Source organism: Rutidosis leptorrhynchoides, chromosome 5 (assembly GCF_046630445.1).
Source record: "Rutidosis leptorrhynchoides isolate AG116_Rl617_1_P2 chromosome 5, CSIRO_AGI_Rlap_v1, whole genome shotgun sequence".
Classification (NCBI taxonomy): Eukaryota; Viridiplantae; Streptophyta; class Magnoliopsida; order Asterales; family Asteraceae; genus Rutidosis; species Rutidosis leptorrhynchoides.
This window is the reverse complement of record NC_092337.1, coordinates 116,735,375-116,807,463: the sequence shown is the minus strand read 5'-3', so window position 1 is coordinate 116,807,463 and position 72,089 is coordinate 116,735,375. Positions and strand designations below refer to the sequence as shown.

Genomic DNA, 72,089 nt, shown 5'->3' with positions numbered 1-72,089 from the left:
ACCCCATATAAGTAGTGCCTCCAAGTCTTTAATGCAAAAACAACCGCGCCTAATTCCAAATCATGCGTCGTATAATTTTGTTCGTGAATCTTCAATTGTCTAGACGCATAAGCAATCACCTTCGTTCATTGCATTAATACACAACCGAGACCTTGCTTTGATGCGTCACAATAAATCACAAAATCATCATTCCCTTCAGGCAATGACAATATAGGTGTCGTAGTTAGCTTTTTCTTCAATAACTGAAACGCTTTCTCTTGTTCATCATTCCATTCAAATTTCTTCCCTTTATGCGTTAATGCAGTCAAGGGTTTTGCTATTCTGGAAAAGTCTTGGATGAACCTTCTGTAGTAACCGGCTAGTCCTAAAAACTGGCATATGTGTTTCGGAGTTTTCGGGGTTTCTCACTTTTCAACAGTTTCTATCTTTGCCGGATCCACCTTAATACCTTCTTTGTTCACTATGTGACCGAGGAATTGAACTTCTTCCAACCAAAATGCACACTTTGAAAACTTAGCGTACAATTCTTCCTTCCTCAGTACTTCTAACACCTTTCTCAAATGTTCACCGTGTTCTTGGTCATTCTTTGAGTAAATAAGTATGTCATCAATGAAAACAATGACAAACTTGTCAAGGTATGGTCCACACACTCGGTTCATAAGGTCCATGAACACAGCTGGTGCATTAGTTAAACCAAACAGCATGACCATAAACTCGTAATGACCGTAACGTGTTCTGAAAGCAGTCTTTGGAATATCATCTTCTTTCACCCGCATTTGATGATACCCGGAACGTAAGTCAATCTTTGAATAAACAGACGAGCCTTGTAGTTGATCAAATAATTCGTCGATTCTCGGTAATAGGTAGCGGTTCTTGATGGTAAGTTTGTTCAACTCTCGGTAGTCGATACACAACCTGAATGTACCATCTTTCTTCTTGACAAACAAAACAGGAGCTCCCCACGGTGATGTGCTTGGTCGAATGAAACCATGCTCTAAAAGTTCTTGTAATTGGCTTTGCAGTTCTTTCATCTCGCTTGGTGCGAGTCTGTAAGGAGCACGAGCTATTGGTGCAGCTCCTGGTACAAGATCTATTTGAAATTCAACGGATCGATGTGGGGGTAATCCCGGTAATTCTTTCGGAAATACATCGGAAAATTCTTTTGCAATGGGAACATCATTGATGCTCTTTTCTTTAGTTTGTACTTTCTCGACGTGCGCTAGAACAGCATAGCAACCTTTTCTTATTAGTTTTTGTGCCTTCAAATTACTAATAAGATGTAGCTTCATGTTGCCCTTTTCTCCGTACACCATTAAGGGTTTTCCTTTTTCTCGTATAATGTGAATTGCATTTTTGTAACAAACGATCTCTGCTTTCACTTCTTTCAACCAGTCCATACCGATTATCACATCAAAACTCCCTAACTCTACTGGTATCAAATCAATCTTAAATGTTTCGCTAACCAGTTTAATTTCTCGATTCCGACATATATTATCTGCTGAAATTAATTTACCATTTGCTAATTCGAGTAAAAATTTACTATCCAAAGGCGTCAATGGACAACTTAATTTAGCACAAAAATCTCTACTCATATAGCTTCTATCCGCACCCGAATCAAATAAAACGTAAGCAGATTTATTGTCAATAAGAAACGTACCCGTAACAAGCTCCGGGTCTTCCTGTGCCTCTGCCGCATTAATATTGAAAACTCTTCCGCGGCCTTGTCCATTCGTGTTCTCCTGGTTCGGGCAATTTCTAATAATGTGGCCCGGTTTTCCACATTTATAACAAACTACATTGGCATAACTTGCTCCGACACTACTTGCTCCGCCATTACTCGTTCCGACACCATTTTTTCCTTTCGTTCTGTTAACCCCTGGTCCGTAGACCTCACACTTCACCGCTCTATGACCATTTCTTTTACACTTGTTGCAAAATTTGGTGCAGAACCCCGAGTGATACTTTTCACACCTTTGACATAACTGCTTCTGATTGTTGTTGTTGTTGCGATTGTTATTGTTGTTGGGATGATTGTTGTAGTTGCTGTTGTTGTTGTTGTTGTTGTTGTTGGGCCGTTTGTTGTAGTTGCGATTGATGTTGCGATTGTTGGGATAATTGTTGCGATTATTATTGTAATTGCTGTTGTTGTTGTATTGGTGATTCTTATCACCATTTTCCTCCCACTTTCTTTTGACTTGCTTCACATTGGCCTCTTCAGCAGTCTGTTCTTTAATTCTTTCTTCAATCTGGTTCACTAGTTTGTGAGCCATTCTACATGCCTGTTGTATGGAGGCGGGCTCGTGTGAACTTATATCTTCTTGGATTCTTTCCGGTAATCCTTTCACAAACGCGTCGATCTTCTCTTCCTCATCTTCGAATGCTCCCGGACACAATAGGCACAATTCTGTGAATCGTCTTTCGTACGTGGTAATATCAAATCCTTGGGTTCGTAGCCCTCTAAGTTCTGTCTTGAGCTTATTGACCTCGGTTCTGGGACGGTACTTCTCGTTCATCAAGTGCTTGAATGCTGACCACGGTAGTGCGTACGCATCGTCTTGTCCCACTTGCTCTAGATAGGTATTCCACCATGTTAACGCAGAACCTGTGAAGGTATGCGTAGTGTACTTCACTTTGTCCTCTTCAGTACACTTACTTATGGCAAACACCGATTCGACCTTCTCGGTCCACCGTTTCAATCCGATCGGTCCTTCGGTTCCATCAAATTCCAAAGGTTTGCAGGCAGTGAATTCTTTGTAGGTGCATCCTACACGATTTCCTGTACTGCTAGATCCAAGGTTATTGTTGGTATGTAGCGCAGCCTGTACTGCGGCTATGTTTGAAGCTAGAAAAGTACGGAATTCCTCTTCATTCATATTCACGGTGTGTCGAGTAGTCGGTGCCATTTCCTTCAAAATAGTCAAATGGAACAAGTTAATCATACAGAATATTAAGAGTAGTTAATAGTATTTCGTAGCATAATATGAACTCATTTATAAAAGCTTTTTCTTCATATTAGCATTTTATAAGTTTAAATTCGGGTAGTACCTACCCGTTAAGTTCATACTTAGTAGCTAATATACAATTCAACTACTACAATTCTATATGAAAAACTGATTATAATAATATTTCGCGTTCAAACTTTTACACAATATTTTACAAACTTACAATAGCGCTTATTTTACATATAGCATGAAATATAGCACACAATAAATTTGATACAAGATGGTTGTGAAGATAATTCTAGCGAGTACACAAGTCGTTCAGCGAAGGCAATAAAGACACGTAATTCATACGTCCAGAAACAAGTCATGCATTCTGGTTTTACTAGGATTACTTCCCATCCTTGGTGTTTTAGAACATAACCGTTATGGCCGTTGATAAGACAGCGTGTTGTAACGTCGTTAAAGGGACGAGGGTTACGTAATGTCCAACAGTCCCGTAACAATCTAAAAACCTCATTTCTTACCCCAATTAACGACTCCGTCACTTGTGGGAACGTTTTGTTTAATAGTTGTAGCCCGATGTTCTTGTTCTCACTTTGGTGAGAAGCGAACATTACTAATCCGTAAGCATAACATGCTTCTTTATGTTGCATGTTAGCCGCTTTTTCTAAATCACGAAGTCCAATATTCGGATATATGGAGTCAAAATAATTTCTTAACCCATTGCGTAAAATAGCATTTGGGTTTCCCGCAATATATGCATCAAAGTAAACACATCGTAACTTATGGATTTCCCAATGTGATATCCCCCATCTTTTGAACGAAAGCCTTTTATAAACTAAGGCATTCTTGGAACGTTCTTCGAATGTCTTACAAACTGATCTCGCCTTAAATAGTTGTGCCGGAGAATTCTGACCGACTCTAGACAAGATTTCATCAATCATGTCTCCGGGTAGGTCTCTTAAAATATTGGGTTGTCTATCCATTTTGTGTTTTTATACTGTAAAATAGACAAGAGTTAGATTCATAAAAAAAATACTTATTAATACAAGCAATTTTTACATATATCATAAAGCATAAGCACACTATATTACATATATTACACCACACGAATACAACTATCTTATTCCGACTCGCTTGTTTCTTCTTCTTCGGTTTTGAATCGTTTTGCCAAGTTTCTAGGGATATATGATGTTCCCCTAATACGAGCCGTAATTTTCCACATTGGTTTAGAAAAACCTGGTGGTTTAGAGGTTCCCGGGTCATTGTTACAACTTAAGGGCTTCGGGGGTTGACGATACATATAAAGTTCATCGGGGTTGGAATTAGATTTCTCTATTTTTATGCCCTTTCCCTTATTATTTTCTTTTGCCTTTTTAAATTCATTTGGGCTAATTTCTATAACATCATCGGAATTCTCGTCGGAATCCGATTCATCGGAGAATTGGTAATCCTCCCAATATTTTGCTTCCTTGGCGGAAACACCATTGACCATAATTATCCTTGGTCGGTTGGTTGAGGATTTTCTTTTACTTAACCGTTTTATTATTTCCCCCACCGGTTCTATTTCTTCATCCGGTTCTGATTCTTCTTCCGGTTCCGATTCTTCTTCCGGTTCCGATTCTTCTTCCGGTTCCGACTCTTCTTCCGGTTCCTCTTCGGGAACTTGTGAATCAGTCCACGAATCATTCCAATTTACATTTGACTCTTCATTATTATTAGGTGAGTCAATGGAACTTGTTCTAGAGGTAGACATCTATCACATAATATCAAACGCGTTAAGAGATTAATATATCACATAATATTCACATGTTAAAAATATATAGTTTCCAACAAAATTTGTTAAGCAATCATTTTTCAAGTAAACACGGTCGAAGTCCAGACTCACTAATGCATCCTAACAAACTCGATAAGACACACTAATGCAAAATTCTGGTTCTCTAAGACCAACGCTCGGATACCAACTGAAATGTCCCGTTCTTATTGATTAAAAACGTTCCATATTAATTGATTTCGTTGCGAGGTTTTGACCTCTGTATGAGACGTTTTTCAAAGACTGCATTCATTTTAAAAAAACCATAACCTTTATTTCATCAATAAAGGTTTAAAAAGCTTTACGTAGATTATCAAATAATGATAATCTAAAATATCCTATTTACACACGACCATTACATAATGGTTTACAATACAAATATGTTACAACAAAATAAGTTTCTTGAATGCAGTTTTTACACAATATCATACAAGCATGGACTCCAAATCTCGTCCTTATTTAAGTATGCGACAGCGGAAGCTCTTAATAATCACCTGAGAATAAACATGCTTAAAACGTCAATAAAAATGTTGGTGAGTTATAGGTTTAACCTATATATATCAAATCATAATAATAGACCACAAGATTTCATATTTCAATACACATCCCATACATAGAGATAAAAATCATTCATATGGTGAACACCTGGTAACCGACATTAACAAGATGCATATATAAGAATATCCCCATCATTCCGGGACACCCTTCGAATATGATATAAATTTCGAAGTACTAAAGCATCCGGTACTTTGGATGGGGCTTGTTGGGCCCGATAGATCTATCTTTAGGATTCGCGTCAATTAGGGTGTCTGTTCCCTAATTCTTAGATTACCAGACTTAATAAAAAGGGGCATATTCGATTTCGATAATTCAACCATAGAATGTAGTTTCACGTACTTGTGTCTATTTTGTTAATCATTTATAAAACCTGCATGTATTCTCATCCCAAAAATATTAGATTTTAAAAGTGGGACTATAACTCACTTTCACAGATTTTTACTTCGTCGGGAAGTAAGACTTGGCCACTGGTTGATTCACGAACCTATAACAATATATACATATATATCAAAGTATGTTCAAAATATATTTACAACACTTTTAATATATTTTGATGTTTTAAGTTTATTAAGTCAGCTGTCCTCGTTAGTAACCTACAACTAGTTGTCCACAGTTAGATGTATAGAAATAAATCGATAAATATTATCTTGAATCAATCCACGACCCAGTGTATACGTATCTCAGTATTGATCACAACTCAAACTATATATATTTTGGAATCAACCTCAACCCTGTATAGCTAACTCCAACATTCACATATAGAGTGTCTATGGTTGTTCCAAAATATATATAGATGTGTCGACATGATAGGTAGAAACATTGTATACGTGTCTATGGTATCTCAAGATTACATAATATACAATACAAGTTGATTAAGTTATGGTTGGAATAGATTTGTTACCAATTTTCACGTAGCTAAAATGAGAAAAATTATCCAATCTTGTTTTACCCATAACTTCTTCATTTTAAATCCGTTTTGAGTGAATCAAATTGCTATGGTTTCATATTGAACTCTATTTTATTAATCTAAACAGAAAAAGTATAGGTTTATTGTCTGAAAAATAAGTTACAAGTCATTTTTGTAAAGGTAGTCATTTCAGTCGAAAGAACGACGTCTAGATGACCATTTTAGAAAACATACTTCCACTTTGAGTTTAACCATAATTTTTGGATATAGTTTCATGTTCATAATAAAAATCATTTTCTCAGAATTACAACTTTTAAATCAAAGTTTATCATAGTTTTTAATTAACTAACCCAAAACAGCCCGCGGTGTTACTACGACGGCGTAAATCCGGTTTTACGGTGTTTTTCGTGTTTCCAGGTTTTAAATCATTAAGTTAGCATATCATATAGATATAGAACATGTGTTTAGTTAATTTTAAAAGTCAAGTTAGAAGGATTAACTTTTGTTTGCGAACAAGTTTAGAATTAACTAAACTATGTTCTAGTGATTACGAGTTTAAACCTTCGAATAAGATAGTTTTATATATATGAATCGAATGATGTTATGAACATCATTACTACCTTAAGTTCCTTGGATAAACCTACTGGAAAAGAGAAAAATGGATCTAGCTTCAATGGATCCTTGGATGGCTCGAAGTTCTTGAAGCAGAATCATGACACGAAAACAAGTTCAAGTAAGATCATCACTTGAAATAAGATTGTTATAGTTATAGAAATTGAACCAAAGTTTGAATATAATTATTACCTTGTATTAGAATGATAACCTACTGTAAGAAACAAAGATTTCTTGAGGTTGGATGATCACCTTACAAGATTGGAAGTGAGCTACCAAACTTGAAAGTATTCTTGATTTTATGAAACTAGAACTTTTGGAATTTATGAAGAACACTTAGAACTTGAAGATAGAACTTGAGAGAGATCAATTAGATGAAGAAAATTAAAGAATGAAAGTGTTTGTAGGTGTTTTTGGTCGTTGGTATATGGATTAGATATAAAGGATATGTAATTTTGTTTTCATGTAAATAAGTCATGAATGATTACTCATATTTTTGTAATTTTATGAGATATTTCATGCTAGTTGCCAAATGATGGTTCCCACATGTGTTAGGTGACTCACATGGGCTGCTAAGAGCTGATCATTGGAGTGTATATACCAATAGTACATACATCTAAAAGCTGTGTATTGTACGAGTACGAATACGGGTGCATACGAGTAGAATTGTTGATGAAACTGAACGAGGATGTAATTATAAGCATTTTTGTTAAGTAGAAGTATTTTGATAAGTGTATTGAAGTCTTTCAAAAGTGTATAAATACATATTAAAACACTACATGTATATACATTTTAACTGAGTCGTTAAGTCATCGTTAGTCGTTACATGTAAGTGTTGTTTTGAAACCTTTAGGTTAACGATCTTGTTAAATGTTGTTAACCCAATGTTTATAATATCAAATGAGATTTTAAATTATTATATTATCATGATATTATCATGTATGAATATCTCTTAATATGATATATATACATTAAATGTCTTTACAACGATAATCGTTACATATATGTCTCGTTTAAAAATCATTAAGTTAGTAGTCTTGTTTTTACATATGTAGTTCATTGTTAATATACTTAATGATATGTTTACTTATCATAGTATCATGTTAACTATATATATATCCATATATATGTCATCATATAATTTTTACAAGTTTTAACGTTCGTGAATCACCGGTCAACTTGGGTGGTCAATTGTCTATATGAAACATATTTCAATTAATCAAGTCTTAACAAGTTTGATTGCTTAACATGTTGGAAACATTTAATCATGTAAATATCAATCTCAATTAATATATATAAACATGGAAAAGTTCGGGTCACTACACTCCCCACGAAAATATAGGTCCTAACTGAAAGAATAGCGAATTGAGAAAATAACGCAAAAAATCTTCACATCAACCTTGATATACTAGAAGAGAGAATGGAAGCAGCCCTGATACGCGAAGCATCCTACAAAAGCACCATATCAAGATACTACAACAAGAGAGTGAAGCCAACTACTTTCAAAGTAGGAGACTACGTTTTGCGACTCAACAACACAAGCAAAGTCGAATATGAAGGGAAGTTAGGACCAAACTGGGAGGGACCCTATGTGATCTCAGCCGTACTGGGATTGGGATCCTACAAACTAGAAACTACAATGGGGAAAGCAATACGCTGAGCTTGGTATGGATTAAACCTCCGAAGATTCTACCACTAAAGCCCAAGTTTAAGCTATTACTTACTTTTGTACTTCTAGTTGAAGTCATCAAAATGTAATAGAAGCCCATACGCTTCCTACCAGATATTTAATATACTTCCTACATCCTTTTGCTAATACCATCTCCTACAACGGATCACGAAGCAAAAGTCTTCGAAATATCCGAAGCAAGGTAATTCCTTGAAAAAATAAATTCCCAAGAGGAACAATCTGGATCACGAAGCAAAGGTCTTCGAAACATCCGAAGCAAAGTAATTCCTTAAAAAAATAAATTCCTAAGAGGAACAATCCAGATCATGAAGCAAAAGTCTTCGAAATATCCGAAGTAAGGTAATTCCTTGAAATGAATTCCCAAGAGGAACCATCCGGATTACGAAGTAAAAGTCTTCAAAATATCCGAGGCAAGGTAATCTCTTGGCAAAACTAAACGATCCGGATCACGAAGCAAAAGTCTTCGAAATATCCGAAGCAAGGTAAATCCTTGAAAAAATAAATTTCCAAGTGGAAAAACCCGGATAACAAAGTAAGTCTTTGAAATATCCGAAGCAAATAAACCCCCTGCAAAATAGTCATCAAGAATAACCAATATAATGAAGGGAAAAACCTCGTAGAAATACTAAAAGCAAGAAGCAATATTGACATAAGTGGGACAACAAAGCAACAGCTTGGTCACACCTGCATAAGAGATCTACCATAATTAACATAAACAAGTCGTACATGAGATTGTTTAAAAGGGCAACAGAGCCCAATAATACATAAAACATTGTCCAAAGGCATCACAGTCACAAGTAAAAGAGCAAAAGATTCATATCCAGGGAATCAAGATTGATGCTCAGAGGCAACAAGAGCAGCACCACTATGAGCAAAAGCGCTACTATGAGCAGAAGCACCACTAGGGGCAGGAGCACCCCCACCATCTTGATATGCAGAAATAATGTTAGCATCCAAAACCAAAGGCTCTCGAGGTTTAGCACTGGTATGTGTAGACATACGCTGAACATAAGGAAACTCTGCAGAGTCAAACTCATCAAAAACAGCATCCATAAGCTCCTCTGCCTCCTCAATATACTCAGAAAAATCTGCACGATCTACCTTGCCATTACCAGCTAGATCCCAAAGCAGATCACACCGCTCCGACAAATGAGCTGCAAGAATTACCTTTGAAAAAACATCACCTAGATCGGGACTCTTAATAAGCTGTCCACAAACATTGGGAATCACCTCAGAAATAACTCGAGCATAATCAGACTCCAACTCTTTGATCTGAACTTTCTGCTTCATAGTCTCACTGCGAAGGGTAGCATTCTGGTTCTCCGAAGCAGTTAAATCATTTACTTGACGAGCAAGTTGAGTCTAAAGGCTAACAATCTCCTCCCTGGCAGACTTTAAATCTTCTTCATAAGAAGGAGCCATCATAATCTTCTCTTCAAGATGCTTCACTCGCTCATTCACAGAGGCATTAACTTTCATCAGCCCATTAACTTCCAGCAACAGCTCCGATTTCTTAAAAGAAATTTTTTTTAATTTGGATACAGCAAGATGAGACAAAGACATAGATTGATAAAGATGAACAAAATGAGCATTGATAAACTTCTTCAAATCTCCAACGAACAAAGAAGGCCAGTTATCGGGAACAAGGGTATCAACTAAGACAAAGCAGTTGGCTGCAGAAGGAATCCCAGGCAGAAGAGCTGGCACTACATTAAAGAAGAGAAAGCTATAAACTGAAAAACAAAGAATAATAAAATCAGAACAATAGGAAAAGAGCATACCAGGATCAATGTTATCACCAGCTTTCCCTGCTGAACTAACATCATCGCCACCCTCCTCATCGGTAGCCTTATCTACCAACCCTGTCTCAAATTTCAATTTTTTACCAGAAGAAACAACAGGTAAAACAGTTTTCCTCTTATCCCCTTTAGCTTAGCTACACTTAACCAAACGAAATCCAATGCTCTCGGATTTCCTTGCATCATTATCCTCATGATCATGCACACCAACTGGAGTAACTTTCGATTTCCCCTTGAGCTTACCATTCACCTTAAGCTTCACTGAACTCACCTCACCTTACTCACTCCTCGTCTTACTTTGAATCTCCACAAAGCCAGAGCAAGAAGGAGAGCCACAATCCTTAGGAATTGTTGACATATCTTGCACAACAAAAGTGATCTCTTTTATACCTTGGAACTTAACAGCATTTCACAAAGACATCTCTGCAAAATAAAAACATTAAGGTTAAACATATTCGATAAAAGACACAAGTATACTAATCTAGAACAACAAGACATACCCTCATCCCCATAAAATATACTATAAACCTTTTGACCTTCTTCCCAGTGAGTAGCCATTCCAAGTTTAAACAAGATAGCATCGGGAAAAGAAGAAACCATAATCTGGTGTTTGCAAATTAGGATACACAGAGGATCGGTAACAAGATCTTCAGGCATCGGATCCCTATATATATGAGGAATAACTTCCCTTTTTCCATCGGTAACGCTGGGGTAGGTTTCAGGAAGAAAAAATGATGTTTTCATAAAAATGAATGAATTCTTCCAATTTCTAACATCATAACTACAAGAGGAAAAACAAACATGCGGGATACGAGAATCCCCTTTTTTCTTACGCTTAGCAATGGTAACCCAATCACCCGCATCGTTAGTTTGAAAAAACATCGAAACAGATCAATGGTAGGATCTTTGCCGCATGCTCTACGCATAACCTCGAAGGACATGATTTGCTTAGAAGCAACGGGATGCAAGATCGACACTTGCACCTTAAAATATTCCAACACACTCAAATAAAACGTGGAAATTGGAACCCTCAAGTTACACTCATAGAAAAGTTGTGTGTAAACACCAACATAATCAATCAGGAACTTCAGAATAGTGTTATCTCCCGGAAGGATAATATCACCGTCCGATAAATTTAGGGTTGACAATAGATCAGACACACCGGCGAGAGTAACAGGACTCTTAAAAAATCAATACCTGACTTAGCCATAAACGAAAAATAGAAAGGAGAAACAAACCGTACCAGGAAGTAATCGGCAATGGAAAAGGAACGAGCGGAGTGAAAAGAAAATAAGAAGAGAAAAGTGGGTAAAAGAAACACTTACCTCTTGAAGAAGTTAGTCAAATCAAAAACCCTACAGCCTTGTGAATCGAGATAAAAAGACGATACAACCCCTCGACATTTAGAGTAAACAGGAAGATATTTAAAGGGCATAATGGTAAAAGCATATGCGACAGCTTGCAGGCGATGTCAAATCAAGTTAACTGATGTAATTAAGTTTAAAGTCACGAGCTCAGCTTTGAATTTCGCTTCGTATAATTAAAATGGGGGGCTTGATAGTGTACCCCACCTTCGTGCCACAAATAATCACTCCGTAATAAGATGAACGATGAAGCGAATAACGAACACAAGTATGTGAACGCAGGTTACACACGAAGAGGTGGCCTCGAGCAGGGTGAACCGAAAACTCAAACAACAAAAGTAAACGCCTATGAGATGGATTAGTTCGGCCACCGCCACTTCCACTCAAAGGAAGGGACAACATCTCTTTCCGTGACAAGACCTTTTTATGAAAAGACTAAGAATCTTTCCATAATGAATAGCAAAGGCACAAAAGCATGAAAGAATGAGATTTAGCCTCTACAAATAGAGAATCCATTCAGTCAACAAGGATCCATCAACAACTCACTCATCATTCTAGCATGCTACCAATGTACATGCTCATAATCCCTCTCTCGGTGGCGTAAAGCAGTCCATGTACTTGTTACCTTCGGGAAATCGCCAACGAAGATGAGAGAACCTCCATACTCACCCAAATTATACCCAAAACGTGATCTGGGCGTTGCAACCTAGCACATGGGTAGATCCGCCGGAAAGTGTACAAACAGTTTGGGTAATAAGATTATACATCTATAATTATAATTATAATTATAATTATAATTATAATTATAATTATGTTATGAGTTAACGAAACTTTTTAACGAATGTTAGTGGAGGGACTATCGACGTATATTATGTAAACGTTAGGGATAATCGATGTAGTAATTAAGAGATAGGGGTACTGGTATAATCTAATGTAAATTATTGGACTTATCATTGTAATTTGCTCTTAATTTCTCCACTAAATAGAATGTTAATTCACCAAAACACCATTTAGTTCTGTCAAAATAAATTTTATCGACTAGCTTGAAATCCCAAAATATGACATTTCCATAAACGTTTGTTAAACAAACTCTTTTTTCAATTCATTTTAACTTTTTTACATTTCATATTCATGCTAGTTAAAAACTAATTGCCAAATCATATTATATTATAACCCCTAATAATGATCAACTAAATCAGGCTAATAAATATTTAATTAGAACACCACTTTGAAACGGTTGCTTCCAAGTTCGGTAAACCTAACGACATTTCTTTGTTGAATCCCACTGATTTGGTTAATTCTGTTGATGTTTCGAGATCGGATGAACCACTCGCTGCCTTTGTAACTATGATGAACAATATGGTTGCCGAGTCCGAGAGTGTAGATGCCAATTCATCCTCATCATATGTGGCTCCCCCAAATACGACTAAAGGGAGGGGTTCGAGAAGAAGACGTCGTGTGCAAGGGGCCGAGATGGAAAAGTTCGGTGAATTCATTAAAGACGCTTAATGTTGTCGGCGTTTAGATGGTTGCTAATCGTCCGTCATACGTTTGATTGGTCACCCTCTATATCTCGATCTTCCTTGTTTTTTGTATCGTGGTCATTTTTTCTATTTTGTTGTTTAGATCTCTTGTTTAGGTTCGAGCTTGGTTGGTTTGTAGTTTTTGTTTTAAGCTCGGTTGACTTTGGTTGTACGTTATTTGGGCTTCAATTTTTTTTTAAGTTTCCTTGTTTTAATGAAGTTTTCTGTTTTTTCGCCGAAAAAAAAAATATTTAATTAGAAAGTATTAGCTCGTGGTTGTTAATGTGGTAGTTTATAAGTCTTTTACTTGTATTATATATATTGTTTCACAATCTTCACCTAGAAAACAACCTAAACACAAAATCTTATCCCATCAATGGAGTTTGTGACCATTTTTCTTGCTTTAATTATATCCTACGCATTTCTCCAAACCATTTTCTCAATTTTTCGGCACACCAAACCCAACAACTTGCCACCCGGCCCAACTCCGTTGCCGATCATCGGTAACCTTCACTTGCTCGGTGACCAACCACATCAGTCCCTAGCCAAACTAGCCAAAATCCATGGGCCCATCATGTTCTTAAAACTCGGTCAAATCACAACACTCGTCATATCTTCATCCACTGCAGCCAAAGAAGTACTTAAAAACCAAGATCTTACTTTCTCATCACGACATATACCCAACGCCCTCACGGCACACAACCATTCACAACACTCGGTCGTTTGGCTCCCAGTCGCAAACAAATGGCGGGCGCTTCGAAAGATACTTAACTCCAACATCTTCTCTGGGAACTCTCTTGATGCCAACCAACACTTAAGAAGCCAAAAAGTGAAAGAGCTTATAGCGTACTGTCGAAAAGCGAGTCAATCTGGTGACTCAGTGGATATCGGTCGTGCTGCTTTTAGAACATCAATGAATCTTTTATCAAATACTATGTTTTCTAAGGATTTAGCCGACCCGTATGAGGATTCGGGTAAAGAGTTTAAGGAACTTGTCGGAAACATGATGGTGGAGGCTGGGAAGCCAAATTTGGTTGACTTTTTTCCCATTTTGAGGAAGATCGATCCGCAAGGAATTAGGAAGAGGTTGACACAATACTTTGGAAATATTTTCGATATTTTTGAGGTATTGATTAAAGAGAGGGTGGAAATGGGTAGATTTGAACGAGATGATATGTTGGATATGTGTTTAAAGATTATTAGTCAAGAGAAACCAGATGAGTTCAATCATGCAGATATCAAACACATGTTTATGGTACGTGAATTTATTTAAGTTCTAGTTTAAATTTGGTGATAAGTACATATATAGTAATATAATCTTCTATAACGTTATTTATTTGGGCATCGATGTTGATTAATCCAACTGAATCGAATCGAATCGAATCGAATCAAATCCAATCTATTTCTATTTCCTTTTGTGAAACAAAAGTAATTAGCTAGTTTAACTACGTAGATACAGTTACAGGAGATGACACGCACATTTGAGTTAATTGAATTGAATTCTGTAGATTAGTTGCATTTTTCTAACAAGATCAAATTGAGATGTGTTTTGGAAGTCACTAGAATAAGTTGACACGACCTATAAGAGGTATAGTATTAATTAATATATCATGCACATAGCTATCTAATTTATTATAGTCAATCTATTTGATTAATACCTACTTATGTGATTGCTGGTAAATGTCCCTATAAAATAATTAATAGGTACCTATTTGCAGTCCATACTAAATATAAATAAATATAAATGATACTTCATTAGGTGTGTTCATCGGTTCGGTTTTTGGTATGTTCGGTTTATTCGGTTCGGTGTATTCGGTTTTGAAATTTTTTGGGCAAAACCGAAAACCGAACCGAAAACCGAATTCAAAGTTAAAACCGAACCGAACCGAACACCGTATTCGAAATCGGATTCGGTTCGGTTTTCGGTTAAAACCGAATATTATGAAAAAACTGATAACGGTGGTAGTTTAATTGTGACGTTACTGATGTGTTAGTTATTTATATCCTAAAACAATGACGTACTATTAAATTATCAAGAATTCGATTATTTATTAATATTTACAGCTTAATTATGACGTTTACTGCATCTATTATTAAGAAGAAGAACATAATAATTTGAGTAACATAATTATAATGTGAGCTACCAAATCGACATATGGGTGAGAACATATTTTATTGATTGGATCCCAAATTATAATGACATTAAAACATAAATATACAAATTAAATATATATAAATTTCGAATTCGGTTTTCGGTTAAACCGAATTCAGGATTTTCAAAACCAAAAAACCGAACCAAAAACCGAATTTGAATTCGGTTTCGGTTTGACTCAATCCGAAAACCGTTTTTCTAATTCGGTTTGGTTTTTTTCCGGTTTGGTTTCGGATTGGTTTTCGGGTTTCACGATTTCAAACCAAATACTGACCACCCCTATACTCCATATATCTTAAAAAATAATAATAATTTTTTTAAAAAAAAATTATTCACATAAAAGGAGTTTCCAATCTTTGATGGTATTGCCAACATTAGTGCAATTTGAGAAGGTCTCTAGGTAGTTTTTCCAACTTTCGGTAGTATTGTCAATATCGTAGCGAATTGGGTTTCATCCTAACGCGTCTGTGGGTGACAAATGAGAAGATTCGATGTAGATATCGTCATTCAGAAAAAATAGTTGTCTATTTAAAAATAAGTAATAAATTATTATTATTATTATTATTATTATTATTATTATTATTATTATTATTATTATTATTATTATTATTATTAAGAATAAAATATCAATAAATTCTTCACTTTAACCCCAAAAAGTACTTATAGTCATTTACTGAGTATTTTATATAGAGTTTAAATTAAATTTATCTTAAGGATATGTTTGGATGACGCAAAATAAGATTCTATAGGAGCTTAGAAAAGTAGAGTTTATGACTTTCAGGAGCTTATAGTTTTTAAGCTTTGTTTGGTAACCAAAAAAAAAATGTATAGTTTATCTTAAATTGTAGAACTTAAAAAAAAGCTCCTTACAAATAACTTATGGAAAAAAAAAGTAGAGCCTATAAGATGTACAATTACTAAAAAGTCTTTTACTATTATTTTTCATATTAATATTATTATTAGTGCTATCTTTGTTCAATTTACAACAATATGCACCAGCTCAAACTACTTTATGAAACACTTATCAATAACAAAAAACTCCAGTTTTCAAAATAAGCTTCAGCTATAAGATTCAGCTTCAGCTATAAGCTCTAGCTCCAGCTAGTATCACATACCCTAATTTAAGTGCAAAACAGTACAAAATTTACATTTATCAAACATATCATAAACTTAATAATTCTATTTGATATAGTCTTCTAGGAGGGAGATAGTAACTTGGTAGTTACATCACTTTGCCTAGCATGCTACTTTAGCCACTCGTAATCGTAACTGTGACGTGGAGTTAGATTTTGCGTATTTTGAAAAAAAAAATAGTTTTTTTAGTGTGATGTGACAATGTTAGATTTTGAAGGTAAGTGTTAAATTTGAGTTGCGAGGTATTTGGGTGTTGTGGTAAAATATTTTTGAAGATGAAAATTCGGAGTAAAATTAATTAATATATATGTGCGTGTATGTGTGTTTGTCGGATTATAAGGATAAAAGAAAATCTAACGCCTAATTTTTGTGCTGTAAAATGGTGCTCTCTCCCACACCTATTCCCAACGGCACATTTTCAAATTTCTCACATTCCTCCAAAACAAACCACCACACCTTCACCCTTTTCCACCCTACCTCCACCCATAACCACCATTCTCAGGCTGCTCTAAAGCCCGTTTCTTTTGGGGATTTTATTAATCCGTCCTTGTTTCCTTCGGCGACGGAGGGTGCGTCTCCTTCTAGGGCTCGAAATCTCTCGAATTTTGAGTCAGGCGGTAACAGTCCATCTCCCGGCAGTGGTTCCAGTCCTGGATCTTCGATTTTTGCTGGTCTCAAACATACTATCTTCATTGGGAGGATCGAGAAGACGGTTACTCGTCATATGGTGGAAAGCTTTTTCGAGAAAATTGGGGAAATTCAAAAAATAAAGTTTTGGACATCCTGGAGGTATTCTTTCATTTCTTATTCTAATGAGTCGGATGCTTCAAAAGCGGTTGCTACACTTAATGCTTCAAAGTTTTTCGGGAAACCCATATATGTGGGTTAGCCATTACAACGATCGGCTAAGGTTTCTGATTGTTGTGGGGTTCCTGTTGTGAAGAAATTGAGGTGCAACGTTTCTCCCAATAGCCTTATTTCGGACCGTCTAAAGTTGTCGTTTTATTGCTAGATGTGGTTTCGTTGCTGGAGACTAAAGTTTCAAGCTTTTTGGTTTCGTGCAACGCTCGTGTCTTACACATTAGAAAATTTGGGCCGTTCGGATGCGTATGTATATGTGGGGACTCGGTTAGTCTCAATAATATTATCAATATGTGATCTCAAGATTTCGTCTTGATCTCCCCCTTTTCGGATTTTGCTATGTCTTATAATCGATTTGCTTGGTTAAAAATTGTTGGTATCCCGGCTTTGTGTGCCTCGAAAGCTACTGCTACGAAGGTTGGTTCACTCTTTGGTGAGGTTTTAGATGTGGCAGGTTCGACATCTTCATTGGGGAGTTTAAACTCACTGTGTGTGTTCATCAAGTCTTCAAACCCGAAGCATATCCACGATACGGTTGTTGTGGACGTAGCTTCTTCGGCTATGGAGAGTTTTAGTTGTAACGTGTGGGTGTCTAAAATCTCTGATTTAAGTGCTTTAAACCGGGTTTTAAACGAGGCATTTGATCAACGATCAATGGAGTCTACTAATTGGTTTGTGCTTTCAAGTAATCCAGTAAAAGAGGTGACTGTCGGTAAGTATTCAGGGGCGAATTCATGTGGAAAAGGAAGGTTTAATGTCACTTAGAGTTCATGTTCACATTTGGGTTTTGTTGTTGATTATTCAGAGGGTTTAGATGATAGTGCAGATGTTGTTTTGGATCCTGATTTGGTCACTGTTGGGGTGGATTCGGTGACTATGGATACGGACCTGAATGCTACTGTTTTCATTGTAGGGTCTAACAAGAAAGTGGCGAGATCGAGTTCAAAGAAGGATTTTATACGTGATGAAGATGTAGATGTCGAGTTGGTTAGTCCTGGTGATTTTATTGAAGATATTGAGGTTGATCACCCCTTGGGGTCGGCAAAAAAAGTTCTGGTCGTTTTAGAGGGCCCATTGGTTTTTATTAGGAGGATAGAAATGTGGTTGTTACTTCTAATTTGGAGTCGGTTGATAATGGGTACACGCTTAGGGATGAAGAAGAGTCGATCAAGTCGTTCGATGGTGGTAACGAGCTAGCAAATCAGGAAGTGGGAGAGCCTGGAGTACCCGACAATAATGGAACCGGGATAATTGAAGAGGTTCGGGAACTTGGTTTTTTTTTTAATGTCTTGAGAAGGAAGGTTTGCTTCCTACCCCGGTTCCTGGTATTAGGATTGGTATCGCTTCGACAAAGGTATCTTCTTATGCAATTGAAAAACGGGGTGGCAAGAAGTTAAATCGTTTGAAGGTTGATGGAGTGGTTATTAAACATGTCATAAAAACTCGCAATTCCAAAGGTAAAGGTAAAGCGGTCATCGAGTAGTTCTTTAGTGCGGTTTTGTTTAGATTCCTTGAGTTAAAGGCTTTGGTTTGTTTAAGTTTTTTGGTTTGGTTGTAGTTCCTTGATTCATAGTCTTTGTTTATATCCTGTGTATTCTTTTGTGGTTCGGTTGATCAAGGTTCGATTTTAATTAGCTTAAGCTCTTTGTGTAGCTTTAGAGTTCATGTACTGTTTTCGAGCCTTGATTTGCGTTTGATCGTTTGTAATTTTTCGTCTTTTTTATCAATTGATGAAAAAGACTTGGTTTTATGTTATCGTTATTTTAGCCAAAGGAAGAAAAAAAAAAACCAACTAGGGGCATTAAATTTGTTCCATGTCAAGCATTTTAGGCATTAGATTTTTGAGGTACCCCAATGCGGATGATCTTAGTAAATCCCACACAAAGTGTGTATTCTCTTAGATATAAGAATAAATTTGTAATAAAAGAAAATCCTCTAGATTCATTTGCATATTAATTAACAATTAATTTCATTTTTTTTTCCTTTTTTTATAAAGAAACAAAAACTTTTTAGCAACTCTTAATTTCAAGAAGAGACAAGATAACAAGAATACAAAAGAAAATTGTGAAATCACGAAACGATGCTCGAATGCAGTAAACAAAAACCTTTAAAAAAGCTTGACCTAATGCTAATTAAAACCGAGTCTCGTCATGATCCTAACTAACAAACTAAACATACGTACATAAAAAACGACTCAAAACATATAAACCTTTTACATAAAACAGCACAAGACCAAAAACAATCTAACCCCGATGTTATTGTTGTCGTCACCACCATCCTCTTTAGCCTTGAACGAAAAGGTTGACTCGATTCCGATCCCATCACCGTTTTCTGGAGAATTCAAACCACCATTCCTAAATTCGTCAAAAAAATCCCTTTCACCTAACACACGTCCCGACCTCGAACCCACGTAAGTCCACTTACGAATCCCAACAATTTAAGTGTCATTGGAACTTTCGCAAACACCTCCTCATCTTTATCACTATTATCTTGCAAGCAAAACGCTTTCTCCTCCTCGCCCTTTTTCTTCCCCTTACCTTTTAACTTGATCCCACCCTTAGGAGCACCCTTCTTCACCCACCCATTACGAAATTTGCTAGCATGGACATGTAATCCCCTATAAAAATCTTCACACTCTAAATCCGCATAAATACAAAACTTACGACTCACACTATTACCGGTAGCAAAGAACAAAATATTCAAATGAGGTAAAACGTGCAAGTTGTTCACTAAAGCCACCTAATTTTGTACTCCCTCCGTCCCATATTAATTGTTTCCAGATAAAAAACAAACAATATAAGAAATTGTCATAAAAGTAATGTATTTTCTGTTTAATTTCTAGTTTTACCCTTACATTTCCTTTCTCTTTTAATCATATCCACATACATTAAGGGCGTAATGGAACTTGATCTCGTTATTCTTTTCTATTTTTGGAGGTGAACAGTTAATTTGGAAAATTCCAAAATAAAATACTCTACAATAAATTATGGAGGGAGGGAGTACAAGATCCGCTTGATAAAATATACTGTAATATTTAAATATTTATATTAGTTAAAAAAAATGATGAGAACATGTTCCAAGCCCACATGATTTGGGTCGTATATCTTAAGGGTCCACGTACAAGTCTAGCAAGATTTAAATATTGAGTTAAACTAGTTGTGGAGCCCTCGCTTCGCGCCGGGGGCTCCGTTTTGAATGCGAGTTAAAAAAAGTCTTGATCTATTTTGTAAAAAAGAATTTTTTTCGACATCTAACATTGAAGGGTTGTTCCTTTTGTGAAAGTTGCTTCTTTTAGCGTTCGGGTTTTATTTAAAAAAAAAGCTAGTAAAGTGGGGGTTCGATTTGTATTTTAATAAAAGTTAGGGGGTTAAGTTTGTGAAATTTGAAAAAAATATACGTATAAAGTGGGAGTTTGATTTGTATTGTAATAAAAGTTAGGGGGTTAAGTTTGTGAAAATTGAATATTAGTTAAAAAAAAAGTTAGTAAAGTGGGGGTTCGATTTGTATTTTAATAAAAGTTGGGGGGTTAAGTTTTGTATTATAATAAGAGTATAAAGTGGGGGTCGATTTGCATTTTAATAGAAGTTGTGGGTTAAGTTTGCGAAAAGTGAAAAAAGAAATAGTACTATTCATTTCACTTTGCGTTTTAGTTATTAACTAGTTGTGCAGCCCTCGTTTCGCGCCGGGGGCTCCGTTTTGAATGCAAGTTAAAAAAAAGTCTTGATCTATTTTGTAAAAAAAGAATTTTTTTAGACATCTAACATTGAAGGGTTGTTCCTTTTGTGAAAGTTGCTTCTTTTAGCGTTCGGGTTTTATTTAAAAAAAAATTAAGTAAAGTGGGGGTTCGATTTGTATTTTATTTTAATAAAAGTTAGGGGGTTAAGTTTGTGAAATGTGAAAAAAAAATATACGTATAAAGTGGGAGTTTGATTTCTATTTTAATAAAAGTTAGGGGGTTAAGTTTGTGAAAATTGAATATTAGAAAGAAAAAAAAAGGTTAGTAAAGTGGGAGTTCGATTTGTATTTTAATAAAAGTTATGGGGTTAAGTTTGTGAAATTTGGGGAAAAATATATGTATACAGTGGGGGTGCGATTTGTATTTTAATAAGAGTATAAAGTGGGGGTGCGATTTGTATTTTAATAAAAGTTGGGGGGTTAAGTTTGGGAAAAATATATGTATAAAGTGGGGGTGCGATTTGTATTTTAATAAGAGTATAAAGTGGGGGTGCGATTTGTATTTTAATAAGAGTATAAAGTGGGGGTGCGATTTGTATTTTAATACAAGTTGGGGTGTTAAGTTTGCGAAAAGTGGAAAAAGGAATAGCACTGGTCATTGCTCCTTTTCCTTTTAGATATAAGTATATAATATATAATATTAATATTAATATTAATATTAATATGTGCTAAGTCCAAGTGAATTGGATGCGGTTTTCAACACGCCCAACTTCCTCACCCTTCCATAACTATACTATCTCCTCTAGAATTACATATCCACGTTACAAGACCCAACAAAAAAATAACTTATCGGAGTCAAAAAAGAGGTGTAACACGAGAACTTCATAGGAGTTTTGATGGATCCAATGTGTTATTGTAGGTATGATCGCACTCATAAATTGGACGTGTTAAAATAATAAGTTTCAGCTTGAACAAAACTATGCAAAAGAATTAATCTTTGGTCATCTAACTTCAGTAACTCGAATTAAAGTTAAAGATTAATAAAGTCAATAAAAAATGCGTTTGCCGGGAGTATAAAAAGTATAATGGTTATTGTTGTTATAATTCAGTAGGCTTATAACTACCTTTAATGGTTATAAGAATAAAGAGAGAAAAAGAGAGAAGAAGGAGAGAAGAAATATTGATATTGATATTTCAAGAGAAATGGTGCACCTTAAATGGTTACCATACATGTCTATTTATAGTATAAAATATTACTATGCAAGAAATATAATAATAATAAAATTAACATCCAATCTAGATATTTTATAACACAATCTAGATATTTTATAACACTCCCCCTTGGATGACAATTTTATTAGAGAATAACTAGTACTGCCTCGTTAAAAACCTTGCTAAAGAAAACTCATTGGGATAAAACTTTAGCTAAGGGAAAAAGAGTGCAGCATAAAGTTGACTCCCCCTCAAGTAGGCAACGCCTGAGTTGTTACATCTTCTGAACATGCCTCATGCCAATATTATGAACGTGTGTTCTGAAAATAGCAGTTAGCAGTGCTTTGGTATAAAGATCAGCAGAGTTGTTGATTGAACGTATCTCATTTTAATCTGGTTGTCTTTTACGATATCTTGAGTATATGAGAAAAATCTGAGGTTTTCATCTGAAACTGTATCATTTAAATCTTTTATGTACAAGTTTGGCCCTCGTGATTTGTCTACAGTCTCCTTCATGGTTTGTTCAAACCGTTGTTTCAGTTCCTATTCCCTTTCAGTCTTTTTCTGAGCCTTACCAATATACCATTCTTTTCCATCAAACTTATGACCGTTAAGACCGTTTATAGCTTTAGCGCCTCGTCAGCATTTATGTTTTGTTCTGTCATTTTTGATACTCTTCTTTCATTTGTATTATGTAAGCTGTATTATCTTCATAGATAGTTGTTACGCTTTTATAGCGTTCTAGTCCACAAGAATCAATAATGATTTGTATCATTGATCTTAACTAAAATCATTCTCGAGTAGCTTCATGTAATGCAATCACTTCGGCATGATTTGATGATGTTGCAATAAGTGTTTGTTTTGAGAACGTCATGATATTGCGGTGCCTCCATTTAGGAATACATATCCAGTTTGAGATTTAGCTTTATGTAGATCGGATAAATAATCTGCATCTGTATAACCAAACAAATCTTGTTTCGAGTTGTTAGAATAAAATAATTATAAATCAGTAGTTCCCCGAAGGTATCAAACTATTTGTTTGATCCCATTCCAATGTCTTTTGGTAGGGGCTGAGCTGAACCTTGTCAACAAATTAACTGCAAAAGAAATGTCAGATCTTGTATAATCTATAAGATACATAAGAACCTCAATTGCACTAAAATATAGAACTTCCGATCTGTTAAAATTTTCATGATCTTCGCAGGGATGAAATAGATCAGTGTCAATATTGAGTGATCTAACAACAATGAGTTTGTCTTTAAAAAAAATGTTTTAAAATCTTTTCGGTATAAGTTGTTTGATGTACAAGTAAACCATTAGGCATATGCTCAATTTGCAATCCAAGGTAATACTTGGTTTTTTCAAGATCTTTCATTTCAAAATAATTCTTTAGAAGTTGAATGATTTCATAGATCTCTTTATTTGTTCATATGATGTTAAGAACATTGACATAAACAACTACGATCTCATATCCGAACATTGTTTTTATAAAACATACGTGCAAAATAAGTTTATATTTATACCCTTTTTTTTTTTATCAAGTAGTCATTTAATCGGTTATACCACATACGTCCCGTTTGTATAAACCCACTTAGAAATCTTTGTGACTTAATGGAATATATTCCCTTGGGTTTTACATTAGATGCTTATGATACCTTAACCCTTTAGGTATATTCATATATATCACTATTAAGTGATACATACAGATAAGTAGTAACAACATTCATGAGATGCATTTAAATAACTACCAGGTTGATTAAGTATCTAATAAGTAATTGTATCCATTACAGGAGGATAATTTTTCCTCCTAATTCATTTCTGGTCTTTGTGGGAAATATTGAGTTACAAGTCTAGTTTTGCCTTGTAACTTCATTTGCACATTTCTTTTCGGATAAAAATTCATTTGTATCCCATACGTTTCACATCTTTAAAAGTGATAACGATTGATCCGAAAACTTTTCTTTTATCGAGCGATTCTAATTCAGCTCTTATTGCTCCTTTCCATTGAGCTCAATCATGTCCATTTTGTATATTCAATGACAGATTTTAGTTCCAGATCATCATCTTTATTCATGATGTCATTGTAACATTATATGAAAATATCTCATAGAGATTTTAGTTTCATTTCGGTTCCATAATATTGCATAATTTATCGCAATTTAAGTATTTACATTTATCAATATCCTCTGCAGAAGGAATATTGATTTGTGGTTCTTCTTGAACACTTTCTCTTACCTCATTATCAGCTGATTTTCTTTTTCGAGGATTTTTATCTTCGGAACCAATTGATCTTCCACGTTTGATGCGTGGCAAAGACTCAACAGTGACATTATTGCCAGCTTTTGGAATTTCAGTTCGAGCTAGATCATTTATCGCTGGTATATATGATTTAGTCACTTTTTTATATCTATAAATGCATAAAGTAATTAATTTGCAAGTTCTTGCATATGCATTATTTTTGAACTTTCGTTTCACATTCTTTTGTGCGAGTTCAATATACCTTAATTGATGTTCACATCATGAAGCATCATTTTATTTTTTATTTTTATTTCTCCCCCTAATCTAGGGAACAATGTTTTATTAAAATGACAATCAGCAAAACGTGCTGTAAAAACATCACCCATCATGGGTTCAATATATCTTATGATTGAAGATGTTTTATATCCAAAATATATTATCATCTTTCTTTGAAGAACCATTTTATTGTGTTGTGGTGATACAATTGGAACATACACTGCACAACCAATGTTTTAAGATAGAAAATATTTGGCTCTTGGCCAAAATCAAGTATTAAGTGAAAATATTTACGACTTCCACATGGTATAATGCGAATTAATGTCGCAGCATGTAAATTTACATGTCCACATATAAATATTGAGAGATTTGTACTCATTATCAATTGTCTAGTTATTAGCTGTAAGCGTTTATCTATTGATTCAGCTAAACCAATTTTGTGTATGCACATGAGCAACTGGATGTTCAACAACAATCCCTGTAGATATATAATGATCATTAAATGCTTGAGATGTTAACTCACCAGCATTATCAAGTCTCATCCTTTTAATGGTGTAATCAGAATAATGTGTTCTCAATTTAATAATTTGTGCAAGAAACTTTGCAAATGCCATATTACGGCTTGATAACATACAAATATGAGACCATCCGCTAGATGCGTCTATTAGAACCATGAAATATCAAAATGGTTCACATGATGGATGAATTGGTTCATATATCTTACCTTGAATTCTTTCAAGAAACATTTGTGATTCTTTTTCACAATATACTTTTCATTAATCACCATATGTGCTTTCCATTAATCACCATATGTGTTTTTTTTTTTTTTTTTTTTTTTTATAAATCACCATATGTGTTTTTTTTTTATCATATATCCTTTTCACCATATACGCTTTTAATCATATGCGCTGTGTTTTTCACCATATGCGCTTTTAATCATATGCGATTTTCATCATATGCGTTGTGCTTTTTATCATATGCGCTTTTTTATGTGAATAGTAAATTAATTAATTTCGTTTTACTATTCATGTGAATTAATTTAGATTTACTATTTTGTTAATTGAGTAATATATATATACATCATATACTTGTGACTCCGAAGGCTCAAATGAATTTGACCATATAGTTATACGTTGTACCTTGCACATTAATTTTCAGTAGAAGCTTTAGATGCATATTATTTTCAGTAGAAGCTTTAGATGCACTTTTTTTTAATCACCAAATACCACAAACACTTTGTTTGCGTTTGTTCATAGTCATCAATGAAAACCATTTTCTTTAATTTTATTTTATACAATAAAATTAACGCATCATTATTCTTTTCAAAAACAATAATCTATTGTTATTGTTCACTTGTGCCATGTTTAACAACAAAAGTCAACAACCTCTGTCTTGTTTGTTGTGGCAACCAAAAACAACCTTTGCTTTTGTTACCGAGAATCCAAGACCAAAAAACAATTAATTTTTAATTAATCTTTTATCAAAACCATAAATGATTTTATTGATCTACGTTGATATGGCCATAAAGAATTGACGGCTGACCTACTTTTGTAAGTGTATTTCGGCTATCATCCCGAAAACGCACAACGACCTTTTTTTTTTTTTTTATGAACTATTTGTTTCATATCTAGCTTAGGCAATTATTGTGAACATTTGGTCCCTATAAGAGCATTTATTTTTTAGACTTTTAGTTGATTTGTACTTGTCACAATTAGGGATAGCACCCGCGGGTCGTGGATGCAGATCCATTGGATCCATCACCCGTACCCGCGGATTTTTTTTAAGAGACATCCAATTGAACCCTTGTTCGTTGAAACAATTTGACTATATTTTTACTCCCCATTATTAAACGGGCCATTTTGATGCACACTCTTAAAAAAATAATTTGTTTTTTAAGTTTTATTATTCAACCTCCTTTTTTCAACGGTTACGTTTTTAACAAAACATTTGACAAGTTTGGAAAAAAGTTTTTTATTGATTATCATCAAAAGTTTTCTATTGTCACTCTACTGGATGGAATTATGGCATATAACCAAAATTGCAACCCAACACTACATAAGAACAAAAAGGTTGTTTTTAATTAACATATGTATATGTGTTAAACTCGGAATAATAATAACTTATTTTAGAAAATTAACATAAGACATGTTGAAACATTTTTGTCACATTTAGCTCATCAAGTCTAATACTTATCATTGATAGATTTTATCACGTCTAGGAGATGTTTACTTTTTTCTTGTATTAAGTCCTACTTTCATTTACCTTTGTTTGGAAAAAAGTTTTTTTTTTTACTTTGCTTTCCCCCTTTCTGTAAAACTCATTTAAACACTTTCTTTATTTTTTTTTTTTTAAAAAAAACTTCCTTTTTTTTACGTTACCCGTAAATTATAAATATATAAAAAAAACTTTTTGTTTAAATTTTTTTTCTAGTTTTTAAAAGGCCACTTGACCAATTTTTTAATTCTTTCACAACACCTGATATCGTGATCGTGACCTTTCACCAAAGCAAGAGATATTCTTGATAAACTAAACACGGACTCGTGTTTGAAATTGTCGGCCACAAAAAAATTCATTTGATAAAAGTATATATATTTTTTTTAGTTATAGAAGGAGACCACTTCATTTTCAATACTTCATTTTTGACAAAAAACTATTCCATTTTACCATCCCTTTTTTTTTCTTACTTTAACTTTTAAGATATACTTTTAATAAAAATACAAACTACTTTTTCTTATTTTAACTTTTAAGATTTACTTTTAATAAAAATACAAACTACTTTTTATATTTTAACTTTTAAGATTTACTTTTAATAAAAGTACAAACTACTTTTTCTTATTTTAACTGTTAAGATTTACTTTTAATAAAAATACAAACTATTTTTTTATTTTAACTTTTAAAATTATAAATTTAAGAATAAACATTAGTATGCATGAAATAAATAATGATTAATTGCATAAGTAATCATAAATGTTAGATAACATATAAAGACCCCGTCGTATTCGTATTGATCGGAATTAATCTCGACCCATGGTACCGTGTTGTCAAATGACGTGTTGCGTACATAAAGTACCGTGTTGTCAAATGACGTGTTGCGTACAATCATGAGGTCTTATTAACATAAATATAAATGTTAGTGAAGTTAATAAGAGTTAGATTACAGAAAATATAATTCAGGTGGTATAACCGACCATATATAACTTAAATAACATAAATATAAATGTTAGTGAAGTTAGTAAAAGTTAGATTACAGAAATATAATTCAGGTGGTATAACCGACCATATATAACTTAAATAACATAAATATAAATGTTAGTGAAGTTAGTAAAAGTTAGATTACAGAAATATAATTCAGGTGGTATAACCGACCATATATAACTTAAATAACATAAATATAAATGTTAGTAGTCCAAAATTTGATATATTCGAGTCTGAAAATTATTAATAATTTCATACCTTGATTAGTGATTCGTGATCGTTTGAGATATCTTTTAATTACACTAAGCTTTTCGTGCTGATAACGTGTTATAATTCAGTAGGCTTATAACTACCTTTAATGGTTATAAGAACAAAGAGAGAAAAAGAGAGAAGAAGGAGAGAAGAAATATTGATATTGATATTTCAAGAGAAATGGTGCACCTTAAATGGTTACCATACATGTCTATTTATAGTATAAAATATTACTATGCAAGAAATATAATAATAATAAAATTAACATCCAATCTAGATATTTTATAACACAATCTAGATATTTTATAACAATTGTCACATTATTATTATTTATATATAAAATGATGAGAACTGCTCCTTAAAATATGATATTATATATTTAAATTTAAAAAAGTACGGAGTATAAAAGAGTATAATGGTTACTGTCACATTATTATTTATTTATAAAAGTTTTATATTGATTAAATAATCATTAATTAAAGACAATGATTACGTAATTATCACTTTAGAATTTTCAAACGACTACATTTTTTTTTCTTCCCGAAAGACAACAATTTTCATTAAACTCAAGGACCAATAGAGGGTCCCAAACCCAATACACAAGGAATCAATATAACAACAACAAACTCAATTTTACATACGTAGAGTATGGGGAAAGTGAGACGTAGACAATCATACTTCTATTTTTGGATAAAGAGAAGTCATTTCTCCACCTCGAGTAAAACACTCCAAGAGTAAAGAAAGTCCTCCACTCTCTGTTCGACGAATAAAGAGATTGCTTCCAAGTGAACCTCCGACCAAAAGTAGAAAATATAATACAAGGAAAAATAAAATACCATAAAAGTGAGTAAAAGATAAATAAGCAATTAAATCAAAAGAGACTCCATGAAATAGTAGGATCAAATTTTCATGGATTTTAAAGTATGGCTGGAATTCAATTTAGGCTATAAACGGCAGTCAAGTTGCCAATAAATCGACGCTTACTGTCGACTCGCTTAATAGAGTCGTAAAAAAATAATATATATATATATATATACATATATATATATATATATATATATATATATATATATATATATATATATATATATATATATATATATATATATATATATATATATATATATAACGTACCTTAGAGTGCGATGCGAACCTCAATTCATATCAATAAATGCTGCACTAAAAAAACAATAACATATATGACCACATACTAACAACAATACAAATCTCTATACATAAGCGTACATACATACATACATACATACATACATACATACATACGCACATACATACATGCCTAGATCCATAACTAGACATACATGGATATACATAGGTAAACACATACACACATACTTGCATACACAGATACACGCATACATGCATACACGCATACACAAATACACACATACACACATACCAACATACATACATACATACATACATACATACATACATACATACATACATACATACATACACAACCTACATACATACATACATGCATACATGCATGCATGCATGCATGCATGCATGCATGCATGCATGCATGCATACATACATACATACATGCATACATACATACATACATACATACATACATATATACATACATATATACATACATACATTCATCATACATACATACGAACATACCTGCATACGCATACATACCTAGGCCTACATGCATACATATTCATACATACATCTATAGACATACATAATGCAAACATATATACCCACATACAAACAAACATAAACATACATAGATAAACATGCATACAAACATACCCATACATCTATACATACACATACATATATGCACACACATACATACCCATACCAAGAAGAGGTCCGGGTAAAAAGCAAAGCGCGAAAAAGCGTAGATCACACTTCATGAAGACACAACAACAACACCAAACCAAAATCTCACATGTGTGGGGTATGGGTCTTCCTGATGGTACATACTAGACATAAACATGCAAACTATAAGTAACTAGGGGGTGAATAGTTACTTAATATGATTTTTTAAAACTTTTTCAATGATCAACAAGATTTGAACAATCCTTGATCACTTTAATCAACTCAAACCAATGTGTGATGTGTTTATGCTTATAATAATGCGAAATATAAAGTAAAGAACATAAACACAAGGATTTATAGTGGTTCGGATGGATGTTAACTAATTCACCTTAATCCACTCCCCGATTCACTAATCGGGAGTTTTACTCCACTAAGCACCTTTCTCCAAATCCGGTGGAGATCCGATTTACAAGCCTTGTACTTCTCCTTAGACAACAAACCTAATCCTTCTATCCATTTGAAAGATTACCTCCAACTTAGATCAACTTGTCTTCACCTTGGACAGGTATTAATCCCCAATGAGATTAATCAACTTCATAGTTCCCTTTAAGGAAGATGATAGCTAAGCTAGCATATGCTTTTAATTACAAAGTACACAGACTCACCCTTTTCTAGTGATGACAATCCTAATGATTATTACAACACTATGTAAACTCACAAAGATAGTAATTTGAAAGTAAGTTTACAACCCCTTCTATAATCTATGAGAGTATAGAACTTCTCTTGCTAATCACAAACATATGTATAAGTGTTATGTTCTTGTGATTCTCTAATGATTTTGAGTTGTAGCATGCAAAAGGTCCAAGTCTTCAAAACTCTCCAAGCCTAGCTATTTATATGGAGAGATAAAAAAGTAGTCGTTGCTGCGGCTAGGACCACGGTCGACCGTGGGTCGACCGCACGTGGTGCAGTCCAAAACTCATATCCGTTGTATAGCCGTTTGAATTAGTTTTAAACATTAATCTTTTGACTCTTTATTTCATTTAACACCTGCAAAAGATACCCAACATCCTATACAAGTACTATATGTATTAAATATTCATTTTCTTTGGATCTATTGCCTTGATAGTGACTTGTCATGCTGAAAGTAGAAAGCCTAACATTCTTGGATACAAGTCATGATAATCATTTGAGACAATCTCAGTTTTGTCATAATCTTTTATTTGTAATTAACACATTTGCGAAATCCCTATTGGTTGGTTAACAACATGTCATTGATGACAACAACCCACTTTAATCACAAAGCATGCTAGTATTCAAATTTGAACTTGTTTGTAATTAATTAAGTGTGTTAATGATGTCTTGATAATTTAAGCAAGTAATATCAATTAAGCATGTTGCAAGACATCAAGTTAAATCAAGTTTAAACTTATTCATAAACTTAATTTTAGACTTAAGAAAACATATGTGTGTTAATGATTCATTGTCTTTTAAGATTAATAGATTATGACATTTTAAGCATTATCCAAGTAGCACGAGCACATATTGAAGTAGTTCAAATACTAGTTGGTAGAATCCCAACTCATAGCAAGACAAGGTTCATACATATACATATTAAGTAACTACTTTAGCATTTAGCATTTAGCATTTAGCACATAGTCAAATAATACACATGTATTAATAGCAAGTAGTCATGTAATATTCATGTAATGACTAGTAAGAGATTACTAATTAATCTATGATTAAACATATAGTGATAACATAGCATTGAACTAAGGCTATGTAAGTTTTACTTGCAAAGTGACATTTGCAAGATTGTCCAACACATGTACAAGGAAGGAGCAACTCTTGGTTGGGACTTGGTGACCATCCTAAGTATGTCTAGATACATTTTTGATGTAATGTTTTCCTATACCACTTATGTGTTATTCTTAATCAAGGCTTAATTGTCATTAAGGTGTCATAAGGCATGATTAACCAAGATTAATGTTCTAGTGACCAAATTTCCTTTGGGTATGAAGGAGGCAACTATTCTAAGCATGTTTGAAACGGTTTCATAAAATATAGATGCCCCGAAGTGGTCAAACTAAAAACGGTGGGATCTAGGACAGAACCTTTTACGGTCGACCAACGGTTGACCGTGAGGTCGACCGTGCAGCCCTGATTTCACAAATCAGGGTGCAAGGCTCCACGGTATGACATGTGTTCGACCGTGGACCTAACCGTGTAGCTTACGTTTTCAATTTAAGCTTTATTTGGTGTTGGTCTTTTACTAGAGTAAGTGTGGAATAGTGAACTTGTATATTTGTGTCAAGATGTCTACCATCACCTTTAGTTATGTGCATATGTCAACATCAAAACGCTTATTGTTATGGTTTAAGATTAGTATAGTCATTAAGCATAATCCCACATTAACCCACATTCTCTCCCAACACATACAAAGATCTCTTTAAAAGAAAACACATACACATATACCTACATATACTGATGTGTCAAAAGTGTGTGCAGTATTGCATGTCTTTTAATCTAACTTTTAAATTTATAATATCTTAATTTACTGTTTACTTTTAACACCCTAACGAGCAACAAAACTCGATCAGATGTAGTTTAGTATTTAGTAAGTTAAGGTTCGTCCCAAGAGAACGAGTGGATTTAGAATATAAACTTTGATTTTAAGATTTGGTTGTTTTGAATAACAATTAAATAAAGAACAAATAAATTGCAAGAAAATGAATTAAAGAGATAAAAAATAGTAAATGAAACACATGCTTGAATCTTTCACACCTTGCTCACAATTGCCTTTTGAATTAAAACCAAACTCAGATTTATTAATGACCTAAGAATATCTAATCCGAGATTAGTTGATCAGGTTAACCCTGGAATAGATATCTAGATTCCTTACTTGCTTAAGACCTAATAATAGATTTAGTATGATTAACCAAACCCTAATTATAGTTACTAGCCATAATCCTCACTACTAAAATAATCAGATTTTATTTTATTTAAGTTTACTAAGTCTTAAACCTAGTGATGTTCTAGTTAAAACTTAATAGTGATTGACTAATGTAAATCAGACTATTCTAACAGTGGTGTTTTATTTAGACATAAGACATAACAAAGAATCCAAAGATTCTGTCAAATTACTGTATTTGTGAATTTAGGATAAAGCCGGCGGCTTGGTCAACAAAGTCGGCAGCTTCGTTGATTTTGTTGAATATTTCTGCCGAAGACTATTTAATTTTATCTGAGTATAAATTACAATCGAATAGTAAAATAACCGGATGAAGCCGGCGGCTCTAGTTCACGAAGTCGGCGGCTTCATATCCCAGATCCGGGTTTCTAATTTCTTTCATACAGTTCGAATAATTGAGTAACTGTTCACAAGGTGTTATACGATTCAAACAATTGTAAGGCTATTAGCCCATAACTAAAGTAAAAACAAATGAAAAACAAGAATTAAGATAGAAAATCGTACTGACATAAAAGAAATTGCAAAACAAAACTTGATTGGATAACTTGGAAGTTTAAGATAAACAAAAACCCTAAAGAATTCGTATTTTGTCTCTGAATGCAGAGTACAAAGTCTGGTATATGAAAAACTGACCCTAAGGCCTCTATTTATAACTTCAGAAACCACCAACCCAAGCCGGCGGCTTGGATGGAAAGCCGGCGGTTTCCCTTGACTTGGATTGGGGCCTACGTAAAACTTGACCTTGAAGAATACGTCGTATCTTTCCTGTATCACTTAAGCCGGCGGCTTGAGGACAAAGCCGGCGGCTTGACTTCTTTCGAATCAAGGCTAAAATCTCTTCCAAAATTATCTTGAACTTGGTCGGCAAGTAGAACAAACCGTGTGATTTATGCCGGCAGAAGCCGGCGGCTTGATTTTATTTTGCTTGATCGCCAAGTTTTTCAGTTTTTGTGATCAAATCTGGAACATTCTGGATTTCTGCAGGGAAGCCGACGGCTTCAGTTCCTTTATGCTGGCGGCTTCTGTGACGCCCCGTACAAAACCATCGTGTACGATTCGTTAACAACAGTATCTTTACACGGTCAAGTACTACATGCTGTTTGAAAACCAGTTTGCATTCATAAAAAGATAGCGTTTACAAAAAGATAACGTGACACAAAGGTCGTTACAAAGTCGTTATTCAAATAACATAAGTTACGAATGCAAGATAAAAGTTTCATGATTGAGACGTCTCTAAGTAATGCAGCGGAAATCTAACACAGCATGTCCATAACAGCAAGTCTAAAACACCAAGATAGCAGGTCTAACAGCGGAAGCAACATCGTCTAAGCACCTGAGAAATATACGCTTAAAAGTCAACACGAATGTTGGTGAGCTATAGTTTGTAATCAGTAAAGTAATGTAGACCACAAGTTGTTGTATTCAAAACAGTATGAAAAGTATATGCTTGTCCGTGGGCACCCGGTAACTAACTTAACGTAATAGTAATACCCCCTAAAAGTACACTTGGCGAGTGCGTATGTCCTCGAATTATCAAACACCCATTAAATGCTAGCGCGACTAGCCCGAGTGGGGATGTCAAACCCTATGGATCCATATCTAATATTCGCGTTCACCGGTTCAAAACCAATGATTAAACGTTACCGTGCTAAGGGGAATGTTTATGCCATTATATAACTCACACATATGTAAATTTTAAGTACTCGTGTCAAGTAAGTAAAACGTAAAAAGCGCATGTATTCTCAGTCCCAAAAATAGTTAAGTAGAAAAAGGGAAGCTATAACTCACAGTGAATAACCAGTAAAAGTCGATATGAAACGTATGCAGGTAGTAAGTCGGTCAGAAAGGTCGTCAACCTAAGTCAAAGGTCACTGGGTCAGTATGTTGGCCCAAAAGGTTTAAAAGTGAATAAATTAAGTTTAAGTGTCATCATCATCATCATTCATTATCATAAAAGCTAAGTAAGTTTGACAAGAATAGAGATCGAAACAATAGGCTGATTTTGGTCAGATGCTACAAGCTCTATACCAAACGTAAAGACACGTAGTCAATGGCTATGGCTCCGTATATGAGTCCTATAACCGCTGACCAATTTTCAGAACCGAACTCATATTCGTTTGACCGTGGTGACGGTTTAAGTGCGAGTAGGTCAGAAATTTCAGCACAACATTACAACGGCGTAGTGACTTTCGGAGGGCTATAAATCCTAAACCGTATGTCGGATTAAGTCGAGGCCTAAACGAAAAGTCATCTAATCGAAACGAACTAACTGAAAATAAATTTTAGAGAAGTTCAGGAATCTGATCAGATCCCAAAAAACAGTAAACAAGTGCTCCAGTGGGGTTCTTGGTGCTTGATGCTCATCACGGTTCTCATCCTTGATGCTTGTAGCTTCAAGTGTACAACTCATTGATGGGTTAGCATCACCTCGACCAAGATTCTACCATCAACACACAATATGTTAAGACCAAGTAAGAACACAACTCATTTAAGAGTCTTAGATGGATGATGAACCAAGGTTACATCATATCCTTAGTCTTAACACAATTACAAGTTCTATTTACAACTAAAGCTACAAACTTTACTTTCATCAAACAAGTATGAACATAATCTAAATCAAATAAAGTGATGGAACCCTAAGCTAGAGAGCTTGGATCCTTTTCACACAAGTTATAAGATTACAAAGCTAGAAAGCTTGAATCTTTACAAGATTAATGAGACCATAAGCTATAAAGCTAAGATCTTTAACAAAATAATGAAAGTAATGAGACCATAAGCTAAAAAGCTAAGATCTTTAACATAATAATGAGACCCTAAGCTAAAAAGCTTGGATCTTTAGTGTTCTTGAAGATCTTGAAGCATAAAGCTTGGATCTTTAAGATACATGAAGATTACAAACACAAGTTTGAATCTTTATAACAAAATAACAAGATTACAGCTAAAAGATTTAGATCTACAAAGTAGGTGAAGATTCAAAGCTAGAAAGCTTGAATCTTCCATGTTCTTGAAGGATTCAAATCCATGTTTGAATCTACAAGATGTAATTAAGATCAAAAGCTAAAAAGCTTGATCTTCTAATGATGATGATGAACTCGTGATGATGAGAAGGAGAAGAAGAAAGGAAATTCAAAATACTTACAAGCTTTAGACTAGAGAGAAAATAAATGAACAAGTGTGTGTAAATTGTGAATGAAAATCAAGTGTGAATGGTGAGGAAATGGCTTAGTATTTATGGGAGGTGAGGTGAGGGTGGTGGTGGTTAGGCTGTGGGTTTCCAAGGGGGACACCTTTTTGCTTTTTGGTTAATGGTTGTCTAAAGTTGGTGCTTGTGTTAGGATCCCATGCAACATTAAGGATAATACTTGACAAAAATGCTAGCATGTTCCCTCTAATAAATGAACATTTGTCTTACTTATTAATGGGTCACTAGTTACTTATAATTGGGCTAATTAAATAGTCCACTAACTAGTGCAGGGTGGGCTAAGGTCCAACAAGGTAGAAAGTCCAACAAGACTAACTAGTGTGCTCTAGTAAATTACTAAGCATAATTAAGCATCCAAAAACCCAAGTAATTGTTATTATAAAATAACAATTAGTATTTCGTAGTCATAATATTCCGATTACGATAAAAGTTAAACGTGTACGCAGTTCGTTAAAAACGTCAAGTGACACTAACGGTCATAAAGGCTTACGGGGGGTTAAGTTAAGTATCCTACGTACTTAATGATACGTTTTAACATATAAAAGAAAGTATTCAACATGTAGGAAGTCCCCAGAGTATAATATACTAAGTACGCACAAATACGTAGTTTCGTAAAAACACAAAGCACAAAAGCAAGTCGACAAAGTCGGGTCGTTACATCTTCATCATTTTTCCTGCATTTTTTGGCTGTTTTTGTTCCTGTTTGATACATAATTTCAATAAAATATTAAAAATACCTATTTCCCCATTTTAGAGTGTTTTAGTATTAAAATGACTTCAAATTGCCAAGTTAACTCCTCAAATTGTTGTCAAAATACTATATAATTTAGGAGTTATCAAATACCCCTACTTGAGCTTTTACTTATCCTCAAGTAAACTATTAAATCATATTAATTTAAATGGGTATATAAAACTGAAGTAAAATGAAAAGTTAAAAAGATATCTAATTATTTGAAAGTTAGCTTTTATTATTATAAGAACTAGTCTGAACTAGACCAAGGAGTACAAGTAGTCCTAATGTTTATTAATCCAGATTTATACAAGTTGGTCATCATTGGACTCTTTTGTTTTCTAACTATAAGTTTCATAAGTGTGTGGTTCTCATTGGAACTCTTTTCTTTTATTCTCATTACTCTCACTGGCCTTCATTGGGCTCTTTTAACTTTTCATTTCTTTTGCTTTCATGCTTAGCATTAGCTTTACATTTGGCAATTTTTCTAAGTTGGCCCTTATTAGGACTCTTTTGCTGCCTCAGTGGTCCATGCTTATTATGCCATATGGTAGTGGCTATAAGTTTGCAATCGTTTCACCATTTTTGGCTTTTACTTCATATCTTAAACAAGTAGTCCGATCTCGAAGTTGAGAGTAGTTCTATTTTCAGATTAAGATTAAGTAAATAAAAAGACATAAGTTTGACTAAGAATTTATACATCCTAATTTTTTTAAATTTGTACCCATTTTATTTTCAAGAAATCAATTTATAACCATTTTAACCATCTTCCACCCCACACTTAGAAAGTTGCAATGTCCTCATTGCATAAAAATATAAAGAGGAATACAATTAAAAGCGAGGAAAGCAAATCTCCCCTTTTCGAGCTTTTATATGTAGCCGAGAAGCATCTAAAGTTGCTTCGTCACCTATCCTTTCTTCTTTCAACATCACATACTTATAACAAAATAAATCAACCAAACAAAGCATATATAATAATAATAATAATAATAATAATAATAATAATAATAATAATAATAATAATAATAATAATAATAATAATAATAATAATAATAATAATAATAATAATAATAATAATAATAATAATAATAAGTTCCATGCGTACGATAGTTAAACATACCCAAATTATTACAGACCATAGTTCAAATCATCAGAATAAAAGTAATGATAATAATAATGTCATAACATAGCCATAGCATAAGATAATGAACAAGCATCATCACGGGGAGCTCCTCATCCCCTACTCCTCAACATCCTCATCAATGTCAATAGCAGGCTGGATCTGGGCCAAGACAAAATCACGACCATAACGCGCTGGTGGGAATGCAACATCTGGAGCATACTGTTGTGGTGGCTCATAATAGGTGGGCTCAAAAGGGTCGGTACTCGAGTAATGACCATAAAACCTCTCATCATTATGAACTACCCACTGAACTGAGTAGTCCATATGCCCCTGCTCGTACCTAGTCTCCCTCCTAAATGCATAAAACTCAGACCTATCCTCTTGGTGTTTAGCCAACAACTCCCGATGATGATCCCCCATCATAGCTGACATATCACCCTGACTAGTGTTCAGGGCCGTCATCATCTCTAGATCGGCTACTCGAGGCCTCAGTGTAAGGCCCCTCCTGATGCTGCTCAACATCTGTCAACTGACCAACCGGCGGATTATACAGGACAAAACTCTCACCCAGCCCTCTCTTAACAACCTTAGCACTCAACCACATCCTCCATTAACCTGACCAATCTCAGACATAAGAAAACCGAAACCAACAGTCGGAATCCCTAACCTCCTAGTAATCAACATCACAAAATAACCACCACAAACAACACTGGCCTTTGTCCTACCCCTAGCTACTTTACTCAAATAATCCGCTACACAATAAGGAATGTTAACTGGCTGACGGTTAAACATCTGAGATGAATACCAACAATCTGTCTGAGTTATCTTCTCTGTATTCTCCTTTCGCAAGGAGATAGTGTGGGCAAGCAAGACCTGAAAGCATCGCATGTAAGGGAAAACAATGTGTTTCGTCCTCACATCATTATTAAGAAAATGCATATTAGGAGCACCAAACTCACTCCAAGAAGCGTCATAATCAAAACCTTGATTAGCACCCGACTGGCCCTGTCTCACAGTACTAGCAAGAAAATCCTCAAACCAAGTAGCATTAGCAAACTCCCTATAAACCCCAAAAGCCTAAGCAATATCAACCATACTCATCGACTGCGCACGTCCACCCAGTCGAAACCTAAAGAATGAAACATCTGTCACACTCTGAGCGTGACGAGAACAAGCAGCAGACGCCAATAACTTATAAACAAGATTGGGATAAATCGGCACACGAATATTAAACAAGTTGAACCACTCATCCATAACCACACTCATCCCTCCCCCATTAGCCAAAGGGACCAAGTAATTAGTTTGCATCATCTCTTTATAAGCAATAGTCAACCCAACAGAGTTTAAAGCTGACCAATCAATCTCATAAGGTGCCAACATCTCATGACGCATCATCCTCTTTAGCCTAAGAGCCATGGTCTGAAACCCCGGATCGCATGGTGGAAACCTTAACCACTCGTGTAATGAAGCCCAATCAACCCGAATTTCAACTGGCTCAGATTCCTCCTTGTTTCTAACTCTCTGTTTAACAGTTTAAGACAAATCAAATAATTATTAGCAATAAAAATTTAAAGATTCGAGTTTTATAACGAAGCCGGCGGCTTTAGTAGCCCATGCCTAACCTGCAAAAGATTTCACTTTTTCTAAACCTGTTCAAACAACAATTTTCGATTCGTGTTTAATTAAGATGATGCAGGCGGCTTAATTTCAAAGCCGGCGGCTTTATGTGGATATTCAGTATATTTAGGTTTTTAGGGTTTTATCTTTACAATCTTAGCAATAATCACTATAACAGCAATTTCTAAGCAATTCTGAGCAATTTCTATACCAGCAAACTAACATCATCAATTCTAATTGAGGGAAATCAAAGGATGCCGACGGCTTCATATTGATGTTGGCGGCTTCATGGCATGGAAGAGGAAGTATTTCTATTTTGTAGAAAAGAAAGGGATTTTGACAATGCAGAGTTAAAATCGAAACTTACTCTTAAAGCCATGGTTGTTTAGAAGGTGGATGGAGAAAACACTAAATTTTGGGTCTTGAGAGCGTTTTGGATGTTTATGTTTGTAAAAAATGAAAAAGTGAGGAGGATTAAGGTTTAAAATATGTGTACAGTGTAAGCCGGCGGCTTCATAAGCCAAGCCGGCGGCTTCATGGTCAAAAAGCATTTATTGAATGACAAGTGCGCAACGTTTTCTACTTTTACCAGGCCGGCGGCTTCGTGAGGCTAAAGCCGGCGGCTTCAATGTAATTTTTATTTTTTCCATTTTTGGAAATTTTAACAAAATATACAAACTCTACAGTATTTTTTTTAGTTATGTATTTTAAACTTTAATGGCAGTGAGGGAAATTACTTCCCCTCCTAGTAACACGTTTTTCTCAAAGTAGATTTTTAAATGATGGCCATTTATTTTAAATGTGTCCCCTTTCTTATTATATAATTCAACATATCCGGTGGAAAAAGATTGTTTGACTATAAACGGGCCCATCCATCTAGATCTTAATTTTTTAGGGGAACATTTGTATTTTGATTGAAAAATTAGAACACTATCCCCTGGTTGAAAATTTTTAATATTTTTAATCCGAGCTTCGTGCCATCTTTTTGTTTTATTATTATATGTCATTGAATTTTCATAGGCAAAAAGTCTAAGTTCATCAAGTTGGTTTAATTGGACAAGTCTGTGTTTTCCTGCTTCTTTAGGATCTAAGTTACATTGCTTTAAAGCCCAATATGCTCGGTGTTCAATTTCAACAGGTAGATGACAAGCTTTTCCATAAACTAGCCTAAAAGGAGTAGTTCTTATAGGTGTTTTATATGCAGTTCGGAAAGTCCATAGTGCATCATCTAACTTTCGAGACCAGAGTTTTGGGTTCTTTTCAACTGTACGTTCGAGAATCCTTTTTAGTCCTCGATTTGTATTTTCAACTTGACCACTTGTTTTAGGGTGGTAAGCTGTAGAAAAATGATGGTTAACCCCATATCTTTTTAGAACTTTCTCGAGTAGTTGGTTAGTGAAATGGTTCCACGGTCACTAATTAAAGCTTTAGAAAAACCAAATCGACAGAATAATTTCTTTAGAAAGTCAACTACTACTCGTGAGTCGTTGGTAGGAAGAGCTTTTGCTTCATCCCATTTAGAAATGTAGTCAACAGCCACGAGAATATATTGGTTTCTTTCGTAAGAGGGAAATGGTCCCATAAAATCAATACCCCACACATCAAATATTTCGCATACTTGAATATTTTGGCGGGGCATCTCATCATATTTAGAGAGGTTTCCTTCCCTTTGACATGCATCACAAGTTTAGAGTAACTTATGTGCATCTTGGAATATGGTAGGCCAATAAAATCCTGCATCTAAAATTTTGCGAGCAGTGTAGTTAGGACCAAAGTGTCCACCTGGCGCACTACTATGACATTTTAACAGGATTTATTTGCTTCTTTACCATGAACACAACGGCGAGTAATTTGGGTGGGACCTACTTTAAATAACTAAGGATTTTCCCAAAACTAATGTTTTAAATCGGCGAAGAATTTTTTTCTTTGTTGATAAGTTAGATCTTTTCTCAGTTCTTTAGCGGCTAAATAGTTTGCAAAGTCAGCAAACCATGAGTATGACTCATCCGAGAATATCATAAGACACTCATCAGGAAATGTGTCTTGAATTTTATCTAAGTTGTCTAGATTTGGATTTTCTAAACGTGAAAGATGATCTGCTGCGACATTTTCAGCTCTTTTTTTATCAATCATTTGCATATCAAATTCTTGTAGGAGTAAAACCCATCGTAAGAGTCCTTTTGAGTCGAGTTTATTAAGTAAATATTTAAGGGCAGATTGATCGGTGTAAACTGTTACTTTATTCATTATTAAATATGGTCGAAATTTATCGAGGGTGAAGACTATTGCTAACAGTTCCTTTTCAGTGGTTGTATAATTTAATTGAGCACCCGCTAGTGTTTTACTAGCATAGTAAATTGGGTGAAAATGTTTTTCTTTTTGTTGCCCTTAAACAGCTCCTATTGCATAATCACTAGCATCACACATGAGTTCGAAGGGTTTAGACCAATCAGGTGAAATAATAATGGGTGCATTAGTGATTTTTTCTTTTAAAATAGAAAAAGCTTTTTTACAATCTTCATTAAATTCAAAAGTTGCATCTTTTTCTAGAAGTTTAGTTAGCGGTCGAGCAATTTTGGAAAAATCTTGAATGAAACGTCTATAAAATCCAGCATGTCCTAGGAAACTTCTAATTGATTTAACACTAGTGGGTTCGGGAAGGTTGACAATAACATTGATTTTCACTTTATCAACCTCAATTCCTTTATTAGAAAGTTTATGGCCGAGGACAATGCATTCTCTTACCATAAAATGCCATTTTCCCAATTAAGAACAAGATTCGTTTTTTCACAACGAGCAAGCATTTTATCAAGATTAGAAAGACAGGAGTCAAAAGATGTTCCAAAGACGAAAAAATCTTCCATATAGACTTCCATAAAATCTTCCACCATGTCGTGAAAGATAGCTTTCATACATCTTTGGAAGGTGCCAGGGGCATTACATAACCTAAACGGAATTCTTCGATAGGCGAAAGTACCAAAAGGACAAGTGAAAGTGGTTTTCTGTTGATCCTGAGGGTCAATTGGAATTTGAAAACATCCAGAGAAACCATCCAAGAAACAATAATATTCTTTTTCGGCTAATCTTTCAATCATTTGATCAATAAACGGAAGTGGAAAATGATCTTTTCGGGTTGCTTCGTTTAATTTACGATAATCTATGAAAACTCGCCAACCGGTAACGGTTCGAGTTGGAATTAATTCTTTATTTTCGTTTAGGACAACAGTGGTTCCTCCCTTTTTAGACACACATTGAACTGGGCTAACCCATTGGCTATTAGATATAGGATAAATCATTCATGCGTCTAATAATTTTAAAACTTCCTTTTTTACTACTTCGGCCATATTAGGGTTTAGATGTCTTTGTCTTTGAATTATGGGTTTTGCGTTTTCTTCTAATAGAATTTTATGTGTACAGAAGGTGATCAATTTCCGGAATATCGGAGGTTTTCCACGCAAAAGCCTTTTTATGTTTTTTCAAAACTTCTAAAAGTTGTTCTTTTTGATCTTTGGATAACTCGGAGGAAATGATTACTGGAAGTTCTTAATTATCTTTTAGAAAAACATATTCTAGATGAGAAGGTAACTCTTTTAATTCTAATTTTAGCGGTGCTTCGAGAGAGTGTTTTATTGTTAATTCATCAGTTAGGTTCATGTTCTTCTTCTATTAATTTATTCATTTCATCTTTCATTAATTCTTCAAATTATTTATCAAGGTTTTCCTCTTTTATTTAACACACAAATTCATCTATATCCATTAATAAAAATTCATCAAATTCTTCTTCAATACACTTTTCTACATATTTTATTGTAGGGCAAGTGAGATCTAGTTCAAGACGATTATTTAAAGTGATCCTATCATCACCTATTCCTAAACTATCTGTATTAGTTTGCATTTGAAATTCAAAAGCAGCAGTTCTTAGAAATGGTCTACCTAATATTATTGGTATTTTATCATTTTCTTTCATTTCTAGGACAACAAAATCGGCGGGAAAAGTGAATTTATAAATTTGTACGGGTATATTTTTGGCTATTCCCATTGGGTAATTAAAAGATCTATCGACCAAACAGATAGACATTCTAGTGGGAGTTAGTTCTCCCAGACCTAATCTTTTATATAATGAATATGGTATTAAATTTATACTAGCGCATGTATCTGCTAACGCTTGATATATTCTAGATTTATTAAATGAGCATGGGACAATAATACTTCCTTAGTCTCCTAGTTTTTTAGGTATATCATATTTTTGAAAAATAGCTTTACATTCTTTTATAATAAACCTAGAAGATTTTTCGGCGTCTTTACCTTTATTAGATAATAAAGTTTTTAAGCATTTTCCATAATGAGGATTTTCTTTTAGTAAGTCTATTAAAGGTATGTTAACGTTTATTTTGCTAAACATATTAGCGAAGTCCTCTAAATGCTTTTGTTGTTTCTCTTTCCTAAGTTGTTGAGGGTATGGAACAGGTTCTAACGGTCTATCAATCTTAGGGGGTGCATCTTTTTTTACAGGAGTATCATCATTACTTTTTTCAATACTAATTTCATTAAGTAGTTCATGATTTTCCTCTTGACTAGGCATAATAGGGTCTTGAGTTGTTTTACCACTCCTAGTAGTTATAGCTTGAATTTCTTGATTTCCCCTAGGATTTTCTAATGTATTAGATGGTAATGTTCCAGTTTCTCTTATAGCTAATTGTTTAGATAAGGTTCTTAAATCTTTTTCTAGGTTAAGTATTAAATTTTGATGATTATGATATAGCTCGGAAATTTTTTATATAAGATAACATTATTCAATTCAGTTTGATTATAAATATATCCTTGTATCATATCCGTTAATCCTTTACTTATGGTTTCTTCTTGTGAGATGTGAGAGATATTTCCTAAAATGAATTTTTCCTTTAATTATTTTAGCTCTTTTTCTAGGATTTCTATTTTATCTTGTAAAGTGGTTATTTCTTTCTTAACTTCAATTCTATTTTCCTATTGATTATTATTTGCTTAATACCAATCATGTGATTGAATGGCTAAATCAAAAATTAATTGTTGTAACTCCTCGGGAGTTTTAGAAAGAGCTGCACCACCAGCAGCGATGTCAATTTGTTTTCTAGTAGAAACTGTAATATTTTTATAAAATTGCATAAATCTTTGGACATCATTTAGTCCGTATTGAGGGCATGATTTTATTAATTTTTGATATTTAGTCCAAGTATCATATAAAGTTTCTTGAGATTCTTGTTTAAATTGAGTTATCTCATTTTGTAATCTTATCATTTTAGAAGGTGGAAACAATCATTTTAAGAATTTTTCAACCATTTGATCCCTTGTAGAGATTTTTCTTTCAGCAAGTTGATTAAACAAGTCCTTGGTTTCTCTATTAAGGATCCAAGGAAAAAGCATAAGATAAATGTGTTCATCTTCTATCTTATTATATTTAAATAGTGTGCAAATACTAGCGAAGTTTCGAAGATGTTGATAAACATCTTCCTCAACAGTTCCTTTAAAGTGACATTCTTCTTTAATTAAATATAATATTTGTTTTTCGATAGTGAAATTAGTCTTAATAGTTGGTGGAATTATAGTTGGTGGAATTGGTGTTTTAAATTTATATTCTTTATGATTCCACTGCGTTCTCCGGCAGCGGCGCCAAAAAGTTGATGTATCAAAAGTGTGTGCAGTATTGCGTTCCTTTTAATCAAACTTTTTAATTTATAATATCTTAATTTACGGTTCACTTTTAACACCCTAACGAGCAACAGAACCCGATCAGATGTAGTTTAGTATTTAGTAAGTTAAGGTTCGTCCCAAGAGAACGAGTGGATTTAGAATATAAAATTTGATTTTAAGATTTGGTTGTTTTGAATAACAATTAAATAAAGAACAGATAAATTACAAGAAAATAAATTAAAGAGATAAACAATATTGAATAAAACAAATGCTTGAATCTTTCACACCTTGCTCACAATTGCCTTTTGAATTAAAACCAAACTCGAATTTATTAATGACCTAAGAATATCTAATCTAAGATTAGTTGATCAGGTTAACCCTAGAATAGATGTCTAGATTTCTTGCTTGCTTAAGACCTAATAATATATTTAATATGATTAATCCAACCCTAATTATAGTTACTAGCCATAATCCTCACTACTAAAATAATTCGATTTTATTTTATTTAAGTTTACTAAGTTTTAAACCTAGTAATGTTCTAGTTAAAACTTAATAGTGATTGACTAATGTAAATCAGACTAATCTAACAGTGGTGTTTTAATCAGGCATAAGACATAACAAAGAATCCAGAGATTCTGCCAAATTACTGTTTCTGTGAATTTAGGATAAAGCCGGCGTCTCGGTCAACGAAGCTGGCAGCTTCGTTGATTTTGTTGAATATTTCCGCCGAAGACTGTTTTAATTTTATTTGAGTATAAATTACAATCGAATAGTAAAATAACTGGATGAAGCCGGCGGCTCTGGTTCATGAAGCAGGAGGCTTCATATCCCAGATCTGGGTTTGTAATTTCTTTCATACAGTTCGAATAATTGAGCAACTGTTCACAAGGTGTTACATGATTCAAGCATATGTAAGGCTATTAGGCCATAACTAAAGTAAAAACAAATTAAAAACAAGAATTAAGATAGAAAATCATACCTACATAAAAGAATTTACAAAACAAAACTTGATTGGTTAACTTGGAAGTTTAAGATAAACAAAAACCCTAAATAATTCATATTTTGTCTCTGAATGTAGAGTACAAAGTCTGGTATATGAAAAACTGACCCTAAGGCCTCTATTTATAACATCAGAAACCGCCAACCCAAACTGGTGGCTTGGATGGGAAGCCGGCGACTTCCTTTGACTTGGATTGGGGCCTACGTAAAACTTCACCTTGAAGAATACGTCGTATCATTCCTGCATCACTTAAGTCAGAGGCTTCAGGACAAAGCCGGCGGCTTGACTTCTTTCGAATCAAGGCGAAAATCTCTTCCAAAATTAGCTTGAACTTGGTCGGCAAGTAGAACAAACCGTGTGATTTAGGCCGGCGGCTTCAGTGTGAAGCCGGCGGCTTGACTGTATTTTGCTTGATCGCCAAGTTTTTCAAATTCTGTGATCAAATCTGGAACATTCTAAATTTCTGCAGGGAAGCCGGCGGCTTCAGTGCCTTTATGCCGGCGGCTTCATCATCTTTCTTGCATTATTGGTTGTTTTTGTTCTCGTTTGATACATAATTTCAACAAAATATTAAAAATATCTATTTCCCCATTTTTACCCGTTTTAGAGTGTTTTAGTATTAAAATGACTTCAAATTGCCAAGATAACTCCTCAAAATGTTATCAAGTGTTTTAGTATTAAAATGACTTCAAATTGCCAAGATAACTCCTCAAAATGTTATCAAAATACTGTATAATTTAGGTGTTATCATATACACATACCCACTTACCCATATACCAGACATAAACATGCATACAAAGATCTCTTTAAAAAAAAACCTACTCGTCTATTCTAATTCTAATCCTCCACGCACTCCTATCAGAAGTCATGTCCTCGGTCAATAGAAGGAAGCAATACGTTACACGAAAACAAAAGTGGTTGTTGAGATCACAACCACAATCAAAACCTCGCTTTACAAACAATAAAAATAGAAACTAGCCTAACAAGCATAAGAGTATGAATTTGAGATCCATTGTAACCAATCAATCTTAACACATTTTAAATGGTTTGAGACTCATTCAAACGATTTGAGTTGGATTTCCATTAATGTTGTCGGACCGGTCCAACACTTACCCGAAAACGCTTTAAGATTCCGGTTTCGCCAAATCAAATACGCACAAACTCATTCCGTAACTTGCCAAATTTTCAACCCCCACATGAAAGTGGACGATTACATTGGCCCCGAATAATTTCATCTATGCTTAGGTTCGAAACCGAACCGAATCTCCACCATTTGAAAACTCTTTCCCAAACATTAAAAGCGTGCTTACAAAGAATAAGAGAGTGATCGATTGTTTACAACCCGTCATTATACAGTGGACAACGAACTGAATCCAAGTCGATCCCTCTTTTATCCAATTCAACTCGACTATCACTTTACTTTTTTGAAATTTTGAGTAAAACTAATAAATTATTATGGTATATTTAGACTCTCCAATTTATATAATATTACTCTATATTTAAAATTTACTATTCAAGCTCATCACATAATATATTTCATTGAATTGATTGATTGTATGTATCATAAAATAGGTGGTAATAAAATTGTGAACATTTGTTAAAGTCAACATTTGTTAAAGTCAAAGATGATTGAAGATATATTCAATTATCCTTTATAATTTTGCAAATGGTGGATTTAAAAAATTACTCCCTAGTGACTAATCTAATTAAATTTTTTCTTTTGAAAAGCAAACATTTCATTGCAGAGGACTAAAAGGGAGCCCAACCCAAAACAACACGATAGGAGATAGATGCCGATATCGATAGCTTATCAACAAAGCATCGAGAGTTGCAAAGATGGCAACTTAAAGAACTATTCTAGCTAAACCATTATACAACAAATTTAGATAGTGTAACAAGGATTTGCAAGCCACTCTTACCACTTAATCTTCATATTCTTGACACGAGAGGAATTTCATTCGAATGATTTTAGTTGAATCTCCATTAACGCCGTAGGACCATTCTAACTTTTATTTGAAAAATCCTTTTTGAGTTCAGTTATTCAACAATAGATATGCACACGTCCATTCCGTAGCTTGCTAAATTCTCGATCTCATCGAACACATTACTTGATTGCTCTTTCCACGAAATTTTCATTAATGCTTAAGTTCGATACAGGACCATATCTTCACCAGTTGTATATCATTTCCCAAACATCAAAAGAGTGTCGGCAAAAGAAGAAGGTGTGGTAGATTGTTTTTACGTTGTCATCACATAAGGGACATCTCACGAAATTGAGATTGATCACTATTTTATCTAAATCAACACGAGTTGGGATATGTTTTCTTAAGACTCTCCACATAAATAAATCAACTTTTCCCGGGACCAAATTATTCTTTAAGGTTTCTTGTCGTGTTCTATGGTCTAGAAGAATGCGGTCATCAACCAATCTTGCCAATTTTTCGTAATAATGATGCCGTTTGTTGCTAGCTTCCAATACCAATCATCATTACTCCTATCATGTTTTTCGTAATTTTCAATGTTCGTCGAGAGTGACTGTAGCTCGTCTAAAGCTCGCCCTATTATATGTCGATTCCAGTTCCAATTAAAAAACTACAACTGATCGACCCACCTGACTCTGTCGCGTATCGATGTTCCCTTTTCAGCTTCAAAATGAAAAGCTGCTTGTACTTGTCCTTTACAGGGGTTTCTCATAACCACGTATCTTCTCAAAATGCAGTTGAACTGTTGTCACCAATATCTTTTGTAATTAAGTTTTTGAAGTTCAGCCTGATGTCATCAATTATCTCAACCTGAACGCACAATATTTAACCAAACACTACCCTTCCCTTCTGGTCTACTATGGCTTGGGGAGGAGTATACCGCTAGGCCCATCAATACTTTTCAAAGATTTGGCCCAAAGAGAATTTGCTTCGATTTTGGCCCGCCCAAACCATTTCCCTGAAAGCGCTCGATTTATCCCCCCGGGTGAACCAATGTTTAGACCTCATTTGTCATAAGGAAAAAGCGAGTCATCCCATTTGATCCATGTTAGTTTTGTACTCACACCCGAACCCCCCAAAAACGAGTTTGACTAATACTTTCAAGGCATTTAACGACACTCAACAGAAGAGGGAAAAATAATTTAGCGGTATACTATTAAGGACTGATTTAACAAGCGTTAACCTCTCACAGAAAGAAATCATTTTTGCTTTCCAATCCGTGAGCCTTAAGTTGAATTTATCAATTATGGGTTTCCAACTATCAATTCGATTCATATTCCTTTCGATCGGTAGGCTAAATACGTAAAAGAGAACTCGCCAACTTTGCAACCAATCCAGAGAGCCATTTGATATACTTCTGCTTTTATCACGCCTAAACCGAAAATAAGACTCTTATCGAAGTTGATTTTGAGGCCCCATACCTTTTCAAAGCAACTTAATAATTTCATGAATCTGACTTGACCCCTTTTTAAGCTTTAGTGCGTGGCGCACACTTTTCCTTCACCATAAATTCTACGTTTTAAGTGTTTTGACCCATTTACATCAACCCAATTGATCAATAACACGTGCATTTCAATTAAAACCCATTTTACCTTCAAATATAACATTAAACAACACTTCGATTACGTTTAATAATATGCATACGTCCATTGAGTATCAAACGACCCCTTAAACCACAAAATATGTTAACTTTGACCCGAAAGTAACATAAAAGTTACATAGATAATACAGACTAGAAGATAAAATATGATGGAGGAGAGAGAGACAAGCACCAATGGCGAAGAATATTTATAAAAAATCATACACTTACATATATGTGAAAAATGGTACCAATTGGTAAAAAACTCTTGTTCTAGCTTCATAAAACCAAACATGCTATCCATTTTAATATTGTATCTAGTAAGATGTCGGATAACCGCTCCTATTATTTTATGTTTATATCTATATGTTTCTTTTTCGTAGAGGTCTTAATAATAACTGAACAGGTTTATATGGCACTTTAAGTAATATTTTTACTTAAAATCATCCATCTAATCATAATGATGTTTTTTTCTATGACTGGTGCAGGATTTGTTTGGCGCTGGCACTGATACAACCTCAAACACGTTAGAATGGGCAATGGCAGAGGTACTATGCAACCCGCACACACTGGTAAAAGTTAAAGAGGAATTCGAAGAAGTTATCGGTAGAGGAAATATTGTACAAGAGAGTGACATATCAAAACTACCTTATCTATGTTGTATTGTGAAGGAAACGCTAAGGATTCACCCACCAGTCCCCTTCTTAATACCCAGAAAAATTAACACCGAAGTCAACTTAAATGGTTACACCGTGCCCAAGAATACACAAGTTCTTGTTAATGTTTGGGCCATAGGGCTAGACCCAAACATTTGGGAGGACTCATTGAAGTTTAAACCAGAGAGGTTCTTAGCATCTGGAGTTGATGTTCGAGGTAAGGATTTTGAGTTGATACCATTTGGAGCTGGGCGAAGAATATGTCCCGGTTTGCCACTTGCTAATCGTGTCCTTCTGGTGATGTTAGGATCATTACTCAATACTTTTGATTGGAATCTTGAATCTGAAATTCAAACTGATTCATTAGACTTGAAAGAGAAGTTTGGACTCACTTTACAGAAGGCGGATCCTCTTTGCGTTATCCCAGTTCCCTTGAAGTAGTGTTAATATATTTTCTTAATTTACCCTCACTAGTACCAATAATAAAACATATCATAATCATAGATCGAAGAAGAAAAAACTTTGCCTTTATATGTCTCTTCAGTTTGGATCACACTAAGTTATAAAAATTCTTATTCATAGTTTCGAGTGTCTTATTTATTGTATTTCAGTTTCAATTTCAATATATAGTTTATTCTATCAACTCTTATTTATATTTATATGTTAAATGTTACTAATTGTTTGATAGAAATAGTTTATTGTCTCAGTTGTTATTTGATATTTATGTGTTGAATGTTAATTGTTTAATATGGTTCGATGATATCATAGTTATTTGTTTGATATGTATGGATGAATGAAAGAAAAGCCCACGAACATACAATTAGTTGTGTTATACCAAATACAAAATGTTATTACTATTACTATTACTATTACTAATATAACTAATAGACAAAATTTGTCTTATTAGTTATGAATAGTAATATTTAATATTTCATTTTTCACACACTCAATTCCCTAACTTTAATTAAAATACAAATCGAACCCCTCATTTTATATTACTATTTAATATGGAGTATTTCATTTTTCACACACCCAACTTCCTAACTTTCATTAAAATATAAATCGAACCCCCCTATTTTATACCTATATTCTAAAATATTATTTATCCCATCACTAACACTAAAAATATTGAATAATAACACTCACCACGCTACTACTGTGCTACTTTTTTTTTTTGTCTCAAACGATAAAAAAACAACTTTCATAAAAGGAACAACCCTTCAATGCTACCAAAAGATGTCGAAAAATATTCTTTTTTACAAAATAGATCAACTAACTTTAAAAAAAAAAAAAAAAACCCGAACGCTAAAAGAAACAACTTTCACAAAGGAACAACCCTTCAATGTTAGATGTCGAATTTTTTTTTTTTTTACAAAATAGATCAACACTTTTTTTTAACTCGCATTCAAAACGGAGCCCCCGGCGCTTAGTGAGGCTCCACAACTAGTTTAAGCTATTTAGATTCACAAGAAAAAAATATCATTTGTGACAACTTTTTAGTGACGACTTATTATTTGGTCACTAATAATACTCAATCGTTTCAAAATAATTGTTATTTTGATTTTTCAAAGTCTTTTTTTTTCAACTTTGACTTTGGATATCCTTGTTTGAGTTATATAATAATTGATAAAAATTATATAAATACATTGAGCTTTAAATGTGCATTTTATTTGTATAACTTCCATAAACTATTATATTTTTTTCGAAAAGCCATAAACTATTATATAATACAATTAAAATATCTAAAGTTAAAGTTGAAAACAAAGGAACTTGAAAAATTAAAACAAAACAATTATTTTGAGACGAATGTAGTACTATTTAGTTATGATAAAAAAATTATCCCTAAATTTTGGACACTATCAGTACATGACCTAACAAATGATCACAATAGTGACCAATCTTTTGTATTCTAGTCTTTGAAAGTCTTTGTGGCGGATTTGTTATAACGAAAAGTAACCAACTTAGGTTGCTCATATTCATAGCATTTTTGTTTACTAAGTAAACCTTTTTCCCCCTAAGACCACTCCCAATGGTCCGCCCTCAATCCCTTCCTCACCATTCTTCCTCGAGGGCTCCATTGGCATTGGTGTGCCCTCCCAAGCCCTCAGTCCGCCCTCACAAGATTCGCCCTCATCTGTTTCTTTCCCAAGCATCTTCCAGCACGAGATCATTTTTTCTTTCTTTTTTTCTTTGCTTTATTTACTTGTACTTTAGCATAAACAACCTTGTACATTACTTATTTAATTAATTTTGTGGGGTATGTGATTGGGAGGAAGTATGTCATGGTTGGCAATGATGTGTCCTGAGAGTGTTATGAGAGGAAGTGGTGAGAAATGAGGAGAGAGAAAGCTGATGTGGCGCTGAAGAAGTGTCCATGACGGTGTCATGGTTGGGAGTGGTCTAAAGGAATGTCGAAAAGAACCGTGCATGTTGCCAATAAAAGAATTAAAATTAAAAAGTGTCGCCTGTCTATTAAATAAACTATTAAATAAAGAACCATATCTCTCACCTTCTTCTCGCACCTCATTAAAATCTCCAAACACCACATATTCACCAACATTACCACGTATGAAAGCCCCAAGCCGATTCCAAAGATTAACTTTATCATTGCTATTTAAATTTGTGGCTCATAAACGTTAATAATATAAAACAACACTACGGAATTCACCCAACATCCTTTAACTTACATAATTCATATCGCATCAAATACTATCCTTAATAAATAAGTTAGGATCCCAAATAGAAATATACCGCCTAACATACCTCTCGACAAGCTACATGCATACTCAAATGAATAACTCCCTAACATGGACTTGATTCGAAATAACTCCAATTGTGACATCTAAGATTCTTGTACACCCAAAAAATGAGCATGCTTTTTTTTTGAACAACAATATCGGTATCACCCAGAGGGGAATTAATCACCTTCGCAGTCATTTGCCACACACGCGTCAGAGGAAAACCGCAATGAGAAAACCCCCAGAGAATCGATCGAGCGACATGGGCAATGCTAGGGATCGAACTACTAACTTCTTGGAACCCAGACTAACACATTTCCTTGACCCACACCCCTTTTCTCCTTCTTTTTTGACTACCTTTTAATTTTACGGGTAACAAATTCATGAGTTCACCATGAGCACCCCAATTTGATCGATCAATTTAGAGTACAAGTCTCTAAGTGTATCTTCGTCAAAACCCAAATAACTCTCGCTTTAGCAACCGAATTAATTTCACTACGAAGAAGATCCGCATAACCATCTACGGAGTACTTTCTTGGATTGAAGGGTGCGAGAAATCTCCTCACCATTTATTTCTTCCACTACAGGAACTTCACCTTGGCCATATATTTCTTCCACTACAGGAACATCACCTTGGCAATTATCATTCTTTAACTCATCCTGGTTCAACATATCACCAATATTTGTAGATGTCTCCTTAACACACTGACTTTTTACCTCATTCAAAGGAGTATCCTCCACTTCATACTCCTCTTCCGACGCCACAAAGTTTGATGGTACTTTCGGAATATCATCACCGGCGGAATCAATGAAATCTCCTTCAATATTAATACACTTGTAACCCACCTCATTTATATGCACCACGTACTCCACCCCGTTAATGATCACCATCACATCCTCCACAAATTTTTTTTTCACCGAGTGGTCACACAAACCTTTCCCAAACTTAACTTATTCGACCCATCAATCCGACGAAACAAACTTTCTAACCAACCCAACCGCCTTTTATATACCGAAGTCTTCCACGCGCATAATGGCATATCAATAATATCAATCCACGCCAACCTCTCTTCCAAACCAAAGTTTATAAGATTGGTTTAACCACCGAATACAAGGTCTAAGCATCGCATTAGTTTTGAAAGCCATGCAAACATCTGGCGAGGGAAATTTACTCCATTTCCATAAACCACCTGCATGAAAAGTTTCAACATTCAAAAACCCCTCCTCTTTTAACACTATTCTTATACTACCCATTGAGTTCACATCATTAAGCTTAACTAGTACCGAATTTAATGCATCTGGGAACTGCGCTAACACTACAGAAACTGCATCTTTCAAGACTTTTTTTTTTTTTTTACTTTTCCAGAATATCGTCCTGGGTGACCTTTCGGGGACATGTCGTCCGAAAAGAAAAACAATAAAATAGTAATGATTTTCATAATTATTAATGAATAGATAATTATTAATTTTTTTTCGAGACAACTTTCTGAGACAACATCTCATCCGGAAAGCCTACTGTGATTTTTTTTACAGCATTAAAATCTCTAACATAACCACTTTCTTAAAAGTCCTCTTGGACTCGCATATCCAAACCAGCTTGTACCTTTGTATCCTTACCCACCGTGTTATTCCTGTTAGCAAAAGAGTCAGCTGGCATAGGAAAATCTTTTAAAGTAAAACATTCTTCGGTTCTGTTAGGAGAACTATATTCATAGTTGGCCCCGAAGCAAGGGCGGAGCTTAGTATAGTGTTGAAGGGGCTGTAGCCACCCCAAACTTTGAGACAATAGTATAAAAGTTGATGAAATTTTAAGATAACTTTAGTATTTTACTTATTTCACTTTCTAAGACTTAAACATCTAGCACTTAAGTGCTTAACTCTACAATTTCAATGGTGGAAACAAAAACACTTCTATGTTTTTGATTATTTTCTTGACCGATTTCAATTCTAATTCAAATTTATAACTTCTGTAAACTTCTAAGTAGTTATTGAATTAAATTATCAAACTTTTTGCTTATTGTCATGCGAAATTTATATTTAACGTATAAATAATTTGATAAAAATAGTCTTCGCCCCCTCATTGAAACCGGTCAAGCTCCGTCACTGCCCCGAAGTCCGGCATACTTCCATCCGGGAGTTCGGTCTACTTTTATCCTGAATTGAAGCTCAATGTTTCTTCGTCCCGGAGCCCAGAAGGATAATGTGAAGGTACCCTCTCCATTTATATTGCAACAGGATTCCGGCGCCATGGATATGTCAACACGGGTAATCATGGATTTTTCATTCCGAGAACAGCTAGCTGTATCATATGTATGAAAAACCATCCAGGCATCAAAACGTCGTTTAGGAATCTGAACCGTTATTGATAAAGCTTGCAATTCATTTTATTTGCGCGCGCATGGGAGTTAAGACTGATAAAGAATAAATAAGCTTAATAAATAGATGAACGTGATATGTGAACATGATAAATAATTCATGAACGTGATTGACAACATCACATATTTGTTTGGATTGTTTTATGCGATGATTCACCTGTTCTTCCTCTTATATTTTTAACGAATGATGACCAAACCTAAAACTGATGGTGATAAGTTTGACTGTTTAATTTGGGAAAATGGAATTGACTGATTTTTTTCGGCAATTGTGCAACTCGATCAGAATCTGGATTCGCGAGGACGTAAAACAATCAATCGATTAATCTACTCAATTAGATTGAGTAATTAATATCTATGGTGATCGAAAACTCCGATTAAGATGATCTGAATTCAATCGGTATTGAGCAAACTTGTATGTGAGATGTGATTGTAGCAGAGTAAAAGTTCACAATGGGTGAAGTTGATTTTTAAATGAATAACCCAATGGCAAAGGCGGAGCTTGACACTAATAGAGAGAGGTTCGAAGTGCAAGTTCAGCTCATTTAAACATAACATATAATCTTGTAAAATAAAACTTAGCCCATGTTTATACCATTATAACATACACGGAATAATTCAACATAAAATGCGATACACATAATTTAGTCGATTTTTTGTTAGAACGGCAGACGTTTACACTCATTAAATAGTTCACGACAAAATTCAAACTCACAAATTCAAAGTTGTCGAGTTACATCGATATCGCTACGCCATAAATCATTTGGTATAATTTAATAGATTATTATTATACATAACCAAGATAAAGTAAGAGTTAAATAATGTTATCTAAACTTTTTATCACATTTATGACATCATTTGAAGTTTTTAACTAATAGAACTTAATTAAAATTTTAAACTTTCATAAATATACGGTAGTTCTATATAAATATCTATATAATGTTAAAAGATAAAATAAAAGATTAAGCTTACTCAAGGGTCATATACTTTTTTATTTTTGTCTCGATATAGACCATATATCCAAAAAAATACTATTGTAGGTTATATACTTTGAAAAAATGTGCTAATGTAAACAAAAGGTGACCAGTTACCTGCTAAATCGGTCATCTTCATATTTGATTTCGTTGTTCTTGGTGTTCTTCATACTTTTTCCAGTTTTCCGGCGACTTGGGCGGCGGGCACGGTGGTTTGTGGTGGCTTATGGCGGATGTACAACAAATCAACATAAAAATACACCAAAATGTGCAGATACCTTCGGTTTATCATCCTAAACACAAACCCATTATCAGATTCGTCAAACAAACTCTCAAAATCCATGAATCGAACGATTTCAGTTTCAACCTTTAGAGCACAGTGAGCGAACTATCTGAGTAGACTGATACCGAAGAGCGAAGAAGTGAACTAATTGTTCAGATCAGTGACATGTAAAAAATGCTCTCGCCATCGCAATCGCCTCTTCAACTTCTACACCGGTAATCTTTCTCCGGTACCTGCATCACCCTAGTTACGATCTAATTGTGCTTCTGTTTCCTTTTCTTTTATTGTTTATCAATGTTTTATCAATCTTCCAAACCCTAGTTACGATCTAATTGTGCTTCTGTTTCCTTTTCTTTTATTGTTTATCACTGTTTTATCGACCTTCCAAACCCTAGTTACGATCTAATTGTGCTTCTGTTTCTTTTTCTTTTATTGTTTATCACTGTTTTTTCGATCTTCCAATATGTATCACATACCTGTCTCTCCATTCACCCCTACAACCCTAAAAACCCAAGCAAATTCGAAACCTGTCATATCTTCTGATAATCACAACATCACCTATAGACCAATCAATGAAGGTATTTGGGTTAAGGTTGATCGAAGCAAACAACATTCACCACCTAAGAACCCTAACCCTAATCCCCATTCCCAGCAAAACCGTAACCCTAGTTCCTATTCCCAGCAATACCGTATGCCAAACCTAAACCGAAACAGTCACAATCCTAATCCCAATATCTCAAGATTAAACACATCCTCTCACCAAATATATAACAACTTCAAACACCGTGAAGCATCCATTAACCTCATCAAACGATTTGGCATTCCAAACCATGACTCGACAAACCCTAGCACCAAACTTAACCCCAAACCGATTAACAAGGATAGAATAACTTCTTATATCTTTCACAATTTCCCCGACGATTGGCGTTCCATTGATTTTTGGGATATATTTAAAAAATATGGTAATATCCACGAGGTATATATTCCAAAAAAGACGTTAAAAAGTGGTAGGAAATTCAGTTTCGTTAGATTCCTCGATGTACCCGAATATCACAAAGATTCCCTTGCGAGAAGACTTAACCTCGTCGTGGTTGGTGATTATATGCTTAAGGTCTATAAGGCTCGTGATTTAGAAGATAAGAAACCTGATGAACCTCATAACTCTACAAAGGCAGCTTCTAGTAACAAAGCTCCTGCTACTTTCTCTTCTCAGGTTGATGATAGGAATTTCAAAGATGTGATTCTTAATAGACGGGCTACGAATAACATCATCCCATCAATTAAGGTAAACTCTAACGCCGAACTTATTCAAATCCTTGGTCAAGCCGTCATTGCCAAAGTTAAAGACCTTGAATATTTAGAATATTTCAATGAAATTTGTGAAAGTGAAAATATGAGCGGATTTACTATCAAATACTTAGGTGGTCACGATGTAATGCTTATATTTGAAGAATCCGATCCGGCCCTTGATTTGATAAATAACTCAGAACACCCTCTTTGGAAGTGGCTTGAGGATATTAACCCATGGGACCCCGAAGTTTATAAATCCTCGGGTCGTTTAGCTTATATTAACATCTTTGGGGTTCCTATTACTTGTTGGTTAGAAACTACTTTTATCGATATAGCCAAAAATTGGGGAGATGTTATCGAAACGATTAATTGTTCGATCACCAACGAGAACAATCAAGACCTCTCTCATGGTTCGGTTATCGTCAAAACAAACGATTTCTCCCCGATAAATGGTCAAGCTATTGTTAATCCCGGGGACACCAATCAAACCATGGTTTATATCTCTGAAGTACAAAAATTTTCAATGTTTAATATTTATGGAGACATCGATGATTCATCAAATTGGGATGATGAAAGCCTCTCGGATGACCAAATATCGGATGAAGAATCCCACCTAGATTGCGATAATTTTGTTGAAGGTAAGGATAAAGTGAACAATCGTGCAACTTATCACAACCTTGATCAACCACATAATATCACCTCACCCGATAACCGCACCTCACCCAACTCTTCCAAACGAATGAATACTACACATTTTCAACAAAAAATTGATGATCTATCACAACATTCACCCAACCTTTCGACATCCATCAATAAGGACGAAACCGCAATTTTACACACGCAAAATCCCTCTACCTCTACTTCATCTCCAAAATCGGACAACCTCCCACAGTACCACCACCTGTCAAATGAATCTGATGTTATAGAACCACCCCCCATCCCTATGTTCTCTGGACAAGATATTATACCCAACACCCATGCCCCTACAATTGCTGAGCCTGTCGCTAATCCACAGCCCAATACCGAATCACCACAGCCCAATACCGAATCACCTTACACCACCACAGGCCCATCTAACACCGATCCTATCCTACCTGGGCCGATAATTTCCTCACAGCCCACTAGCAACAGGCCCAACTCCCCCTTCCAAGTCCCAAATATTAATGAGAATATGGAACACGTGACTTCTGATCAGCTTGGGTCCAGCAACTGTGAGGTACATCTTACAACCTGTCCCTCAATTCGTGACAACAGAGGCAACATTGATAAAGATCATGTACCAAATAATCCCAACGTCACATACGATGAACCCCCTAAACCTCTCTCAACCCCATAACCAAACTCCCCGATAAATTTTATGCCTGCTCCAAACAACACGCAACAAACTAACTCTGACCCATTCGAGCTCGACGCATTACTTTTTTCCAAAAAGATTGTGGCCAAAAAGAAAAAAAGCACCACCAACGTTACCAATCCCATCACTAATCCAAAATATTCGTCAAACAACTTCAAAAGGGTATGCAGAGACGACACTTCTAAAACATCCCACGACATCTCCTTCGCTACAGAAAAAGTTCGTCCAAGGTCCAATATGCTCTATATAAAACATCTTGCGAGAAGTGGACAAAAACTTAGAATCTCACACTTGGCTAAACGTTGTAAACCTTCATCTACTGTTGGTGGTAATACATCACATTTTACTAGAGGATCCAACAACGATCCGATGCGTATCAAATGTAATAATAAAGTAGGTTCTTCCACTAGTGGCAGCTTGGATACGAACGATTTCGGTAAAAGTATCGGGATCCATCGCAACATCCAATGATCTCACCATCCGTTGCATCGTTAATTTGTAAGTTTTTTATCATGTGTACGATCTCTTTAAATATTCGGGGCATTGGGCAAGCGGGTAAAATAAGCTGGCTCAATCGGATTTGTAATAAAGAAAAACCAACGATTTTAGGACTCCAAGAAACCAAATGTGGTCAAACAAACGAAAAAACCATTGAATCTTTCTGGGGTAATTCTGATTTTAAATTCGTCCAAAAGGATTCGGTCGGTGCATCTGGTGGTATCATTACTATCTGGGATACTAATATCTTCTCGTTTAAATATGCTATCGAGGGTGAATTTTTTCTAGCAATTTGCGGATCATGGGCGGGTTATGATTCAGATATCGCTCTCATTAATGTATACGGCCCTCACTCCAGCTCTAAAAAAAACAGACTCTGGAACGAACTCTCATCTCTCACTAATTCCCTCACCATTCCTCATATCATCTTTGGCGACTTTAATGAAGTTCGAAATAAAACAGAACGAATGAATTCAGAATATAACCAACACTGGGCTGACAAATTTAATAATTTCATTAATAATGCGGGCTTAATTGATCTCCCTCTTGGTGGTAAAAGATTTACAAGAATATGTGAAAAAACAATGAAATTTAGTAAACTAGATCGATTCCCGGTCTCCGATAGCATATTCTCACTTTGGCCGAACACATCTTCCAAAACTCTCGATCGTGACCTTTCCGATCATTGCCCTAACATCCTAAGAAACTGTACATTTGACTCTGACCCTAAACCTATACGAGTGTTTGACACATGGCTTAACCTTAAAGATGCCGACACCGTCATAGAAAGGGCTTGGTCAATCCCTATCCCTGGTAATAGACCTGAATGCATATTCCGTAATAAACTAAAAAACGTTAAAATGGAACTTAAAAATCATAGTGCCCAACTTGATAACATCGATTCACAAATCCGCGAGCACCAATCCGAATGTAATAACTGGGAACAAGTTGCAGAAACCAGACCACTATTAGACTCGGAAAAACTAAAATGGATTGATGAAAAAATGCAATTCCTCGATAAAGAAAAAAAGAAAACTAATATGCTTAAACAAAAATCAAGAATTAAATGGGCACTCGAGGGAGATGAAAACCCAAAATACTTCCACAATTACATCAAGCGTCGAACAAGTAAAAATAATATTCATGGTCTGTCAATAAATGGTACATGGTTCGAAGATCCTAATCATATAAAACAAGAAGCATACTCATATTTTAACAGCCTCTTCCGATCCAAACATCTACGTGATGATTGCCCCTTCGATAACGTTCCACATCTCGACTATATTACCTCTTTAGACAATCAACTCTTAGAATCTAAATTCAGCGAAAAAGAAATATGGGAAGCCATATCTAATTGTGATAGCTCAAAAGCACCTGGCCCGGATGGTTTCAATATGAAATTCTTTAAAAAAAACACTGGGAATTGATTAAAAATGACCTCATGAAAGCTCTAGACTGGTTCTGGGATAATTCGGAAATATCCAAAGGATGTAACGCTTCTTTCTTCACCTTAATTCTGAAAAAATCTAATCCCATTGGTCTTAACGAATACCGTCCTATTTGCCTAATAGGCAGTTATTACAAAATTCTCACTAAAATTCTTTCCAATCGCCTTGCAAAAGTCATTCATAAAGTCATAGGTTCCGAACAAACTGCTTTTCTCAAGGGCCGCTGATGTGGTAGCGGAGTGGTATAAAATAGTTATTAATTTTAGCAGAAAATACTATTAAATACGATACAATTTTACACAAGATATTTATTTATTTAGAGAACGGATATACTTAAACCTTGCTACAACACTTATAGGCAGTGTACCTAATCGTACAGTAGTGTAGTTTTTAGTAAGTCCGGTTCGTTCCACAGGGAATCTTTTTAAACAAAGCTTAACGCTATATTAGTTTACTTTTATAAAAATACAAATATATATATATAAGTAATATTATTATTATAAAGGGGGTTTTTACCGTTTAATGACCGGTTTGTCGATTTTAAAACTTTAGTCGCAGTTAAAACCAAATGTAAAATATTAAAAATAAATACAAGACTTAAATTAAAGCATAAAGTAAATAACGATAATGAAATTGCGAATAATAAAAGTGCGATAAAATAAACTTGCGATAATTAAAAAGTACGATAATTAAAAGTGCAATTAAATACAATAACAATAAATAAAAATGCGATAATTAGAAGTGCAATTAAATATAAAATAAAGGAAATTAAATATGAAATAAAAGAATTATGCTTATTTAAACTTCCGTAATCATGATGTTTGACGTGTTGATTTTAGTTTTATGCCCATGGGTTAATTGTCCTTTGTCCTGGATTATTTAATATGTCCGTCTGGTTTTTGTCCATAACAGTCCATCAGTCATAAATATAAAGTGCGAGTGTCCTCGTCAAATTATTCTTATACCCGAAGTTAAATATTCCAACTAATTGGGGATTTAAACTGTAACAAGATTTTAATACTTTGTTTGATAATTACACCAGGTTGTCGACTGAGTGTAACCCAAGGTTTTAATATTTTGTTATCAATTATACCAAGTGTCCTTTGTACATAATTTCACCCCTGTTTTAATTATTCTAGTGGCTATTAATCCATTCCCGTGTCCGGTTAAATGAACGATTATTCGTACATATAAATACCCCGCCCATCGTGTCCGATTGAGTGTATATGGTAATTTATAGGGACGCCCAATTGTAAATCTTTATATTAACATTAACAAACTATCATTTAGTTAAACAAATATAAAGCCCATTAATAGCTCATAGTCTAATTTCCACAAGTGTCGTTCTTTTGTCCAAACCCCAATTATGGTACAAAGCCCAATTACCCAATTTTAGTAATTAGCCCAACATCATGATTACTTCATTTTAAATAAGCATAATAATAACTTAGCTACGAGACATTAATATAAAAAGGTTGAACATAACTTACAATGATTAAAAATAGCGTAGCGTTACACGGACAGAATTTCGACTTACACCCTTACAACATTCGCTAACATACCCTTATTATTAGAATTATAATTAAAATTAAAATTAAAATTAAAATATAAATATAAATATATACGATATATTGAGAGAGAGAGATATATATTTGGTGAATTTTTACGATCAGAATGCGCGAGCTTTATAGGGATTTTCGACTTTTGGGGCTCCGCGACTCGCGGCATTTTTGCCTTCAAACTCCGCGAGTCGCGGAGTTTGCAATTACAGCTCACTCTGGTTTGGAGTCTTTCTTGCCGACGGTTTTTATTATTTATTATAATATATAAATAATTATAAGAATTATTTAAATATTATATTATATTTATGTGCATAGTTGACTTGTAATTTTTAGTCCGTTGCGTCGAGCGTTGAGAGTTGACTCTGGTCCCGGTTCCGGATTTTCGAACGTCCTTGCGTACAATTTTATATTTTATACTTTGCGTTTTGAATCTTGTACTCTTGCAATTTCGAGACGTTTCTTATCAATAATTGGAACCTCTTTGATTGTCTTTTGTACTTTTGAGCTTTTTGGTCGTTTGCGTCTTCAATTCGTCGAATCTGTCTTTTGTCTTCACCTTTTATTATTTAAACGAATATCACTTGTAAATAGAACAATTGCAACTAAAAGCTTGTCTTTCTTGAGGAATAATGCTATGAAATATATGTTCGTTTTTAACATTATCAAATATTCCCACACTTGAGCGTTGCTTGTCCTCAAGCAATATCGTCTTGAAATACTAGAATCACTTCTTTATTCTTCACACTTTGTACATCAGTGATTTCTATACGGCGGTATAAACAATGGTAGTAACGATATGGTTTACAGTTCCACATGACTATAAAAATTTAGATCCATATATTTCATAGCATTAAATATATGCGATGAAATTTCAAACTTAGCTACCATTGTTAGGAGTTATCTGAGCTGTAATTTCAAACTCCGCGACTCGCGGAGTTTGAAGGCCAAAAAGGCCGCGAGTCGCGGAGCCCCAATTTCAGAAAATCCCTATAAAGCTCGCGCATTCTGATCGTAATCATCATCTTTTTCTTTTCCTCATTCATACGTAAAATATATATATAATTTATATTTTAATTTTAATTTTAATCCTAATAATAAGGGTATGTTAGCGAATGTTGTAAGGGTGTAAGTCGAAATTCTGTCCGTGTAACGCTACGCTATTTTTAATCATTGTAAGTTATGTTCAACCTTTTTATATTAATGTCTCGTAGCTAAGTTATTATTATGCTTATTTAAAACGAAGTAATCATGATATTGGGCTAATTACTAAAATTGGGTAATTGAGCTTTGTACCATAATTGGGGTTTGGACAAAAGAACGACACTTGTGGAAATTAGACTATGAGCTATTAATGGGCTTTATATTTGTTTAACTAAATGATAGTTTGTTAATGTTAATATAAAGATTTACAATTGGGCGTCCCTATAAATTACCATATACACTCAATCGGACACGATGGGCGGGGTATTTATATGTACGAATAATCGTTCATTTAACCGGACATGGGAATGGATTAATAGCCACTAGAATAATTAAAACAGGGGTGACATTATGTACAAAGGACACTTGGTATAATTGATAACAAAATATTAAAACCTTGGGTTACACTCAGTCGACAACCTGGTGTAATTATTAAACAAAGTATTAAAATCTTGTTACAGTTTAAATCCCCAATTAGTTGGAATATTTAACTTCGGGATTAAGAATAATTTGACGAGGACACTCGCACTTTATATTTATGACTGATGGACTGTTATGGACAAAAACCAGACGGACATATTAAATAATCCAGGACAAAGGACAATTAACCCATGTGCATAAAACTAAAATCAAAACGTCAAACATCATGATTACGGAAGTTTAAATAAGCATAATTCTTTTATTTCATATTTAATTTCCTTTATTTTATATTTAATTGCACTTCTAATTATCGCATTTTTATTTATTGTTATTGTACTTAATTGCACTTTTAATTATCGTACTTTTTAATTATCGCAAGTTTATTTTATCGCACTTTTATTATTCGCAATTTCATTATCGTTATTTACTTTATGCTTTAATTTAAGTCTTGTATTTATTTTTCATATTTTACATTTGGTTTTAACTGCGACTAAAGTTTTAAAATCGACAAACCGGTCATTAAACGGTAAAAACCCCCTTTATAATAATAATATTACTTATATATATATATTTGTATTTTTATAAAAGTAAACTAATATAGCGTTAAGCTTTGTTTAAAAAGATTCCCTGTGGAACGAACCGGACTTACTAAAAACTACACTACTGTACGATTAGGTACACTGCCTATAAGTGTTGTAGCAAGGTTTAAGTATATCCGTTCTCTAAATAAATAAATATCTTGTGTAAAATTGTATCGTATTTAATAGTATTTCCTGCAAAAAATTAATAACTATTTTATACCACTCCGCTACCACATCAAGTATTTTTGGCGCCGCTGCCGGGAAACTTTTTAAACGTCGGAAGCGCAACGCTAATATATAAAAAAAAAGGATTTTTAGTTTACTTTTATTAAAATTCGTTTTTGTAAAAAAACGTTTTAAATATTCGAAAATATAAAAAGAAAAAACAAAAATATAAATATTTTTAGGAGTTTGATAAATATTTAAGTTTTATAAAGTTTCTTTGTTTTTATTTTATAAAAACATAAGTTTTATTTAAGTATTTTGTTTTTATTTAAAAACATAAAAAAATATATATATATATATATATATATATATATATATATATATATATATATATATATATATATATATATATATATATATATATATATATATATATATATATAATTCTAGTTTTAAGATTTTTATTTATAAAATTATAAAATATTTCTATTTAGATATAAGTTTTTATTAAATAAATACTTTTATTAAAACAGAAAATTAAAAACAGAAATTAAAAAAAAAAAAATATAAATAAAGAAAAACGCGTCGAATTTAAAGTAAGCTGTCATCTGAATTTCTGAACCCCGCGACTCGCGGGGTTTGATGCTTTAAATACCGCGACTCGCGAAGGGGACCTGACACACGACAGAAGCCCTAATCCTGCATTTATTACGGAGTATTATTAATTATTATTAATTAAATTGTATTAGGGTTAAATAATTAATTAATTTAGTAGTTAATTTAAGTTTTAATTAATTTGTATTATTTAGTTTAATTAGTTTAATTAAATTATAAAATTAGTAGTTTTAATAAATAAATAATATAGAAATAATATTTTTATAAAAATTGTACTTTATACAACTTTTTGTATATTTTTATATTTTGTCCCTTTTTAATTGTTTTAGCGTAATATTTGTATTTTTAGCTCATATTTAGTTTTAAACTTAGATTTTGCCATAGTTATTTTTACTTCTAGATTTTTAGGCTTTGCCGTAGAATTCCTTAAGTGCTTTTTCTTTAGACTAAGATTTAGGTACTTTAGAATTTTGCGACGCCTTTTTAAGTTTTAGTTTCTTTTTAAGTTATTTCCATTTGGGATATAGTTTTTCCTATAAGCTTTAATATTTTTAGACACCTTTTACTATGTACCAATTATCATTCCAATTAGTAATTTCAATTTGCGATTATAATTTTAAGTTAGTTGTAGTAATAAGGTTAGGTTAGTCAAGTATTTTTAAGTTTTATAAGTTTCTTTTATTTTTCCGTCACCTTTTATTTTTCAACCATTTTTCTTTTTCAATCTTTTTCCGACGAACTCTTTTTCTTTCTTATTTCTCGCTATTCTAGTTTTAGGACATAGATTTTTATTCTACTTCTTATCTAAATTTTCTTAAAATTACGAAAATTTATTTTAAGTGGTTAAATTGATAGACATCAAAATTTTCTGGTTCGTAGTAATAGTTGGATTTGTACGTGGACCGGGTTATTGGAGCCAAACAGTCCTCAATTATATTGAGACCAAACGAATCCTGCCCCTCTGCTGCATCTTTTGGCTATTCGAAACGTGGGCAAAATCAGAAAAGTCTATTAATTGGATAACTTATTAAAATTTTTCTTTCCTTTTAAAAACTAATAGGATATTCAGTGAATGCACCGAGCAAGACGTTCACCACCTTTTGTACGTTCACCACCTGTAACTAGATCAAGACATTTAGCAAATATTACTGCCGTTGATTTTTCTTTAGAATCGTCATCCAGTCGACCAAGTACTTCAGTTCAAATTTCCGATAATCAATTTTTTGAATCCGACCTCACAATTGAGAATCTGGAGAATATTCAGGAACGGTTCGTAGATCCTGAACCACTAAACTTTCCTCCGGAGCCACCAATCATTCAAACAGAGATTGTTGAGGAACGAACCATTAAATCAGAATCATCTAGTGGAACCTTTAAGTATGGAGAATCTGGAACCTTTAAGTATGGAAGACCGAATGAGAGCTAAACGCACTGGCCAAGGTCACGCAATTACTCATCCAGACATTAATGCGCCAGATTATGAAATCAAAGGACAAATTCTACACATGGTGACTAATCAATGCCAATTTAGTGGTGCGCCGAAGGAAGATCCAAATGAACATCTACGTACCTTTAATAGGATATGCACACTATTTAAAATCCGAGAAGTGGAGGATGAACAGATATATCTCATGTTATTTCCCTGGACTTTAAAGGGAGAAGCCAAAGATTGGTTGGAATCGTTACCTGAAGGAGCGATTGATACATGGGATGTTTTAGTTGACAAATTTCTTAAACAATTCTTTCCTGCATCTAAAGCCGTAAGACTTCAAGCAGAAATTGTTACGTTTACACAGAAACCAAATGAAACTCTATATGAGGCATGGACAAGATATGGAAAGTTGTTAAGAGGATGTCCGCAACATGGTTTAGACACCTGTCAAATAGTACAAATATTCTACCAAGGATGCGACATCACTACAAGAAAAGACATAGATATAGCAGCTGGTGGTTCTATTATGAAGAAAACCGAAACTGATGCTTACAAAATTATTGATAATACTGCTTCCCACTCACATGAGTGGCACCAAGAAAAAGACATCGTTAGATCATCTAAAGCAGCTAGAGCCGATTCTAGCCATGACTTAGATTCCATTTCCGCAAAGATAGATGCTGTGGAGAGACGAATGGAAAAGATGACTAAAGATATTCACTCAATACGAATTAGTTGTGAGCAGTGTGGAGGACCACATTTGACAAAAGATTGTCTCAGTATTGAATTAACAATGGAACAAAGAGAGAATATTTCATACATAAACCAAAGGCCTGGAAATAATTATCAGAATAATTATCAACCGCCAAGACCGATTTACAATCAAAACCAAAATTATAACCGAAATATTCCATACAACAACCAACAAGGTCCTAGCAATCAACAAGTATCCAATAATACTTACAATCAGCAACGACCTAATTTTCAAAACAAACCACCACAACAAACCGATGATAAAAAGCCGAATTTAGAAGATATGATGACGAAGCTAGTTGAAACTCAAACGCAGTTTTTCACATCTCAGAAACAAACTAATGAACAAAATGCTCAAGCATTTAGAAATCAACAAGCTTCTATTCAAAATCTAGAACAAGAAGTGAGTAACCTAGCAAGGTTAATAGGTGAAAGAAAATCGGGAAGTCTACCTAGTGATACAAATGCTAACCCCCGGAATGAAACAGCTAAAGTCATTACCACAAGAAGTGGTACAACACTTAAACCACCGGAAATACCTGTAACTTCTGATGAAACTATTCCTACTCCACAAGAACCACAACCTGATCAAGATAAGGAAAAAGAACCGGTAGTTGAAAAGGTTAATGAAGATAACACAGTTAAGGATAAACCTTATGTTAAACCATATCAACCACCACTTCCTTATCCGAGTAAAATGAAGAAAGAGAAACTTGAAGCCGAGCAATCCAAATTCTTGGATATGTTTAAACAGATAAATGTAAATCTTCCTTTCATTGATGTGATTTCAGGAATGCCTAGATATGCTAAATTCTTGAAAGATCTAATCTCAAATAGAAAGAAAATGGAAGAACTCTCGGCTGTTACTATGAATGCTAATTGTTCAGCAGTGCTGTTGAATAAGATACCAGAAAAACTATCTGATCCAGGAAGTTTCACAATTCCATGTTTTCTGGGTAGTCTTAGTTCAATAGAAGCATTGGCAGACTTAGGTGCTAGTATAAATCTAATGCCGTATTCACTATACGCTAAACTAGACCTTGGAGAATTGAAACCAACCAGAATAAGCATACAACTAGCCGATAGATCAATAAAATATCCTAGAGGGATAATGGAGAACATGCTAGTTAAAGTTGGTACTTTAGTATTTCCAGTAGATTTTGTTGTTCTGGACATGGAAGAAGATTCTCAAGTTCCTATCATATTAGGAAGACCATTCTTAAACACGGCTAAAGCAATGATAGACGTGTTCGGTAAGAAATTGACCCTAAGTATAGAAGATGAGAGTGTTACCTTTTCAGTTGATAGAGCAATGCAACAACCACAATCTGCAGATGATACATGTTATTATATTCAAACTATAGATGCACATGCAGAATTATTAGAAGAATTTCCAGAATTACAAGGAACAGGAGAATGTTCTTTAGGAGAAGGTAATGAACCAATTGATGAAGCTGAAATGTTAGCTACACTAATAGCTAATGGATATGAACCAACAACAGAAGAAATTCAAATGCTAAAAGAAGAAGACAGATATCGATATAAATCATCGATAGAAGAACCTCCGAAATTAGAGTTAAAACCACTTCCAAACCATTTGGAATACGCTTATTTACATGGTGAATCTGAATTACCTGTAATAATATCGTCTTCTCTTACTGAAAATGAGAAATCACAACTCATTTCTATGTTGAAAGCTCATAAACCAGCCATTGCATGGAAGATTCATGATATTAAAGGAATAAGTCCTTCGTATTGCACACATAAAATCCTTATGGAAGAAGGTCATAAAACATATGTGCAACGCCAATGAAGACTAAATCCTAATATGCAAGATGTAGTTAAGAAAGAGATTATTAAACTGCTAGATGCAAGTTTGATATATCCAATTTCTGATAGTCCATGGGTAAGCCCAGTTCAATGCGTGCCTAAGAAGGGTGGCATGACTGTCATTACAAATGAAAAAAATGAGCTTATTCCTACTAGGACAGTAACAGGATGGCGTGTATGTATTGATTATAGAAAATTAAATGACGCCACCAGAAAAGATCACTTTCCCTTACCTTTCATAGATCAAATGTTGGAAAAATTAGCCGGAAATAGTTACTATTGTTTTCTAGATGGATTTTCTGGATATTTTCAAATTCCAATAGCACCCGAAGATCAAGAGATAACCACATTCACGTGCCCTTATGGTACTTTTGCTTACAAACGCATGCCATTTGGACTTTGCAACGCCCCTGCAACCTTTCAAAGGTGTATGATGGCGATTTTTCACGACATGATAGAAGAATGCATGGAAGTATTCATGGATGACTTTTCAGTCTTCGGTGATACATTTAAATCATGTCTAGTTAATCTAAACGAATGCTAATTAGATGCGAAAAATCAAATCTAGTACTTAATTGGGAGAAATGCCATTTCATGGTTAAAGAAGGCATCGTTCTTGGACATAAAATTTCAAAAGAAGGAATTGAAGTGGATAGAGCTAAAGTAGATGTAATTGCTAAACTTCCACATCCCACCAATGTTAGAGGAGTTAGGAGTTTTCTAGGGCATGCCGGTTTTTACCGACGTTTCATAAAAGATTTTTCTAAAATTGCCACTCCTATGAATAAACTCCTAGAAAAGGATGCTCCATTCATCTTTTCAGATGAGTGTATCAAATCTTTTAATATTCTTAAAGAAAAACTCACTAATGCGCCGATCATGATAACACCAAATTGGAATCTACCATTTGAACTAATGTGCGATGCAAGTGATTTTGCAAAGGGAGCCGTTTTAGGACAAAGGTTTGAAAAATGATTTCAACCTATATATTATGCTAGTAAGACGTTACAAGGAGCACAAACGAACTATACAACTACTGAAAAAGAACTCCTTGCTATTGTCTTTGCTTTTGACAAATTTCGATCATATCTCGTTCTAGCAAAAACGATGGTCTATACCGACCATTCTGCTCTTAGATACCTATTTTCAAAACAAGATGCTAAACCAAGATTAATCCGTTGGATCTTACTCTTACAAGAGTTTGATATTGAAATCCGAGATAAAAGAGGAGCAGAAAATCTCGCCGCTGATCATCTTTCTCGTCTTGAAAATCCTGAGTTAGAAGTTCTAAATGAATCGGCCATACAAGACAACTTTCCTGATGAATATCTATTGAAGATAGATTATAATGAAATCCCATGGTTTGCAGACTATGCAAACTACTTAGTTTGTGGATTCCTTGAAAAAGGATTATCGTACCAAAGACGAAAGAAATTCTTCAGTGATATAAAACACTATTTCTGGGAAGATCCACATCTGTTTAAAAGTTGTCCCGATGGAATAATACGCCGATGTGTATTTGGAGGTGAAGCTAGTAAAATTTTAAACCATTGTCACACAGGACCAACAGGAGGGCATTATGGGCCTCAACTAACAGCAAGAAAAGTTTATGAAGCTGGATTCTATTGGCCTACAATTTACAAAGACGCACACCTTCTTTGCAAATCCTGTGATGCTTGTCAAAGGGCCGGAAAAATAAGTCAACGTGATGAAATGCCACAAAATGTCATCCAAGTATGTGAAGTATTTGACATTTGGGGTATTGACTTTATGGGTCCATTTCCAAAATCTCATAATAATCTATATATACTCGTAGCCATTGATTATGTATCTAAATGGGCGGAAGCACAAGCTCTCCCAACTAATGATGCACGAGTTGTAGTCAACTTTTTAAAACGTCTTTTTGCAAGGTTTGGAATACCGAAAGCTTTAATAAGTGATCGGGGTACTCATTTCTGTAATAATCAACTTGAGAAAGTTCTTAAAAGATATGGAGTAACTCATAAAATCTCCACCGCATATCATCCACAAACAAGTGGACAAG

At 34.3% G+C, this 72,089-nt stretch overlaps 2 protein-coding genes across 2 annotated transcripts; one reads left to right on the top strand and one right to left on the bottom strand.

Annotated features, from left to right (window-relative positions):
* Positions 1–9,228: 9,228 nt before the first annotated feature.
* LOC139848262 (uncharacterized) lies at positions 9,229–11,565 on the bottom strand. Its single transcript, XM_071837997.1, has 3 exons — positions 10,822–11,565; positions 10,304–10,744; positions 9,229–10,228 (listed from the first exon to the last, which is right to left on the bottom strand). The coding sequence occupies exon 3, from the start codon at positions 9,810–9,812 to the stop codon at positions 9,351–9,353; it is 462 nt and encodes a 153-aa protein (XP_071694098.1). The 5' UTR covers positions 9,813–10,228; positions 10,304–10,744; positions 10,822–11,565; the 3' UTR covers positions 9,229–9,350.
* A 2,019-nt stretch (positions 11,566–13,584) lies between these two features.
* Positions 13,585–50,971, top strand: LOC139848969 (7-ethoxycoumarin O-deethylase-like). Its single transcript, XM_071838648.1, has 2 exons — positions 13,585–14,463; positions 50,363–50,971. The coding sequence occupies exons 1-2, from the start codon at positions 13,585–13,587 to the stop codon at positions 50,969–50,971; spliced, it is 1,488 nt and encodes a 495-aa protein (XP_071694749.1).
* Positions 50,972–72,089: the final 21,118 nt, after the last annotated feature.

Coding starts and splice junctions, on each gene's coding strand:
- LOC139848262 (XM_071837997.1), bottom strand. CDS start 9,812: ATGAAGCAGAAAGTTCAGATCAAAGAGTTGGAGTCTGATTATGCTCGA.
- LOC139848969 (XM_071838648.1), top strand. CDS start 13,585: ATGGAGTTTGTGACCATTTTTCTTGCTTTAATTATATCCTACGCATTT. Junction 14,464..50,362: donor ATATCAAACACATGTTTATG/GTACGTGAATTT, acceptor TGACTGGTGCAG/GATTTGTTTGGCGCTGGCAC.